The sequence below is a fragment of the Papaver somniferum genome, chromosome 1 (assembly GCF_003573695.1).
Source record: "Papaver somniferum cultivar HN1 chromosome 1, ASM357369v1, whole genome shotgun sequence".
Taxonomy (NCBI): Eukaryota; Viridiplantae; Streptophyta; class Magnoliopsida; order Ranunculales; family Papaveraceae; genus Papaver; species Papaver somniferum.
The window spans coordinates 231,846,510-231,918,598 of NC_039358.1; the positions used below are offsets into that span (position 1 = coordinate 231,846,510).

General features: G+C 38.1%; 4 protein-coding genes and 2 pseudogenes across 4 annotated transcripts; 2 read left to right on the forward strand and 4 right to left on the reverse strand.

Annotated features, from left to right (window-relative positions):
• Positions 1 to 5,298: 5,298 nt before the first annotated feature.
• LOC113318953 (putative F-box protein At1g47765) lies at positions 5,299 to 7,373 on the reverse strand. The gene is made up of 2 exons (XM_026567250.1): positions 7,221 to 7,373; positions 5,299 to 6,937 (listed from the first exon to the last, which is right to left on the reverse strand). The coding sequence occupies exons 1-2, from the start codon at positions 7,265 to 7,267 to the stop codon at positions 5,620 to 5,622; spliced, it is 1,365 nt and encodes a 454-aa protein (XP_026423035.1). The 5' UTR covers positions 7,268 to 7,373; the 3' UTR covers positions 5,299 to 5,619.
• Positions 7,374 to 22,867: 15,494 nt separating this feature from the next.
• Positions 22,868 to 23,837, reverse strand: LOC113272170 (putative F-box protein At1g47790). The gene is made up of 2 exons (XM_026522062.1): positions 23,301 to 23,837; positions 22,868 to 22,927 (listed from the first exon to the last, which is right to left on the reverse strand). The coding sequence occupies exons 1-2, from the start codon at positions 23,835 to 23,837 to the stop codon at positions 22,868 to 22,870; spliced, it is 597 nt and encodes a 198-aa protein (XP_026377847.1).
• A 596-nt stretch (positions 23,838 to 24,433) lies between these two features.
• On the reverse strand, positions 24,434 to 36,362 carry LOC113272178 (annotated as a pseudogene).
• Positions 36,363 to 43,182: 6,820 nt separating this feature from the next.
• Positions 43,183 to 45,230, reverse strand: LOC113338515. Its single transcript, XM_026583923.1, has 2 exons — positions 44,921 to 45,230; positions 43,183 to 44,525 (listed from the first exon to the last, which is right to left on the reverse strand). Exon 2 carries the CDS (start codon positions 44,489 to 44,491, stop codon positions 43,622 to 43,624), a length of 870 nt encoding a protein of 289 aa, XP_026439708.1. The 5' UTR covers positions 44,492 to 44,525; positions 44,921 to 45,230; the 3' UTR covers positions 43,183 to 43,621.
• A 9,399-nt stretch (positions 45,231 to 54,629) lies between these two features.
• On the forward strand, positions 54,630 to 58,303 carry LOC113272186 (annotated as a pseudogene).
• A 1,841-nt stretch (positions 58,304 to 60,144) lies between these two features.
• On the forward strand, positions 60,145 to 60,906 carry LOC113272193. The gene has a single exon (XM_026522077.1). The coding sequence runs from the start codon at positions 60,145 to 60,147 to the stop codon at positions 60,904 to 60,906; it is 762 nt and encodes a 253-aa protein (XP_026377862.1).
• The last annotated feature ends 11,183 nt before the right edge of the window (positions 60,907 to 72,089 follow it).

Genomic DNA, 72,089 nt, shown 5'->3' on the forward strand with positions numbered 1-72,089 from the left:
CTGTAAGGGGAAAGTAGAAAAGTTCACCAGTTCTAATTCACAATCTTCATGGCCACAATCAGCGACGAGAGGCAATGGTGTATACAACACTACAACTTCTCCATACGCAACATCATAGTAAGATCCTGCACAAAAATAAATCGAAAAAAACTAATTCCAATAAGAGTTTAAACACGTATAACAAAACAACAAGTACTCGTTAAAACCTTAAAAAAAGTGATACGATGATAGATATGGCCGAGTCTTAGATTTCCTCATTATCCACTTTTTATTAGAGATCTACAAAATAAATTCCAACTGTCAAGTCCTAGATTTACATAGCTCAGTAGAAAACTCCTAATCTCTAGCAGTAAAGCACTTTCATGATACCTCTTTTAACATACTATAAGGCTTTAGAATCTTTCTTAACTGGACATTATGCAAACCCATGAAATCTTTTTGTCTACAATCACTTTAAATATATTCATAAACAATACCACCACCAAAATTATACCAGGCCTTGGAATATGGAACATGGATTAACCACAAATTATATCGAGTGTAAAAAATGTGCTTCTTTGGTCTATCAAACCCCAAGCTTATTCTATAACAATCACGTAATAATTAGCAGATGCGACAACAGGAAAAAATTGAACCAAGTTTTCTAAAGGTGTCACATGTTAAGTAAATAAATCACCATAAAAAGGAAGTACAGGCCTTGGTTGACGTCTAGCAGGTGAAGGGGATTTTGAATGCCAAAATTCATACCATTAATTCACATAAATTGAAATCAAAAATTGAAAAATCAGAATTCAATAAAATGTTTTATATGTTAATGTGACAAGGATTATATTATTCTAACTTCCTCCTAATATTGCACATTACTAGAGCAGACCGGCCGTAAAGAAGATAACATTGCTTGTAGAGATGTTACGCTAAGGATTAAACACAGTTATAGTGTATTACAACATAAATCGAGAATTGAATAACACATAAAATCCACACCATCCTGTAGGGTATGAAGTGCAAAATACATAACTAAACCACTCCACAACTAACACGGTCCCATGAAACAAAATTGTTTCCAAATTTATTGCATTAGTAATAATCTAGAATAATGATACTCATCTCCAATGTAACAATATCAGTGCAATTGACAAATCAAGTAAATAAACATAAAACAAGTGTGCAAAGGATATTATCAAACCCTTAGAACTCCCCATGTTGTCCTCTCCTGCATCAATTTTTCCGAGTTGAATAACCACCATAAGCTCCTCTTCCATAATCATACTTACGCAGTGACTCCGAATTCAACAACTAGTCCTCATGATCATAAGTTTCTCCTGTGCATTTGCCTATACATCCAGCAAAAAAAACACAAAACTTCAAGATATTAGATACTCATCAAAACTCTATTTGTCATTTCATCAAACAAATAAATTGCATAAATAGAAATATATGGTTATTTGTTTATTAACTTCAGGGTCGAACTCAATACTAAACACAGAAAGAAATCCCCAAATATATCAAAATCCTCGAAAATAAAGAGAACTAAAACCCTATATTTAAAAAGTAAAGGGGTTGTTTTCTTCTCACCTTGTAAGAAACATCTACAATTGTTTAAACTCTTAAACAATATGCAAATAAAAACCACAAATTAATCATATCTAAAGTTAAGATCTCTAAAAATAGATAGTAGAGTGAAAAATTCAGAAGAATGTTAGTAGTGACAGGTGAGAAATGAGAAAAATTAAGGTTTATACCTGTTGATTTTCGAGGGAGAAAGTAAGGGTTTTCTGATTGTGATGATAAAAAACGAAGATACAAAATTGGTAGTTGTAGACGAAGGAAATCAAACCCTAATTAAATGCCTTCGTTTGCAGAATCAAACCCAATCCCAAGAATTTTGATACCAAATCAACATAAAAATTAATGAAAATTTCAACAAACACAATTTAGTGAAACCCTAAGAAAACTCCCAAATCAAATCCTTAATTTCATTCCAAATCTAAACATAATTTGAGATCTACTGGTTTCCTCTGCAAATAATGTAGATTTTCATATGAAATTAGAGTTTTGATTTAGGGGATATAGACATGAATTTTTGTTCATGGAATTTGGTGATTTTATTTTCTCTTTTGGTAAACAAAACTAGAAGAAGAATAAGAACAAGATCAGTGTTGGTGTTGTTCATGGGTTTGGTAGATTGATGATTGCTGTGAAGGTAGTCGGTGGTGGATGGAGGGAGAAAGACGAGCTGAAGTTGGAGAAGAGATGGATGTGAGTGAGTAGTGGGTGTGAAGAGGAGAAAGATGAGGAACATATAGAAAGAGAGAGGATATCTTTATCCTCGATAATAACTAGGTATCTTATTCCCAATCTCATCTCAATCAATGGCTCAAATCATAAACATCTCCAGCCATTCATCAGACATCTAAAACAGTAACTGCAGCGTACGCCTGAGGTCTCTGAATTGGAGTTCTAAGAGGGATACAAGGGTAAATAAATTTTTTTATTCTGGGACCGCTTATTAAGCTTTCGGATATAGTCTGTCTTTTTTATTATATCATAGACCGGTATTTATGGTCAGCGGTCCAACTACCATTAATGAGGGTCTCGTATGTGGGTAGTTAAATACCCATTACCCACTAGTGTTCCGGCATGGTCTTCATCATTTCCAATATGATATTCATTAATTTCGGCATGGTATTCATCACTTCCGTCATGGTCTTCATCATTTTCGGTATGGTCTTCATCACTTCCGGCATGGTCTTCATCACTTCCGGCATGGTCTCCATCACTTCCGAATGTAAAAAAAAAATCGATTTCAAAGAGAGGAGCCGGCAGAGAAGGAGAAGACAATTTGAAAGGGAGTGGGAAAAATTTAGATTGAAAGGGAGTGGAGAATATTTAGGTTTCAAAACCCTACCCCTAAAAGAGATTAATAATAGGTGAAGATGGAAATGGGGGATATGATTTTGTTTTTTGATTTTAAGTTTTTTGTTTTTTATTTTGAGGGAAGGTTATTTTAGTATTTTTGCCCCTAAAAACACCCCTTCGCAGACACTATTGGTTGGGGGAAGTAGTTCATATCCCCCAATTAGTTTTGACATCCCCCAATTGTGGGTTCTTTAAAAGTTAATGGTCTTTTGGGGCTTTTTAGGGTCATGAAATAGTAAACAGGGTTATCCTTTATCACATCATATTCCTAATGTCTATTATACCTTTACCTAAATTTCACTATTCATTAAAAAAAATAATCTTAAATCTATAATTTTCTCCTTCTCCTTCTCCTTCTCATTTACAATCATGATGAAGATGATGATCATGATTTCATCATGATGAAGATCATAAATAAATAAAAAACTAAACCTATTATCTTTTCCCCATCCTTTTCTTCTCATTCATAAATTGTGAAAAGATGACGAGCATAATTTCATGATTATGATGATGATCAAGAAAACCCAAAACTATTTTCTTCTCCTTCTCCTTCAAAGATTATGATCAAGATGATGATCATCATAGAAAGAAAAAACTAAGAAAATCCACTATTTATTTTTGTTTTAAATGGTTAAAAAAATCCAATTTAATGAATTTCGGGTTAAAAAAAAACAGTTTCTGAAAGTATTTACGGCAGGGAGTTCTTAGATTCCCAACCGTGAATCAAGATTACAGATGAGATAGTTTATCGACCCAACCGAGAGTCCATGTTTCGGCTTGGTTTTTCCAACCGATTTTTTTTTTGGATTTTTTTTTTGGTTTTCATAACCAGTTACGGCTAGGTTTTCCCATCCTTAATTGCACTTCGGCTTGGTTTTCGGCTGAGATAATTTGTCGACCCAACCGTAGAACGAAAAAAATGGTTGGGAAATAATGGTGTTCCAAACCGTATTTTTTATTTACGGCGGGGAAATAAAGAACTCTTAGACGAAATCATTTTTCCGATTATTTCTGTTTTCAGAACCAGTTAAGGCTGGGTTTTCCCAGCCGTAACAGCAATTTCGGCTGGGTATTCCTAGTCGTAACAACAGTTTCGGCTAGATTTTCCCAACCATAACTAGTTCTGAAAACCAAAAACATCAGAAAACTGATTTCAGTTGGGAAAACCAAGCCGAAACATGTACTTTCGGCTGAGAATCTAAGAACTCCCAGCCGTAAATACTTTCAGAAAGTTTTTTTTTTAACCCGAAATTATTAGAATTATATTATTTAACCATTTAAAAGCAAAAATAAATGGTGGGTTTTCTTAGGTTTTTCTTTTTATGATGATCACCATCTTTATTATGATCTATAAATGAAAAGGAGAAAGAGAAGATAATAATTTTGGGTTTTCTTTATGACCATCGTTCTCATCATGATGAAACTATGATCATCATCTTTATCACAATTTATCAATGAGAAGAGATGGATAGGGAGAATGTAATAGATTTAATTTTTTTTAATGATCTTCATCATGATTTGTAAAGGAGAAGGAGAAGATTATAAATTTAGTGTTTTTTTTCAATGAATAATAAAATTTAGGCAAGGGTATTTTTGACTTTTTATATACCTTGAGTCCCCCTATCCATTTTTTGACTACACATAGCATTTAACCCCCAAAAACTCTCCCCTACGGCCCAATAATAGGATTCTTGTTTAAAGGTATCTCACTGTATACTCTTATTTGTAATTGGAATAGTGTCATAGGAATGGCCTTGCTAGCTTAATTTTTCATGATTTGTCACTGCATTAGTGAGGGTCATTCTAAATTTGCCTTGTTGTCAAAAAATAAAAGAATATCCATCGATGGCTGACTCAATGAGTCGTTAAAGAGTTAGTTGACTCACCAAGTTGAGTGGAAATAAATAACTTGGTGCCTAATTGGTGGAAAGTCTCGTGGTTGGCATAATGGTTCTTACCTGAACTGAATCCAGTAAGCATTTTTTATGCCTGAATTGAGTCAAATTTCTGGATTTTTTTTTAAAAAGAAAGATTTAGTTTTTCACTTTGATTGCCTGCAGTGTTGTTTAATCTTTGAATTAAAACATTTAAAAAGCTCTCAGTTGTAAGAAAAATCAATGGGTCGAATTAGATCAATTTGACTGAAAAGCTGAAAACCAATTTCCCATTAATCTGAATGAAATTAAGAAAGAAAAAATCAAGATGTTTTAATAAAGTGAGACATATATATTGCACTCGACGCATCAAATAAAATGGTTAGTGCCGAGTAAATAACTACTGTAAAGGAACGCCTTGTTTAAAACTCAAAATGAACAAAAAAAAATGGTACTTTATTGTCTGGTAAGTGTGGTACACAACAAAAAAATGGCAGCAGAGATGTGTCAAGACCGCAAAATGGATAATGCCAGAATAAAAAACTACTACAATTTTACTTAGAGATTCGCTAGAATAAGAAAAACAAAAAAACAAAAGCATAGTATCATTTAATGACATCACTCTGTCACATTGCCAGTTGAGTATGGATTAATCAAACTTGGGTTACTGACAAGAAAACTGAGATCGAAACATGATCAATAGGCATTGTTATGGAAAAGAAATTACCAGCAAGAAATACAGATTCCTACACGGTTCCAATCAGTTCCGCAGCCGCCCTGCATCTACTGTAAAGAACCCTAACCAGACTGTCAGACTTTTAGAGAGTCACTCGGTCTCTTGTTGAATATTTGAATGAGGAGCCTCACTGCTGATTCTCCGCTTCTGAATGGGATAAAGGCTTTCTACAAAAGTTGAAGCCGATTTAATACACCGGCCATCTGGAATAGAAGAGGGGATCCCACTGACTTCAATTTCTGTGAACGTCTTCGTCTTCAGGTCATAAGAATAAAGAGTGGCAGAGTTTATTCCTCCATTTAACCGTTGAACAGATTTTATGAGTATTTGGTGCATACCCGCACCAGTGTAGAACCCCCAGTGTAGATTATAGTCCCAAGAAGAAGGTAATGTGATAGTATCTTCAGTCCAGTTCCCCTCAAGATTACCAGGAATTGCAGTTTTAGTCCTATTCCCCTTATTATCACCATACTCAGTATCTCCGCTGTATACCCAAAGCTTGACAATATAAGCACTCATTCTGCAAGATATAGCTATGTGCTCGTCCACTTCTAGCAAGCTGGCACGTGGATAACGATCAGAGGGCCGGTTATTGAGGAAGAGATTAGAGATTGGAATCATTCTGAAACTCTCAGTACCCACATCAAACGCAACTAAGATAGCATCACTGTCAACCCAATCGCCCTTCATAAACTTAGAGGTGAGGTAATAAATAGAACCATTCACATAAACAGAACCAGAAAAGAAGTTAAAATCACAAGGCGGGACCTCATCAATCCTTCTCCATACGTTATCTCCTACAGTCAAGACCTCGCAAACGATATGCTGATCACCAAGGTGGTTCTGACCTGATTGCCGATTGTTACGGCAAACACACAATACTTTGTGGTTTTTACTGACCGGATCAAATCCAATTTCATATCCATACCAATTGGTCCTGCCAAAATAAAAGCATGCCTTGGGCATAAATGTTGATCTAACACAAGTGACCTCTCTAGTGCTGATGTTGTATACGCGAACGTTAGACATTAATCTGTCAACAAAACAGACCAAACCATTTGCAGGTCCGCGAACCTCAGCGCAACTGAATGATTCGGTGTTCAGTATACTGTGTATTTCTGCTTTTCTTCCATCTCCACTTAGACTGGCTGTTAAAACAAACTCATTGCTGGCCCTCAATGGTTTACTTGGAAGCCATCTTGGGAATGGAAACACCAAAAGGAGAGCTGGACGTGCTTTTGAGCGTTCAAAATGTAAATCAGCAAAGCATGGATCTTCTTCGATTAGTGACAGCCAAGTTTTAGATACACATTTGAAACGCATAAGGGACTTAACAGGTAGTCGACTTAGTATCTCACATTTGATTATATCTTCATCATCAACAGCAACACTACTTCTACCATTACCACTGCCAATAGTATTTGAAACATATGTATTCTTATTATCACCACTAATTACACACTTATCCGCCCTAGGAATCAGACTAACAACACTACTACCGCTACTGTTCTCAGTATTACCACTAACTATAAATTTCTCCATTTTTTTTTTGAAATCAGACCAATAAATTTCTCAAATATGATAGTATTTTTAGTTTCGGAGCAATTCTAACTTACAATTAAGTGGGAACGGAAATTTGATGATATAAAGCTTCAGAAAACATAAAGTCGAGATTTGCAGTTTAAACTTACAGTGTTTGCTGCAATTGATTTACAGAATCACCCTTGTTTTGCAGCATAAAGATCGATCTCCTCCAGTTATGCCCTGATAAACAAACTTCAAAACCCTAAAAGAAAATTGGGGATTCTAATTCTTTGAACAAGAGAGAGACAGGAAGATCACATACGGAGGAAACAGGAAAGAAAGAGGTCTAAAATAAAGACATCGCTTGCATATATGCATGCCTCGGAAATGTTACACGTGTAGTGGCGTAACATTATTTTTCCCAGTTACTTTTCTTCATCCACGGTGTTACTGAAAAGAAGTTACACCTAACAAAAACGTTTCTGGTACTCTCCACCTGACGCCAACACTCTTCCGCCCTAGTTAGCAATTCGGTATACGAAAAACGTACGGAACGGCATACGTACGCGTATTATTCGTTTTGACGGAAGATAAATTCGGTTCACTATTCGGTCAATTATTTCTAATTCGGGGATAATTCGGAACGGCATATGTACGTGCAAAATTCGTTTTAGATATTTCTAATTTTAAAAGCCTAGTTGTAGTATATTATAATATTTTAAGAAGAGTAGTCGGGGAACATAGAATTCTATGATTTAAATTGTTATGTGGATAATATATAAACTCTTAATCAAAAATTAGCAAGTGGAACTATGGTTAGACCAACCGTTCACGGAGTTGGACGTCGCATCGATACCCTTTGTATTCAAACATTTTTTGAGTATTAATTAATATCACCCGAATTACACATTATTTGAGTATTAATTAATATAAAAATCACACGAATTACACGTTCCGTATAGATCGGAATTTGGAAAATTCGCGTATAATTCGGTAGATTCAGAAAAGTCGCGAAGATGGATCGGAGTTGCATTCGAACCCGATTAATACGAATAAAATTCGGATTCGAAACTATTTGCAAATAATTCTCCGAATTGCTAACTAGGCTTCGGCCTTCACAATCCAAAAATAAATCTGGACTTATTTTTTATTTTTTACATGGATGATTCTATATCCACCAAAGGGTTTAACTGAAAACTGTCCCGAGAGGGAATTGCAGGGTCTCAAATGTCTCTTCTCTGTATTGGGATAGGGGTGGAGCAGAAATGAGCCCCGCCATCCCTCTCACACAGTATAAACTCGGTGGAATTGGTTCGGTGGATATATCATTTTCGTTTTTAAGTTTTTTAGTTAATTAGGTCTTGATTTTGAATTCTTGGGTCTAAGAGATAAACATATGGCTACCGTCTAAATATGGATCTAAAACACAAACAAAATACGACTCATTTTCCGTTTCGTTTTTTACATACCTCACTCACATGTTTCCCCTGATGTGTCATTCTCTAATTGGTTCTGGAGCAAACATGGGGTTCGTTCATTAGTAATGAGATAGCCACAAAGGTGACGACATTTCACGGGAAAAACATTTGGGGGCAAAGTTTCGGGGTATAAAGCATTTTCGACAAGAAAACAACAGACAACAAGTTTTCCGTAAAATTCCAAGTTTTTTTCTGTTTTTTTTCTTTTCTTTTTGATCAGAAAGATTTGAAGTTGAGAGACGCATTCGTTAAACATTATGTACAGCCAGGGAGGAAAATTCATTAAATTTCGGTGCTCTTTTTATTAGCTGCATATATAATTTGTAGTCCAAAAAGAGGTTCCCGAGTTCCGAATTACACCACCATTCATTACTGTCAAGTCGTAAACTTTTGATTGCCAATTAGGAAACATTTACAGCATATATCCACGGTCCAAAAAGAGGTTAGAGTACCATATAGGACTGTTACCCAAAAGACTTTTAGTTCTATGCAGCAGGAATATTGGCCAATTAGCATACTGGCCAGCTTCAATTAGGGTTCACGCCGATTCCAAACATAATGAACTTCTCAACAAAATAAGGCCAGAATCATTATGCAACTCAGGCTGTCCAAAATTTCAATTGCTGATTAATGTGTTCATATATTTGACTGACACAAAAAATTGTACAGTGAAGTAAACGTAACGCAACAAGACTAAAAAGGTGAAAACAGGGAAGAAAACAAAAGTCTTGAGCTACCGAACAAGGAATCAAGATTATCAGCAAGAAAAGACGAAATGGTTATTGTACATTAGAACTAACATATTCATCAAACAAAATAAAATCACCAACAAACAAGCATGTAATATTTATAGATGATATCTACATTCAACAAGCTAGATAAGTTTGGTTGTCATTGAAACCCTGCTTTCCTATCATTCAGAAACTAGATACAGCGATTTTTGGTTCAGATTATTTTGTTGTCGTGGATATCAAAATCCTATGGCTTTCAAGACCAGGTTGTGATTTTGATACAATACTGATCCAAAGTGACTCTTTACTGTTTTTCACTTTTCTAGTTAACTAATTCCTAGGAGGCCAAATACATGACCAATTCGCAAAAGAAGCAGGGAATATCAATGTGACGAGGTCTTTGGAGTTATAAGATACGACACTGCTACCGGAGCCTCTTCCATGAACCTCAACCCAAACAACATTCATTTAGCTTGATAAGAAAAAATGTAACTAAATTCAAAAAGAAGGAACGCTTACCAGAGTGTCACACTACAGCATGAGAATCACGCTCTTGTTGAAAATTTGAGTGAGGTGCCTCAATACTGCTTCTGAATTGGAGACAGGCTTTCTGCAAAAGTTGAAGCCAATTGGGATTGAAGAAGGGATCCCACCGACTTCATTTTCGGTGATTGTCTTCTTCTTCAGGTCGTAAGAATATTTGGTGCATTCCTGAGTTTATTCCATTATGAAACCGTTGAACAGATTGTATGAGTATTTGGTGCATTCCTGAACCAGTATAAAACCCCCAACTTAGATTACTGTCCCAAGGAAAAGGTAATGTGATAGCATCTTCAGTCCAGTTTTCCCCGAGATTACCAAAATTATTAGTTTTAGTATTCTTCCCCTTGTCATCATACCCGGTATCTTCTCCGTATACCCAGAGCTTGACAATAAAATCACTCGTTCCCCAAGATATATAGCTATGTGCCCATCCACTTCTAACAAATAGGGACGTCGATAAGGTTATTGAGATGAGATTAGGGATTGTAATCGTTCTGAACTTTTCACTACCTACATCAAATGCAACTAATACAGCATCATTATTACCCCAATTGCCATTCCTAAACTTAGAGGTGCAATAATAAATAGAACCATTCAGATAAACAAATGAGTTTGCAAAATCACAAGGCGGAACCTCAGCCATCCTTCTCCATGCATCGTCATAAAATAATATATGATTAATGCCGAGAGACCAGCTATTGTAAAAGGAAAGCCCTAATTTTAAACAAACATTTTTTCTTTGTTTTTAAAAAAAATACTAAAACAAAAGATTATTATGTCAGGCAAGTGTCTGGTATAGAACAAAAAATGCGACGCTGCTACAGACCCCCGGCCTATCTCCCCCAACCTTCTTTCCCCACTAGCTGGCAGATCTCCATCATAATTTTTTCTTTTGCGGGCCGCTGGAGCTAGCAGGGGGGCCTTTACAATTGTGATGTGAGTGTGGGGAGGGCTGGGGGAGGGCCGCGGGGTACAAAGCATTTTTGCAAAAAATGCAGCAGACATATGTCAAGACTGAAATATGGATAATGCCAGAATAAAAATGTACTTTATTACATTTTACCGAGTGATTGTTATTAGTTAGAGTAAACGAAACGAAAGCAAAAAAATTCCCCAAGCATTGTATCATTATTGACATCATTCTGTCGCATTGCCAGTTGAGTATGGATTAATCAAACTTATGTTACTGATTAGAAAACTGTAGGAGTGAAATATCGCACATTCATTATGCATGTGATATAAAGGTCGTCTAATACAAGCGAAGACCATCGCACATACTAAAATAAGGATGACGTATTTAATGATGTCAGCATAGTCATGAGTAAAGTGTGATGATCTGTGCGAAGGAGTAAGTGTGCGAAGTTGAGCGAATGTACATGAGCGATTGTAACACACAGTGATTCCGAAAATAGGGGATCTATTAGCTGTCATCCACTATGTAATATCCTATATAAAGGGAAGGAAACTATGTATTGAGGATTTGAGGGGAATCTCTAAGATGAGTGTTAGACAAGAAATTAGGAGAGAGAAAGTTTATTTGGAGAACAAGTAAAGTCTTTGTAATATATTATATTCAATCTCAAGATCTTGATTAATAAACGAATGATTTTCACCATGATTACTTTGAGAATTATATAATATTGAATGGATATGGTTTAGGATTTCCTGCAACTACATTTTGGCGCGAGAAACAGCTTGGAGTGATATATCATATTGCTGAATCCGTTTAGAAATCAAATTTCCAGAATTAAAGATTTAGCACTTTTCTTAAACATTTGAGATTTTTATCATCGCATCTTTTCAATCCTTTTCAAAATAGTCTTTCTTTTGTTAATACAAGAAAGTGAAAATGATAAGAATCAGATCTACTATTGAGCAAGCGGCAGCACCCAGAAGAAGTAAAAGAATTGCCGAACGAAGAAGAGGTGAAATTCATGAACAATTAGAGGAAGGAGAAAGAGAAAATCAAAGAAATGATGTTCCGAATGGACTACATCGTACACAAGAGCAAAATAATGATATTGATTATGATAGAGTGAGTATTCACTGCACATACGAATTCTACCGAAGAAGAAACACAGAGAACTAGAGATGAAGGAAGGATTGAAGGAAATGAAGAAAATATGATACTTGAAGAACTTAGACAAAGATTGATTGCAGAAAGATAAAGAGAAAATGAAGAGCGTGCGAATTTGATACGTCAGAATGATGATTTAAGACAAGAGAATCTCAGATTGCACGAACGGAGATCAGGAGTTCATCAAGACAAAGTCAATCTAATAGAAGAGATGCCAGGCGAGAGCAAACATTAGGTAATATTGATGAGAACTTACAAGTAGATGATAATATACAAGATCAACGCGACCAGAGACGCACAGTATATGAACGATATGAACAACCACGCGAACGCCGTCGCCGAAATGAAGGACAAAGGATCAACATATTTCAAGATGCAGTCGAACGTCATCGCACTCACCATGAATCAGATAATAACGGAGAAGATGATCCGGAACAAGGGAGAATTCTATTACATGGTAGAGAAATATTAAGGGATCAATATGCACGTGAAGAAGAATAAGCGAGAAACACTTCCATTCGAGAACGTGCGAGAGCTGAAAGGGAAAGGCGTAGAAGAAGAAGAGAAGACGCTGAAGAAAGAGAAATTGAAGAGGCCATGCGTCAGAGTAATCATGAGAATAGATTAAGGAAAGCCAGATTAAAAAGACCTATGCAAAAGGATTTAGACCAAACTATGGGCGAAGAAATTCTCAGAGAAATGGCAGAATTGAGAGAAATGATGACTACGCGAAAAAATGGTGGAAGGAGACAGTTAGAGGAAGCAGTAGAAGAAGATGGAAAAACACCTTTTGCAAGGAAAATTCAAATTGCAATAATACCACCAAAATGTAATTTACCTGTATTCACTAGTATATTTGATGGTAGTACGTGTGCAGTACAACACATAAAAGCCTATAACCGATCTTTAATGCAGTGGGAAGAAAATAATGCGGTGTTGTGTAAATATTTTCCTGCGAGCTTGACAGGAGAAGCTTGCAGTGGTTTGAAGGATTACCAGTAGGAACTATTAGATCATTTCGTCATCTACAGAACGTCTTCTTAGGACAATATATCAGCAATAATATGTCAAGACCAGGAATTGAGACGGCCTTTGGACTTCGCAGAAGGGTCAATGAAAGTTTGCGTCATCTAATAACACGTTGGAGAACCATGTGTAGTGAAATGGCAAGACGAGTAGATGAACAATTTCTTATACTAGCCTTTATCAATACTCTTTTTCCTACAGATTTATGATATACACAGATTTTCAAGATAAAAGACACCATCACAATGCTGGAGTTGCGTGAATTTCATTCCTAAGCAGAGAGAAATGGAATCTTATCCAGTTACAATGCCTAATGCGATCAATGAGAATGCAAGTTTACTCCCAAGGATGACAAATGTTGTTGCGAGTACATCGCAGGGAAATCAAGGAAAGAAAATTACAGAGATGGAACAAAAAATGGTAGCCATGGCTAGTGCAGATCAGGAGGAGATCGAAAGAGAATATAAAGAAACACAATCCCAAGCTAGAGGAAGAAATAACATGATTCAAAGAATGTATAACCCCATGGAAGGTTATGGAGGTCAACAACCATATCATAATAGAAGACAAGGGACTGGAAAGGTGGTCTGGGAAAAAATAAGCTTTCCAAAGTTGAATACTACAGTAGACAAAGTCTGGGAAGCTGTTATACTAATGGAAGAAATTCCTGAACCACACAATGTAGGAGATGAACCACCACCGGGCAGAAGGAGCAAAGAATTCTGTGTGTATCATCGCTTTCATGGTCACACAACAAGTAATTGCAGAAATGTGAGGAAAATCATACTGAGAATGATTGAGAAAGGAAAATTGAACCATTTCTTAATAAAGCAGCCACATGATCTACCACCACCACCACCGGGAGGAAATACATATGGTGAGGAAAAAGGAAAGAATAAATTTGTAATTGAAGTAGGTGCGAAGGCAAAGATCCTATATTGCAATTCGATTATACACTCTTTCAAAAATATAGAAGATTTTCATGACAACATTTTAAGTCGTGTGTATGCGAGAGATAATGATGGAAGAGAAATCCTCAACCTTGCGAAGATATCACCACTAAAGGATTGGCAAAAACAGACCATTTCGTTTAGTGCGGAAGAAACACCAGGAGGAGGAGAATTACATGAATGTCCATTAGTGGTGAAGTTGGGAGTTAATCGAAATTAAAAATAGATGGTGATGATGAAGAAGAAGATGAAGCGAATACTTGGGCTATAAATAGAATACTCATAGATATGGGATTTCTATTGATATTCTCTTTTATCATACATACAAGACTACGAGTGGAAGAGATGACGAGTTAATTCCTTCAACTTACAAAATTTATGGATTCAATGGTGCTGCGAACAAGCCAAAAGGAGAAGTCAAAATGCGAATTCCTCTACGAAATCTGCCAACATAAATTGTATTTTGTGTTGTTGATGTTGAATCACCTTACAATGCTCTGATTGGGAGACCATGGTTGCATAGTATCTTGGGCGTGTCTTCAACATTTCATCAATGTATAAAATTTCCTTTACCTCAAGGTCTTGGCATAATAAGAGGAGATACAAATGAAGGAAGAAATTGTCAAGAAATTGATATCGACAAGTGCGAAGAGCGAGAATGCAAACGAAAAAAATTGGAAACAACATGCTAAGGATAGTCAAAGAGGTGAAAGATTAATGGTGTATGTAGTGTCTAAATTTGGGAAGATAGACAAGAAGGATATTGAAGCAAAATTTTCTGCGAATAATCACACCAAGCGAGTCAGAAAGATTACTTTTAAAGAAGGAGAACGAGTGCAGAGGAAGAAGTTATGTTCTCAGAAGAAAAGTAACATGTGCGATGATACTCGCATAGGGGAGACTGAAGATATCATGTGAAATAATATTCTGAGAAGCATCAGTGAACTTAAAGAAATATAAAAAATGACATGAGCAGACGAGTAATATGAATATATCTCTTCATGTATGAGAAATCAGTAAGAAGTTTATGTTCTAGAGTTATATAACTCAAAAATAAGAATGCAATGAAAATTTTCTATTTTCATAAGATGATATCATATCAAGAGAAAAGGCAAATGTAAGACCTTAAAGTAAGACCTTAATAGAAGGCAATAGAAATAAAAACTCTAATTAGGGAGGATAGGCATCCGAATGTGTCGGCAACCTAGTTCGCATAAATGCAAGAGGCAAAAAGTAAGACCTATCGCATGTCATAATCGAGGAAAACCTAGTAAGCATGATTCAAGGGAGAGCTACATAGACCCTTAAACTTGAGTCATGGAGATTTGAGGTGAGAAAAAACGAAAATGACAATCCAAGAGAGACACCTAAATCGAAAGATTGGGTAATAAGATCTCTCCTAAGGAGTGCAGAAAATCGATCAGGGCGCCTAGGTACACGGTTGAGTCAAGAGTGCCCGGAGCGTACCTTGCCACTCTTGACAAGTCCTGACTATGATGCACTCGGTCCGAAGATACCCCACTTAGGGTGTGGTCTCGTAACCATAAACCTTATCGGTGGAGGGATAAGAGGCTGCGAAATCAACTGGTTGTTGTATTACCGGATGGGAGGAGCCAACCTTAACCCGGTACAGGTAAGCTTCTTTGAAGGGTCAACCAGGGGGAATATAAGGACGACACCCTCCATTAGGGAGTTGAATTGTGTCAAAAGATGAAAATATCATGAGGCTTTTTACTCACGGGAGTATTAAGGATTGTCATATTTACGCACAAGATAAACCTTAAGAGGCAATAATACAAGAAAAAGATAAGGAGAGATCAATGGGTCGATATACTACAGCATAAAGACTTTCTGCGATTTCGTCGCACAAGAACAAAGAAAATTTTGGGCAAAATAAGATCTTTAATTAGGAAGGAAAAATAAGCCCTCACGAGAAAAATAAGATATGAGCTTGCTGCGAAGTATTTCGCATGATACAAAATTTGATTGAGATAAAAAGCGTTGTTCATTAGACTATCAATCTGTGCCAACTAACAGAGGCAAGAATGGGAATGCAAACATAAAAAGAGTGTTATTTGCCCCATTTTATAGTCTTATGCATGTGCGAACGTGCGAATGTAAGTTAAAGGGAATTTATGATTAAGGAATGAAAATTAACATTTGAAAAGTATATATTAAAGAAGACATGAAGATATACAAGAGGCGGAAAAAGAATTTACAACAAGTGAAAAATTTACATCATGCGAAAAATAATTAATTTTTGCCTAAATCATCTTCATCATTATGTTCGGCCTCAGAATCACTTGCTTATTCTTCATATTCTTCATATTCCTCTTCACTATCAATAATATCAGGACAACTTCGTTGGGAGGAACGTCTGCGAATTTATACTTTGAGAGAGGAATGTCATTATCGACACGGACTTTCTTAACTGATGCATCACGAGCACGGATGGAATCCTTACTATTATTTAAAACAGTGAGGATATAATTCTTTTTTAACTGCTGATACTTGGAGTTGCGAGCAGATAACTCCATAGATAACTTCTCGTCTTCTTCAAGACGTTTCTTCTCTTCAGCAGCAAGTTGTGTCTTTAACTCTTCAATCCTTTCCAGATAATTCTTTTCCTTCTCTGCGAAGTGTAAACAAATTGGTTAGAGTTAAGAAAGATATCATCTTCAAGAACTGACAAATATGAAAGAAAAACAAATGACCTTCGTGGTTGGAAATAATGTCTTTAACCAACGCAGAATGTTCAGATTGAAGGCTCACATTTACGGCTAAATTTTCCCTAGCATCATTCAGAACTCTAGCATCCCAACTAAATTCAGCTTCACTTTCTATGAGAAGTCGAGAACGGATTAAGTTTTGTTCCTCAATGAGTGCGTTATTTTCGCTCAAAGCTAAATCACGTTCATCTTGACCTTTAAGGATAGTTTCTTGGAATTTTTCTAGTGCATTCGCACCCTTGAGGGTGACCTCATATTTTTCACTAATGAGTTTATTCTTCTTTACTTCCAAAGTTTGAATGCTCTTCTTATTTTCATGAAGACAACATTTGAAGTTATTAAGTGTAGTTAATAAGGGTCTGTGATCCATTCTAAGAGCAGAATACTTCAATCTTAATTCCACCAGGCTAAGGTTCTCAAATCCTTTGGTTGGATAATTGTTTAAAGAAGAATTAAGATGTTCTAAAAGAGTTTCCTCGTCAGGAAAGTTAGATGCCTCATTAGAAAGGTTATAAATATATGCGAAGATAAAAAAATGAGGAATGCGAATTATCACGTAAAACAAGAAGAATGAAAAGGTTAAAGATTACATACCAATAAGTTCATCATTTCTTTATCGAGCCATGAGAAGTAATTCAGGGTTGGTAGAATTTTCAGCCTTAAGTTTGGTATTTTCTTTTCCCAAACTGAGAAGTTTCCTTTGATAATCCAAAGAAACTGCATAGGATAAGCGAGATACCTGCAAAAGTATAAGAAAGATAAAATGTATTGAAAAGGAAGACTGGAAAGAATATAAAAGAAAATATGAAGTTATAGATATTACCAAAGATCCAATTGCATATTGGAAGCTTGGATTTACTACAGAAGCAGCTCCCCGAAGAGATGGATCATCCAAAATAGAAGCATCGCAGACTTTCGAGACCATACCAAAAGTGCGTTGTAGATCACCATCATTAAGAGCCGACATAGGATCAGAGAAAAGGTTGGATAATTCTTTCATTGAAGAGGAAATTGATGGATCTTCGGAAGAAAGAATATCATCATCGCTAGATTCAGAACTTGAAGAAGGGTAGAATTCATTACGCTTCCTGGAAAGATCAGAAGAAGAAATTTTGGACCCAGATTTAGATGCGAGTTTCTTGGTTTTCCCAGTATCCTTAACACCCGAAGCTTCAAACTACGTGAATAATCAAGATAAGAAACAAAGGCAACAATATTTTTTAAGTTAAGAGAGAGAATGTTTCTTACTTTATTATTCTGCGAAGATGACTCATTGTGTGACGTCTTGGCCTTCTTAGCCTCAAAATATTGGAGTAGGAAAATAAGAAATAGAGAAAACAAGGTTATGCGAAATTAGGAAAAAATAATGCGGAGATTTCATACCATCTTCTTATTCTCATTATCAGATAAGACAAACTTATAGGGTTGATAAGCAGAACGTTTCGCAGGATGGGGAAAATCAGAACCATCAGCAGCTCTTTCAGATACATAAGGACCTTCTAAAATGAAAGGATAATTAAGACAACATGAATCATTAGACCTGCGAGCAATACTATTAGATTTGTCGTTCCAATCAACATATCGCATAATTTTCTCGTCTTCGGAAATACCATCTTTTCTTCTTAAGCGAATGGCCCATTTAGTTGATTCGTTTTTCATGATCGCAACATAGTAGTTTTGAAGAAATTATCAACAGTGTACTCCGTAGAGTTGATGGCTTTATCACGGTATAATACATTTCGCACTTCATAAGAATAAGAGGTTCCTAATCCTGCTGCGCGACGAGAGTATTCTAAAGCTATTCTAATAGCATCTCCACTCAATTGAAATATACCTCTTGAGAATCGATCATCGGATAAAATTTCATAGAATAAGGGAATTTTCGGATTATACAACGGGATGGGAAGATTATTCAAAAGTTGTCCTAATGAAATGATGATCGTTTGATTAGACCACTGTTTAGAATTTATTAACTCAAGATTGAGCTTGGATGAATAATCAGAATGGGAAGGAAGAGAAAGTGAATAACCTCTTGTGTCGAATTCTTTCTTCAATTTGGTGAATTCAGTTTCCATCTTTTTACCAGCTGGAGCCATTATAATAATGGGAACGATGGATATATAGGTGAATGAAATCACAGTAAAAAAAAAATGTATCAGATCAATGGAATCACAGTTAAAATCCAGAAGTGGAGAAAAAGAAAGAAGAAGGTAAAAATAAGAAAGAAGAAGATGAAAGAAGATATATAAGAAACATTTACCCTCGTTTTTCGAGATTTTATCTCATTAATGCGAAGAATGAATGGATAGGAACAGACGGTTATAAGGACGTGTCAGACAACTAGTGGATAAAAGGACACGCGTAAGATAGGAAGGCTCAAATTCTGGAAATATGTCGGTAGAGCAGAATATGAAAAGTTGAACATGTGTTGTATTATTGGATGGAGATTTCTCATATCACTCACCTTATAGAGGGACCGAAATGAGAAGAGGCAAAATGTAGGAGTGAAATATCGCACATTCATTACGCATGCGATGTAAAGGTCATCTAATACAAGCGAAGACCATCACACATACTAAAATAAGGATGACGTATTTAATGATGTCAGCATAGTCATGAGTAAAGTGTGATGATCTGTGTGAAGGAGTAAAACGTGTGAAGTTGAGCGAATGTACATGAGCGATTGTAACACACAGTGATTCCGAAAATAGAGGATCTATTAGCTGTCATCCACTATGTAATATCCTATATAAAGGGAAGGAAACTATGTGTTGAGGGGAATCTCTAAGATGAGTGTTAGGCAATAAATTAGGAGAGAGAAAGTTTATTTGGAGAACAAGTAAAGTCTTTGTAATATTTTGTATTCAATCTCAAGATCTTGATTAATAAACGAATGATTTTCACCATGATTACTTAGAGAATTATATAATATTGAATGGATGTGGTTGTAGGATTTGCCGCGACTACAAAAACTGAAATTAAAACATGATCAACGGGCATTGTTATGGAATACAGATCCTTACACAGTTCCAATCAGTTCCGCAGCAGCCTTGCATCTACTGTAAAGAACTTACCAGAATGTCAGACTTTTCGAGAGTCACTTGGTCTCTTGTTGAATATTTGAGTGAGGAGCCTCACTGCTGATTCTCCGCTTCTGAATGGGAAAAAGGCTTTCTACAAAAGTTGAAGCCGATTGAATACTACGACCATTTGGAATAGAAGAGGGCATTCCACTGACTTCAATTTCGGTGAACGTCTTCTTCTTTAGGGCGTAAGAATAAAGAGCGGAAAAGTTTATTCCTCTATCTAACCGTTGAACATATTGTATGAGTAATTGGTGCATTCCCGCCCCAGTATAGAAATCCCAGCGTAGATTATAGTCCCAAGAAGAAGGTAATATGATAGTATTATCAGTCCAGTTCTCCTCAAGATTACTAGAACTTCTAGTTTTAGTCTTCTTCCACTTGTTATCATACTCATTATATTCTTTGTATACCCAAAGCATGAATATAAATCACTCTCTTTACAAGATATAGCTACGTGCCAATCCACTTCTAAAAGGTTGACGCATCGATAATAACGAGTAGAAGATTGGTTATTGAGGATGACATTATGGATTGTAATCACCCTGAACTTCTCATTACTGACATCATATGCAACTAAGACAGCATCACCATTATCCCAATTGCCACTCGTAAACTTATAGGTGCAAAAATATATAAACCCATTCACATAAACATAAACAAAGAAACTAAAATCACAAAGCGGAACCTCATCAATCCTTCTCCATTCATTATCTCCTACATTCAAGACCTCATAATCTATATGTTCATCACCAAGGTGGTTCTTGTTAAAAGATATTATCATGATCTCTTGGGATACATATCTTTCTCTACATGGCATGTATATCTTTGTTTATTTCTTTCCTGTGATGTATATCTTGTTTCCTTGTTTATCTATGTTTCTTGTATATAAGAAAAAATATATTGTAACTCTTGTTATCACATTGAATACAACCCTAATATTCATAACATACATGTCATGACAGTTTCTGTCATGGCATCAGAGCCAGGCAAGATCTAAACAACCCGTTTTCCGCTGCAACGACAACAACAACAAAATCAATACCTATCAATCCCTTCTCTGGGTAGTATCTAGTTTTGTCTCATCCGTGTTTAGATCGTAAACCTCAAACCCTAGTATCTTATATCCTTTATGTTATCATTCAATATGTCGCGTGAAGATTATCAACCTATCACCGTAAAGTTTGATGGAACAAACTAAAATCGTTGGTCCTTCCTGATGAAAAGCTTTCTCAAAGGAAAAGCTATGTGGAAATACATTGATGGAAAAGCCAAGAAGCCTGCAAGTGGTGTTGTTATTGCCGAGAAAGGAAAAGAAGTTGAGGGAGAAACTGTTGAAAGCTGGAAGATCAAAAATCACAACATATTGACTTGGATAAGCAACACAGTCATAACCTCCATAAGCATGCAACTCACAGGTTTTGAAACTGCCAAAGATGCATGGGATTTTCTCTTAAAAAGACCCAAATCAACTTTGCTCAACGTTACAAACTAGAACAAGATATCTGATCCATGAAACAACAAATGGATCAGTCAATCTCAGACTTCCATTCTGAGATGTCAATTATGTGGAATCAACTAACACTTATGGAACCAATTGGACTGTCGATATTGAGCTGTGATAGAAGTACAGAGAAGAGTCATGACTGGTTCAACTCCTAATGGCATTAAGAGATGATTTTGAGACTGTAAGAGCTTCAATCCTTCATGGATCTCCTCTACCAATTGTTGAAGCCGCATTGTCTGAACTTATTACTGAAGAAACTCGAAAAAGAATCAAGCCTGAAATACCTGCTGTGTTTGCAGTTCCTTCACGTGCAAGTTTTAACAATCACTTCAACCCTCAGAAAACTCATCGTGACATGTCACAAACTCAGTTCTACAACTGTAAGAAACCGGTTCACTTGGCCAAGAACTGTACCTCGACACCAACACCGAGTGTGTCACGAACATCAACTTCTCAAGCTTCAACCCACCAAGGATCAAATTTTCAAATCCAGTGCAACTACTGCAAAGATCCTGGTCATATAGTAGGAAACTGTACGTCTCCATCCTCCAGAAACATGAGAGAACGAAGAAGGCTAAATGGAACTGGATACACACCTGCACCATCCATTCTTGCAGCACCAGCATTAGAAAGGAACCATGAATCATCAACACCCACACTAAACAGTCTTGCTAATATTCAAGAAATGCTCAAGCAAGCACTTTCAATTGGTAACAATAACTCTACAGCAGCCTCTGCATTCTCAGTTCCCACTGGTAGCTTTTCAAATGGTTGGTTTCTTGAATCAGGTGCCTCTAATCATATGACATTCAATTCTAGCATATTTGAAACACAAGCATCCTATTGTTACACCTAAAATCCAAAACTGCAGACGGATCTGAAATAGCTGCTAGTCATATTGGTCCGGTTAAAGTCTCAGACAAGATACATATATCTGATGTGTTACTTGTTCCAAAGATCAGAATGAATCTTATATCAATTGGACAACTATGTAATCAGGGGTTTAATATTTACTTCTTCTCTTTTGGTTGTGTGATACAAGATCCCAAGACAGAGAAGCTTGTTGGGATAGGCCGTAGAGTTGGGAGACTATATCTTCTCGAAACACTCATTGCTCCCAAACAGTCAAAGAATGAACTTGCTGCAACTGCAAACTCCTTACCTTCAACTGTGGCTCCTTTTATGTCTTGGCACTCTAAGTTAGGCCATGTCTCTTTCTCTCGTCTTACTTATATGATCAATAAAGGACTATTAGGAACAACTTAGGTTGATAAAGAACTTCATTGCATTTCTTGTAAGTTGGGAAATCAACCTGCTCTTTCTTTCAATAACAGTATTACTCATTCTATCGAACCCTTTGATCTTGTTCATTCAGATGTTTGGGGAAAGTCTCCCATTGCCTCTTTATATTATGTTATCTTCATTGATGATTTCTCTCGTTTCACATGGATATATCTTTTCAGCTATAGGTCAAAAATTTTGAAAATATACACAGATTTCTCTAGAATGGTCAAAACTCAATTTGGAAAATCCATCAAAACCTTTCGTGCTGATCAAGGAGGAGAATACATATCAACTCCTTTCAAAGATTTTCTTAAAACAGAAGGTACTTTTCTTCAGTTATCTTGTAATGAAACTCCAGAACAAAACGATATAGAAGAAAGAAAACATCGTCACATCATAGAGACAACTAGAACACAACTTCTCTCAGCATCTGTTCCTTCCAATCTTTTGGGTGAGTCAGTCCTACCTGCAATTTATAAAATAAACCGTATTCCATTTATAGTCACAGAAGGAATATCTCCATATGAGCGTCTCTATAACAAGAAACCAAATTACTCTGAGCTTCGTGTTTTTTGTTCAACATGTTTTGTTCTTCTCACAGAACGAGAACGAAACAAACTCAACAAAAAGAACGCTATCTGTGTGTTTCTAAGTTATGGTATTGAACAAAAAGGTTATCGCTGTTATGATCTAGAGAGTCGACGATTACGTTAGTTCTGTCAGTTCTGTCTTGGTTGCTCATTCTTACGACAAACACACAATACTTTGTGTTTTTTACTGACCGGATCAAATCCAATTTCATATCCATACCAATCTGTCATGCCAAAAGATAAGCATACCTTTGGCATAAATGTTGATTCAACACAAGTGACCTCTCTAGTGCTGATGTTGTATACGTGAACATCAGACCTTAATCTGTCAACAAAACAGACCAAACCATTTGCAGGTCCACGAATCTCAGCGCAACTAAATGATTCTGTGTTCAGTATACTGCATATTTCTGCTTTGCTTCTATCTCTACTTAGATTGGCTGTTAAAACTAACTCATTGCTGATCCTGAACGGGTCATCTGAATACGTATGTGGGAGTGGAATCACCAAAAGGAGTGCTGGGCGTGCTTTAGACCGTTCAAAATGTAAATCAGCGAAGTACGGATCTTCTTCAATTAGTGACAGCCAAGTTTTAGATACGCATTTGAAACGCATAAGTGATTTAACAGGGAGACGGCTTAGTATCTCACATTTTATTAAATCTTCATCATTAACAGCAACATTACTTCTAGTATTACCACTAATTACACACTTCTTCATCCTGGGAACCAAACTAACAACAATGCTACTGTTCTCAGTATCACCACTAACCATAGAATTCTCCATTTTTTTGAAATAGACCTATAAATTTCTGGATTATGATAGGTATTCTAATTTAGTTTAGGAGCAATTTTAACTTACAAAAGTGGGAAGGAAATTTAATTAAAACAGGAAGGTTCACAAAACATAGAGTAAAGATTTGCAGTATAGATGAGATTAAACTTACAGTTTTTGTTGCAATTGATATACAATTACACAACACCCTTGTTATCTAAACAATTGATCTGCTCCAGTTATACCCGAACCCTTGTTATCCAAATAAGAAATTTGGGGTTTTTTTGAATAAGAGAGAAACGGGAAGATCACATGATCTTTTGATAAAAACAAATAATTCTCCCAGTGACACGTCTGCCTCGGAAATGTTACACGTGGTGGATTATATTCGCCAGTAACTTTTGTTTGACTTGTGATCAAAACTTTTGTTTGACCGCAAGAGCAATAAACAGAATAAAAATTCTTTACAGGCAACGAAAAAATCGAAAAAGAGCCCCATCTTCTCTCACAAATACTGGCTTCCTTTCTGTCCTCTCGGGCCCATCGGAACCTATAAAAAAATTGAATATGAAAATTTTGTCGTATTCAGTTTTTTCGGTCAGCGAGTATCACCCTAGATAGAATGGATTTTGGAAGAACGCATCTGATAGAGCTGGTGCAATGTGCGCATGCTGCACAAGCCGTATGCTTAGAGGAGCATATCCCGAGAGGACATATGCAATATCAACAAGAAAATTGGAATGGTACACCCCCAAGACAATAATTACGCAACAACATCAACAAGAAAATCCACAACATTTTTCTCAGTCTACCAAAAGTTGAAAGATCCACCACCTCCAATGTTATAAAACAAAAAGTGAGCTCTGCCAAAGGGGTATATGGCAAATAATATGTGCATCGACATTCTCACATGTATAGATGCCAAAAGAGAACTTTAAATATTTATATGAATTTTGACCATTCTGGTCCGAAGCGGGAGAGTCTTGTGTACATATAGCAAATTAGCTTTTTAGTCTTGTGTACATAGCAAATTAGCAAAAATAAAGGGATAGATGTTGTTGGTTGGAAAGCGGGAGAGTCTTGCGACATTCTCACATGTATAGCTATATTAGACGCATTTATGTGTCTAATATAGCTCATTTGTATATATTGTTAGTACTCGATATTGTACTTATTTGGTTATTTTATGTATTTGTAGGTGTTTTTGGAAAATAATCTCTTGCGGCGAATTTGGCTAAAAATGTGGTATATGGACCTCCGTTGATAACGTACCGGAAGCGCCTCAGAAGTGTACCGGAAGTATCCCAGAAATACACCGGAGGAACCCCGAAAAAAGTGCGGAAAATGCCTCAGAGGACACTTGCTATACGGACCCTTGATTTTGGATAAGGGGTAACCTAATTACTAAGGGGTGACCTATTTCCAGGCAGCTGCTAAAGGGAGAACAGCACAGGATAAGGGCACCCACCTTCTTCACGTTTTGAATTAAAAAAAATGGCGGGAAAATGCATGCAGCGTCTGGCAGATTTGAAGATCGAATTTTGGACGTGATTTTAGGAGATTCAATTGTTGTATTTGGTACGTATGGACTCTGCATGACTAATCAGGCCTGATACAATCAATTGGACCCAACCAATTGGGCTGGAATGGCCGGGAGAAGTAATCAAAGTTCAAACAGGACACGTACTTTCTGTTCAAGTTTCAAAGATTTGTGAGAGATATTTGGGAGAGTTTGACGCTGGAAATTAATGTATTTAGTCTTGTTCACGTCTTAAGAAGAGTTTGGTACCTATTTTATAGCTAACAAACGCGTACAAACACTGAAGAGGTGATTATTCTCTCAACAACGCCGAGAAGAAAAAGAAAAGAAAAAGTCGGATTCAGTAGAGATTTTTGGGGATTAAAAGACTATATAAGAGTTGGTTCAAGTCATAGAAAAGTTTAGAAACCTTTAGGAGAGAGTTTAGAATCGATGAGAGCCTAGGAGAAGCAATTATAGAGGAGACAACGCTGCTGCTGCTGCTTCCATTAAAGCTTCTGAAGAACACGAAGAACAGACTCGCAGAGTCAGTCGTTCTTCAGCAGACTTATTTTCATACCACTGTCGTTGTTTCACAGCAGTAGATAGTTATCGTTTACAGCAGTCTTAAATTACCATACTCTTTTGTAACAGTGGCGCTGTAACACCACTACAACGTTGCAAATTACTTTTTCATCTTATATTCATCAATAAGAACACCTATTTTAGCCATGAATTTATCTTGTGAGTGTGTTTTTGGGATGAGGAGCTAAACCCATTAGCCAAGGCGACGGAGGAAGCCATTGGTCCTTATTTATGGTATAATTCTAACTTTATTATTTATTTGCAATATTATTACATGATTATTTGCATGGAATTTTAATTGAAAAATTGATTTTTATTGAATAATTGTGATTCATTTTGATGGAGCATGCTTAGTTTAAGACTCTTGATGTTTCATGCTTGGTGTTTACATTTATTACTTCAAAAATCTACAAAAGACATAATATTAGAATCACTCTAAAAGAAAAATTGCATGAATATTAATTATTAGAATTTATCAAATAATGGGTCAATGGTGGAATCCAAGTCTTGGTGTTTTTCTCTAAAGGTTTGAACTATTTTATTTATTTGTGTGTTTAATTTAAATCTAAAAAAAATTGTTTTCTTCACAAGTCTGAAAAGACCCCTTTTTACCACTACTACTACAATCACTATTTGATAAACCATCAATTTTTGGCGCCGCCGACGCGGACCTGTGTTTAGTTAGCATTTTTTTTTAGATTTTTTTTTTTTATTATTATTCTTGTTCTTCTTTACGTTTTTGGTTTTTTTTGTTTCCTTGCAGATTTTTGAAGTTGGAGCGAGAGATAAATTTGCCAAAGCTTGTGGTGATTTACTTAAAGTTTGGGAGCGAAAAGCAAAGCTAAAGGAGCGAAAGAAGAAGAATTTTATTTATTTACTTTGATAAAAAGAGAAAAAAAAAAGAGAGACATTTTTATTTTTGTAATTTTTTTTTTAATTAGACTTTCTTTTCTTTTGTTTTTTTTTATGGACTTTGGACATTAATTTTGGGACATTTTATTTTTATTTTTTAAACCCTACGGAAGGGTATCCTTAAATATAAACTGTTTGCAGGGAAGGACGACGATTACGATATCGTCTCGGCCCCTCGGGTTCGCACACGGCATAGGAGTCGTGGCCCGAGTCGACTTCAGCGGTTCTTCGCCCGTCTGGTACGGGAGGTAAAATTCTAAACACCCGCGAATCTCCTGCAAGCGGGTTACTGGACTCCTTAAGGTGAATATATGTTGAGGACTTGAATATGGACTGTTTTTAAATTCCTAGTAAAGGGCAAGGACTGGACCATATAAGATAAGGGTTCGGATTTCATCACCGCTCCCTTCTTGCCCGCCTTAGGAAAACGAAACCTAAAGCGAACCTAAGCCTAAAATTTGGACTAGAAAGAGACCTATAGGGTATCGAGCTTAATAGGACAATCATTCGAAAAATATTGGTTACTCTTTTAAGCACACCTTGAAGTTCTTGACGGTTACTGCGAGTTGAATGCGTGACTGCGCCGCATTGGATCGGTGAGGTTTTGGGTATCAAAGCTCCACTGAGATTCCCTCGCCTCGATTCAACTTGCTTTAACTCGGATTGATTCCAGAGGGGTTTGCTTAAATTGTAACGAATTCCATTTCGAAGGATTAGAAGCTGGTCTAGAAACAATCTAAGTGGAGCCATCATGCTTGTTGTTTGCTAGAAATCTTTAGGTTTGCTGTGGTAAAGTCGAGTCAGCCTGCTGTGTGTTTGCTAGAACCTTCCTGTTAGGATTTTTATTTCTTTTTGAATTCTTTTTAGTGTATGCCCGATTTTGTTAGGGCTTGGAAAAGAGATACTCTAGGTCGATTGATTAGCGAAAAACCTAGTAGTTCTTCTGATTTAAGCAGGGAGCTCGAAGATTCTTCTTTTGAGAGCCCTGTTTTTGGAAACTTCTGTTTTGAGAATCTGTCTCTTTGTGAGGATAGTACCCCTAGTACTTCTGTTGTGCCAGCGATGGCAACCTTGAAAGATTACATGTTCCCAACTAGGACCAACCGAGCTTCATGCATTAAATTGCCAGCCACTACGGCTAATTTCGAGATAAAACCTAGTATTCTTCAAATGATCCCTATATTCTTAGGAAAAGATGATGAGAACCCTTATTTTCATATTAGGGACTTTGAGGAAATCTGTGGGACAATTAGGATAAAGGACCTTACTGATGAAGTCTTGAAACTTAAAATGTTTCCCTTTTCCTTGAGAGATAAAGCCAAGACCTGGCTTAATAACCTACCGTCTGAATCCATAGAAACATGGCAGGAACTTATCGCTGCCTTCTATATGAAATTCTACCCTAAGCATAAAACTGCAGCTGTTAGGCAGAAAATTAGTGCTAGTGTGCAACAAGAGGGAGAGTCTCTGTATAGGTTTTTAGAGCGATTCAATGATATCCTATCTCAGTGTCCTCACCATGGATTTGATAATATGAAACTTGTACAGATTATTTATGATGGTTTAGACTATTCGACCAAAGCCATGGTTGAGTCTATGTGCGCTGGTGAGTTCACTAGTAAAAATGCTGATGATGCTTTTACCTTCTTAGGAGCTATCGCTGAAAAATCCCAACAGTGGGAATCTTGTGTTGAACCCCCTAAAAGACTCTTGGTCAATAGAAGTAGCACCAATATGGTAGATACGAGTTTTGCGTCAGATGCTAAGTTTGCTGCTTTATCCAGAAGGTTAGAAGCTTTAGAAATGGGTCAGTCTAAAAATAGGTCCCTTGTTGAACCTAATAGATCCTCTCAAGTCTCTAGTTGTGGAATAGAGCCCGATAATTCATTTTGGGAAGGTCAAGTTAGTGAAGAACAAGCCCATGCTGTCTATAACAACTCTAGGTTTGAGAACAGTCAGAAGTTTGACCCATACTCAGAAACCTACAACCCTGGTTGGAGAAACCATCCTAATTTCTCTTGGTCTAAGGGCCAGAGTCAAGGCCAGTCTAGCAACTCTCAGCCTCCCCCAGGTTTTGGTTTTAAGAATTCTTCAGGTCAAACCCAGTTTCAGAACACTTCTGAGAAAAAGATCTCTACCTTAGAAGAAACTCTCACTATGTTAGCAAATAACCATGAAATGCTATCAAAGAACCACCTTAGCTTTCAACAAGAAACTAGGAAAGTTGAAGAATAATTCCCAGAGTCTTGCCAAATTAGAACTTCAAGTAGGACAAATAGCTAAGTTTATAAGTGAGAGAGAAAATGGAAGGTTCCCTAGTCATACTGATCCTAACCCTAGAGGAGAGAAATCGTACAATCATGTGAATGCTGTCACAACCCTAAGAAGTGGAAAGAAAGTTGACAACAAGGTCGCCATACCTGATAGTGAACATGCTGTAGTTCACCCTGCTGAGCCAGAAAATGAGGAGACTGATAGAGTCTCCAAAGAGACCAATGAGGGTCCTGTTGAGCCTCACTTTGTTCCCAGAGCCCCGTTTCCCCAGCTCTAGTTCCGACTAAGAGGGATTCCAACTTTAATGATATATGGAGTTTTTTAAGCAGGTTAATATCAACCTTCCATTATTAGATGCAATTAGACAGATTCCCTCTTATGCCAAGTTCCTTAAGGACTTGTGTACGCGAAAGCGTAAGCTCAGTGTCCATAAGAAAGCCTTCATAGCTAGTCATGTGAGTTCTATTATTCAGAATACCACTACTCCTAAGTATAAAGACCCAGGTCCCCTACCATTTCTTGTACAATAGGTAAGTATCGTGTTGAGAAAGCGTTGCTTGACTTAGGAGCCAGTGTGAACTTACTGCCATACCATGTGTACCTCAAGCTAGGACTTGGTGAGATGAAACCTACCCAGATAACACTCCAGTTAGCTGATAGGTCCGTTAAAATCCCTCGTGGTGTGATCGAGGATGTTCTTATTGAGGTCGACAAGTTTATTTATCCAGTGGATTTCGTGGTCCTAGATACCCAACCTGTCCCCGACCCAGAGAACCAAATACCTGTGATTTTAGGTCGCCCATTCTTAGCTACGTCTAATGCGATCATAAACTGTCGAAATGGTATCATGAATCTATCTTTTGGTAATATGACTATTGAGCTGAATATTTTTAATGTAAACAAGCTACATTCTGAGCTAGATAGCACATGTATTGAAGAGGTGAACATGATAGGAACCTTAGTTCAGGAGTCATTACCAAACATCGTATCGGAAAATACATTGGAGAGTTGTTTATCCCATTTTAGCCTGGATTTCGACGATAATAGTAACATTGAACAAGTTAATGCTCTGTTGGATTCTGTTCCTATGTTAGATATTGATATATGGAAAAATAGGTTCGAACCATTACTAGCTTCCGAGTCTATCTTAATACCTTATTTAAAAGAGCCTCATGAGTTGGAGTCTAATTATACATTTTTAGGCCCACCCGAGTCTTTCCCTGTGATTATAGCTTCCGATTTGGATAGTGATCAGGAAAGTAGGCCAGAGACCGTGCTTCAAGAAAATAAGGAAGCCTTAGAGTGGACCATAGAAGATATGAAGCAAGCTGAGGATGAACCACCTGATTATGACTTAGAGAAATCAATTGACCTTTTTCAAGAACCCGATGGTCTAGAAATTAGGAACATTGTGACTAGTCATTGTAGAGGCACCCAAAATTCTAAGTTTGGGGGTAGAGAACTAGAAGAATCTCTTGAGTATTTTAAGGACTGGGAAGATCCGGAAATTCAAGCAATAATGAGAGGTTTGTGTGAGAGTAGTGAAAACCCTAAGTTTGGGGCTAGTAATGATTCTTGTGATCGTCAATTATCCCCATTAGAAGTCCCTAACTTGGGACTCGAGCCTAGTGAGGTATTCCATGAGTCTATTCAGACTCCACAACCCGATCCTCCTGATAATGTCCAGGAAAAAATCCATATATTAGAGACCCGTTTTTCGGATGAAGCTGTTTGCCGAGACACTCATATGAAGCCCAAGTGGGCATCCAGATAAATCCAGTTGTCTTGCGAGAAACTTTAGATCAGGTTGTGCTCTTTCTGCTCATTTTTCTGATCTTGACCATTTGTCTCCTATTAGTGGCAGTTCTATTTGGTCTTATGGACCCACAATTGTTTCGACTATTGGTATACGACTTTGGAAGGTGAAAATTCTTTTTGAGGTATTTGATGTCTAGCTAATGACTATAAATTTAGCATTTACTGGGAGGCTCCCGCGTTCATGTGATACGGTAATATCCTTCCTTATTTCTTTTCCCTCCAGTGGTAATAGTTTCTCCTTGTTCATGCTTTTAATTTCATCTTTAGAACATTGAGGACAATGTAAGATTTAAGTTTGGGGGTGGGGAAGAAACACTTTTTGTAACCTTTTTGCAATAAATAAACTCCAGAGCCTAGAAATTTATGCCTATTGAGGATTGCACTAACTAATCTAAGTGGATGGAAGCATTTTGATTGTAGGAGTTTGAGGAACCAATCTGATTAGATGGCAACATCTAAAGAGTCTATTCATAAAAGCACAGAGCTCAGGTGTTAGAAATAACATGATAGTTTCACCATATCTCGTTGAGTCCTTTTCACTTCTATTTTTTTTTGTTTTTAAACTATGTTTCTCTAAGTGATAGGTGGGGCCCACGATTCAAGTTGTTACCAATGTTAGGGTGAATTAGAGTGATTGAGATACCATGAAAAAAAAAAAAAAAATAGAGTTGAAAAAGAAAAAGAGATGAAAAAAAAAGGATGAAAAAAAAATGGTAGTTACCAAAAGAAAAAAAAAAAAAAAAAAAAAAAAAAAGAAAAAAAGTTGAGACCAGACCATTTGACCAAAAGGAATAAATTCAATAAAGTCGACCACTGGTACCCTTGTATATGCCAGTTGTGTTGACCTAGAGTTAGGTTATCGACCACTGGTACCCTTGTATATGCCAGTGTGTTGATATTAGTCAGACTAGTATCTCAATCCATTAGGATAGGTTCATTTTGGCGGAGGCCTTCAGACAGATATGGGAAACGCCGTTCACTTAGTAAACATCAAAACCATCTATGTTTTCTATATCCATCTTCTTGATCTATCCATGTGATTAGTTTTGACTCCGAATATGATATCCATAGTGCAACTATCTGAGTAGAGCTCTGTCACTTTATATGAATTTTAGTATGCTTGAGTGCAAACTCGTGTACAGCAATTGGAATTTCGCATCATGGTACTTCTTCCTGTAGTCAATAAGTATGTCAACCAAGGAGATTCTTTAGTGCCTTCCAAGGTTCTGCGTAGATAGCTAAGGTCTGGAGTATAGGTTTTGTGGGTACACTTCTGGTAAACCCACCCGAGACTATAACTCGGCCACTAGGGCCACCTAGGGGTTTAAAGGCTTATTGCATACGCTAAATGCAATCGACGATGCCTGCGACAGTGAGTTAGGATTTTATTTTGTAGTTTTGATTTGCTCGAGGACTAGCAAATAATAAGTTTGGGGGTATTTGATAGACGCATTTATGTGTCTAATATAGCTCATTTGTATATATTGTTAGTACTCGATATTGTACTTATTTGGTTATTTTATGTATTTGTAGGTGTTTTTGGAAAATAATCTCTTGCGGCGAATTTGGCTAAAAATATGGTATCTGGACCTCCGTTGATAACGTACCGGAAGCGCCTCAGAAGTGTACCGGAAGTATCCCAGAAATACACCGGAGGAACCCCGAAAAAAGTGCGGAAAATGCCTCAGAGGACACTTGCTATACGGACCCTTGATTTTGGATAAGGGGTAACCTAATTACTAAGGGGTGACCTATTTCCAGGCAGCTGCTAAAGGGAGAACAGCACAGGATAAGGGCACCCACCTTCTTCACGTTTTGAATTAAAAAAAATGGCGGGAAAATGCATGCAGCGTCTGGCAGATTTGAAGATCGAATTTTGGACGTGATTTTAGGAGATTCAATTGCTGTATTTGGTACGTATGGACTCTGCATGACTAATCAGGCCTGATACAATCAATTGGACCCAACCAATTGGGCTGGAATGGCCGGGAGAAGTAATCAAAGTTCAAACAGGACACGTACTTTCTGTTCAAGTTTCAAAGATTTGTGAGAGATATTTGGGAGAGTTTGACGCTGGAAATTAATGTATTTAGTCTTGTTCACGTCTTAAGAAGAGTTTGGTACCTATTTTATAGCTAACAAACGCGTACAAACACTGAAGAGGTGATTATTCTCTCAACAGCGCCGAGAAGAAAAAGAAAAGAAAAAGTCGGATTCAGTAGAGATTTTTGGGGATTAAAAGACTATATAAGAGTTGGTTCAAGTCATAGAAAAGTTTAGAAACCTTTAGGAGAGAGTTTAGAGTCGATGAGAGCCTAGGAGAAGCAATTATAGAGGAGACAACGCTGCTGCTGCTGCTGCCATTAAAGCTTCTGAAGAACACGAAGAACAGACTCGTAGAGTCAGTCGTTCTTCAGCAGACTTATTTTCATACCACTGTCGTTGTTTCACAGCAGTAGATAGTTATCATTTACAGCAGTCTTAAATTACCATACTCTTTTGTAACAGTGGCGCTGTAACACCACTACAGCGTTGCAAATTACTTTTTCATCTTATATTCATCAATAAGAACACCTATTTTAGCCATGAATTTATCTTGTGAGTGTGTTTTTGGGATGAGGAGCTAAACCCATTAGCCAAGGCGACGGAGGAAGCCATTGGTCCTTATTTATGGTATAATTCTAACTTTATTATTTATTTGCAATATTATTACATGATTATTTGCATGGAATTTTAATTGAAAAATTGATTTTTATTGAATAATTGTGATTCATTTAGATGGAGCATGCTTAGTTTAAGACTCTTGATGTTTCATGCTTGTGTTTACATTTATTACTTCAAAAATCTACAAAAGGCATAATATTAGAATCACTCTAAAAGAAAAATTGCATGAATATTAATTATTAGAATTTATCAAATAATGGGTCAATGGTGGAATCCAAGTCTTGGTGTTTTTCTCTAAAGGTTTGAACTATTTTATTTATTTGTGTGTTTAATTTAAATCTAAAAAAAATTGTTTTCTTCACAAGTCTGAAAAGACCCCTTTTTACCACTACTACTACAATCACTATTTGATAAACCATCAAGAGGTGATTTGAGAGAGTTACCAAGAAAAAGAGGTTTAGAAAGAGATTGTTTTGATTTTTTTTGGTGTTTGTTTAGTTTATGAGTGAAGGAAATATGTTATTATGAAGAAATTTTGGGTGAAAAAAATGATGTTGATGATGGAAAATTATTATGAAGAAAATATTTTATGTTCAAAATATGTAGAGTCCAGGGTTCTGAAATTTTGTTCAAAAAAATTGGTTTGATTTTCTGTCATGCAGGTGTTTGATATTATGCGTGAAAAAATATGACGATGCAAATATTTAATTTGCATAAAATGTTAGGTTAGTATGATGCGGGAGGTTGATCATCTAATGATGATAATGATGAAGATCGTGATAACGATGTTTTTATGATGATGATGATGATGACGATGATGATGATGTAATGACGAAGATAATGATCCGATGAAGACGATCATTATGATGAAGACCGTGACGATGAAAACTGTTATTTTGATGATGATGTTTCTGCTAATATTTGATGTAGTAATCAAGACAACAAAATGAAATATTGTACGTGTTTGAATTAAGGGAAGGTGTTGGATATATAATCTAAACACGACTTTAGTGAATCAAGAATATGATTGTTAGTTAACCGTATAGTTAATCCTTATATTCAGGATATGTCGAATAAGTTTTAGATCCTACCTACAAGTTAGGAGTTGTAGTTACACAAATGACCACGTTTTAATATTGCATGTAGTTAGTATCCTAGTAATTAGGGAACCAAGAAGTTGCGCCTGTTAGTGTGGTGAGGAAATGCTTAGCCATTTGTAAGACTATAAAAGGCACCATCAATGTTAATGAAAATATGCAGTAGAAAGATTTTTATCAATGTAGTTCCAATTTGTTTTGATTGTTTCAAACTCTCTCTCACTTCTCTCTGTGATATTTTGGGATTTTCCCACTATCTTCAACGATTAGGTTCAACGCACGTTTGATTGTCGGCCAGTTTCCTTTAACCACCCGTTTAAATAGCCAGTTTTCTTTAACCTCCTGTTTTTTGAACAGGCCAGCCTTTTCCAAATTACACAGAGTAGCAGTATGTTCAAATCCATAGCTGTGCAGAAACTCTCTGCTTATATAATCAAAGTGCTTTTCAGGTAAACCCGAGTTCGTAACAGAAAGCAAGGCAAGAAAACGTAGAACGTTGACAACCGGCTCTTGTTTGTGAATCATTTCTTCAATGTAGTTGAAGCATATGTCATAATTCTCTCCCTCCACAATTGTGGGCTCCATGTCGAGTTTCCTAGAGAATGATGGTTCTGATGTAAATTTAGTCAAATGCTGAGCCAGATTAATGTGCCGAGTAACTACTGGCAGTGATGAGTTGAGTTTTTTGACAAAATCCTTTATTTCTGAGACTGATTGATTAGCAGTCGCTATTTCCTTGTAATCCTGCCTCATATTTGTTGCTTTTTGATGAAGAACCTGAACGGCAACTCCGAAGTTAAGATCACGAATCTCCTTGAATAGATAATCACTTGAATTAAGTGGAATCTTCGTCATTTTTCCTTCTTGCTGTTTTTTTCCGCCCATAATAGATGCATCAAGCTCAACAGAACCATTATTGACACGCAGAAATTCATCCATTAGGCCTTCATATGTCAACTGCAAACACATATGTGTAACCATGTCTACCTCTCTATCCAAAAGGACGAGTGTATCTATATCCGGGGTTCCAACTTATGATGTGCTGACTGGCTCTTCTACTTGCATACGGGTTAGAATTTCTGAGATCTGCGCTGACGCTTTGCCTATAGCCTTCACATTTGGTATAACTCCAAATGAAGACTCCAGTTTATGTATAGATTTTGCGATATGCCAAGGAGCACTTGTATCACCATCAACTAGGTAGTCTCTATAAGCCAGGTCAAGTTCAAACGAAAGCACATCCATACATGGGTACTCCCCAATAGTGACTAAGTTCCGAACTTTTTTCTCCTCAAAAATCTTTTCATACGCAATGGTACACCGGGGAACGAAATAAACTGAATACTCTCTTTGAGTTCCTTTAGATATATCATTATGAATGTGAGCAACAATTAGTTTCTCTGAATTCAGTTGTGGGCGTATAAGGTAAACCACTTTCGTGCATTCAGTTTGTACTGGTTCTGATGACAAATCCCGCAACTCTACTACATGTTCTTTGAGAGTTGATGTTTTAATGATTAACGAAAGTGATCCACTAAGTTTTTGGTCCACAATTAAACACTTGTTTCCAGGAATGTTTCTAAGAATGGTAAGAAGATCTTTCTTTGATTCTTCTCTGAGAGAAGTGAGATTTAGAGGCGCATTATCTAAATTTGGAATTTGCGCCATTCTGGATCAAGAAGGTATCCAATAGCAACAAGGATAGAGGACAACTATCTTCTGATGGAATGATGATCCCTGAAAGCACTTTCGTTTACTAGGGAAAAGGCGTGGAAAACCTAAGGATGGAGTAACTGCTTTAGATTTTTTTTCAAGGAAACAGACAAAGGTCTGAAACCACGATGAAACTAGATTTATGAAAGAAGTAATTAAAGTTACGAACAAAGAACAAGAGTTACATATGCTTACCTCGCGAAATACCTTGAAGAAAGTTGGCAACCGACGTACACCGCAAGTAATTGAGATGCCTTTGCTTCTGGTTTACGCCCGCTTATATATAGACAGTATATAAATAAGTGTTATACAAATACAAGGAGTTCGATTTCTAGGAGGACTCAAATAACGTGGCGAAGGTTCTGGAGTCCTAAAAGGGATCAAATATACGGATTCGAGGATTTTGAGAGGGACTAAAACACTAACAAAGTAGTCCAATGGGGCGCCACCACATGCAGGAAAGTAGGCTAACATGCAGATTTTCTCTCTTTCACTGCATGGGCTGAAGATTAACAGTATGAGTTCTGGAGTCCTACCAGTTTGAGTTCAGTTTCCACACAGACTTCACCTACGTCAAAGCGGCTCAAAGTACCAGGCGCAATATTAATCACATACTTCGTATTAATACACAAATAAGGGCCGGCCATATTTATTCATATTGGACTTACACGAAAAGCGCCATATATAAGTTATAAGCAGTAGTGGTAGAACCATACAGTACAGTAGAAATGGGATACAGTAGTGGTAAAACCACAAGGGCGTGTGGACACAGCCTCAGCTCGTCGAACTAGAAGGAACCTTTTGAATCTGGCTAGAGCTGAAGCTCATAAGTCTTGCCCAACTCACTGTAATGATGAGATATCTGAGATGGAGGTCCGGAATTCGGTGGAGGACGAAGAAGTGGAAGTATCAAGGGTTGAAGATACTTTTAGTTCCCTTGAGAGAGTTCGATCGGAATCTGAGAAATCTCAAGGTACTGGTCGAATCTCGGAGGTTGGGACTTTGCGTAGACTGAAGTTGTTGGTTCGTGATTTCAGGGGTGCGGGACCAATGGTCGGAGCTTCTTTTAAGCAGTCCGAGGAAGAATTGCAGAGGTTAATGGGTATGGCAATTGAAGACAAAGAGTTCTCATTCGAAGATGTTGAAAATGCTCCTGGTCTTGATGACCTTTAGGTGTTTACTGTTTTGTGGGAATGAAATTAGTGATCAATGAAGATCAAAATAATATCATGGAATGTTAGTGGGTTATCCCACAGAGATAAAAGAGCTGATTTGAAGACTTTGGTTAGGATTTCGAAACCAACTGTGGCATGTTTTCAAGAGACCAAAATTAGTGACTGGGATAGAAAGAAAGTTAAAGAAGTTTGGGTTACTTCCGGTGGGTGGCGGTGGATGCTATTGGTAGGTCTGGGGGGATGTTAATGGTCTGAGATTCCCGAATTTTTGAGGTAGAAGACTCACTGCCAGGCGCTTTTTCTATTACGGTAAGGTGTAAACTTAAAGCTGAATCTTTTTGGTGGAACTTTACTTGATGATGGTTTATGGTCCAACTGTAAATACTTTTAGAGACCAGTTTTGGCAAGAACTTAATGATGCAAGTTTATTATGGGGAGAAGCTCTTTGCGTTTGTGGAGACATGAATGTTACCAGGTATAGCCATGAGAGAAGTGGGGACCAATCTGTTACTCCAAATATGAGGCAATTCAATCTTTTTATTGATCGACTCCAACTGATTGACCTCCCTTTAGTAGGGTCGAACTGCACTTGGTCTAGGAACGATAGCTGGAGCCGGATAGATCGTATTCTAGTTTCCAATGATTGGGAGGAGCACTTTCTTAGTTTGGAGCAACAAGCCTTGGTGAGACATTTTTCCGACCACTGGCCTTTAGCTCTCATTTCTGGAGGAGAGGGATAGGGTGGTGCACCTTTCAGGTTTGAGTTTATTTGTTTTGAAGACCCACATTTGTTATCTAAAATGAAAGAGTGGTGGGACTCTATTCATTTTCATGGTAACCCAGGTTTTGTTTTCGCGAAAAAACTAAAATTGTTAAAGACGAAGTTGAAGGAATGGAACAGAGATGTGTTTGGTAATCTGGATAGGAAAATGGAGATTAATTTGTTGGAAATTCAAAGGCTAGATCAACTGCAAAGAGCTAATGGTCTTTCTGAAGGCCTTTTCTAGAGAACAACTTATTGCAAAAAGTGAATTTCACAAGCTCTCGAATATAAAAGAAGAATTCTAGATAAACAAATCTCGTATTCAGTGGCGGGATGAGAATGAAAGAAACACAAAGTTCTTCCACAAGAGAGCGTCAGCAAGACAAAGAGGTAACTCTTTCTCTCAATTCAATGTAGATGGAGTGCTCACTGATGATAAACCCACTATTAAAAATGCAATTGTTCAGTATTATACTAGGTTGTATGAACAAGCTCCTTCTAGGCCGCAACTGGATGGGCTGGTTTTTTCTTGTTTAGAGAGTTCTAAAGCGGAGTCTTTAGAGATAGCTTGTACAGAAGATGAAGTCTACAAAGCAATCCAAGATCTGGGTGGTGACAGGTCTCCAGGTCCTGACGGGTTCCCGGTAATGGTGTTTTTAGGGGTTGGCAGTTCACGAAGAACGACATCATGGCAGTGGTGAATGATTTGTTAGTGAATTTTCATAAAGATTGGAGGTTGAAGTCGATTTTTTTATTCCTGATTCCTAAAACAGAGTGGTGATAGATATCACCGACTTCAGACCCATCAGCTTAATGGGAAGTATGAACAAAACAAGGTCCTTTATACCCGTGCAAATGCAGGGGTTATGTCCTAGGGCATGAGCTTTTTCTTTCTTTTGCTTTTGAAGATTTCTTGTAATCTTCAAAACTCTCATGCTTACTTTCACTTTTTTTTTGTGCGATGATATAACTATATATTTTTCCATGTTGTATCTGATTTATGTAGATTTCATCAGGTACTGTATAATAGTTTGATGATGTTAGTGCGGAAGTGCCCACTGTTCTAGAAAGCAATCTTTAGCCATTAGACAATTTTGATGGGAACGTTTCTCATCCACCGCATGTCAAAACCTTTTTTTTCCCTAACGTAGTATGTCATTGATTTTTCCATTCAATATCTACATAAACAGCCACTGTGAAATATGATCCATATACATGTAACTAACCGTACACAAATTTCCCTTATATCGGATGATTTCATCAGTTTTTCATCTTCCTTCCTTATTGCGCGCGGCAACCGTGACCTTAAGAAATACAAATAAAACGATACGAAAAAAATATTTGATTTTGAAGAAGACTTTTATGTAAGAGAGATAATTATATTAGTGTTCCAAATCAAAATCTGGAGTAAACATAAATAATTGAAGCAGACAAATGAAAAGTACTATTACTCCGTCTTCAAAATCTAACGGAAAAGTACAGTAGACAAATCAAGCATTAATAATTGAAGCAGTTCCAAAAGAACTATTACTCCGTCAATTCATTTCCGGAGTAAACATCTCCAACCGCTATCTTACAATGAGAAAAACACTTCCAATAGAAAAAGAAAAAAGAATCATGGTGACACTAACCGATACCATTGCAAACTGCTTATTCTTTGCTTTATACGTCAAAAAGACAACATAAAGTGGAGACCGGAATGACACTAAACGATACCAAGCACATTTTCTTCAATTGCTTCAATCAGCTTCTCTGGATTTCGTTAACTTGTGATAGAGATGAAATAAAGTTTGAACATGAACCTGTGACCATGTTCTGGCAACATAGGTTCCACACGACCAAACTGGAACATTAGTTTCATTTTTTGTGTAAAAGGAAATTCATTCAAGAAAAAAAGTGCAGAGAAAGCACTTGAGAGATACAATAAATGTTTGAAAAGTAATCTAAGGATCAAAGAAACCTTAGTTAAAATCATCGTTACCTTCTTAAACAACTAAGGCTGAACTTTTGGTATCATCTATCCCATTCTAATGGTGGTGACATTTTCTTTGATGCTGAGCTTATTCTTCTTCTTTGTACTACCTTGGTAATTTACCTTCACGATCTACTGCTTACGACATTGAAACCCATACTCCATCAGTAAAGATCGTATGTCATTTAAAAATTTATCAAATATTTTGCATGCTAATAGAGGGGATTTTGCACCGATGGGATGATACTACACAAAATTGGTTAAAAAGACCAAAATCAACAATTCCTAGGTGAAATGGACAGTTAGACTTTGATACTGTTTAGATGGACAAAAATATAAAAATAGGCAGGATGTAACCGGTGTCATCGTGCCCATTTCCAATTTTTATTTTTATTTTTAATTTACACAGGATGTATCCAGTTTCATCCTTCCTATTTTTTAAATTTAAGATAGGATGAAACCAGTTTCATCTTTACTATTTTTTTTGGCCATTTCACCCAAATTACTTTTTACTCGTCCAACTGAACCGTGATCTAAATATATTTGGACAAATAACCCATTTTCCAATGATACTAACCGAATCGACCGGTGATGTCCTGAATCCAACAAATAATCAAATGTTACTCAAATTCATCACAAATTAAACGTCTAATTAATCACAAAACAAACGTCTAATCAATCATTGAAAAGGCTTTGCAGAATACAAATATTTACATGGGACTAAAAATTGATGAAGCGCATTTGAATTCATTGCGTACTAACCGTTTGTCGAGAATGAGGATGAATTCAAAAACTTGTCACATATGAATTCATTAAACCTTTTGCACGTCATCTTCTGGTTTAAAATGTTGGGCATGTAAACTGATAGATGAGAAAACCATCGAGACTCGATTTGAAAAAATCTTCTTGTCGGCATTCGAATTCTAAAGTTTCATGCGTGACACGCCAATTTATAGAGAAAGAAAAATTTGAATAGACATGTTGCGATCAGGGAGATTTGGTGAAGTGTCTCGTTGCTTCATATAATGCCCAGTCGTATGTGTCTCTTTGGTTAGACGCGTCGTTTCAATACTTGTTGAATGGACGTTCTTTTCCAAAGCACATAGTCTCTTTGGTTAGACACATCGTTTCAATACCCGTTGAATGGACGTACTTTTCCAAAGCACATACTCGTCGGCCAACAGAAGTGTTCGTTAGAAATGTACTTAGTGTGGGCTGATGTGGCGTTTATAATTTGCTGACGTGTCAGAATATCAAAATGAGAATTCCTAAAAATGAAATGGAGAGGACACATCAGCCTAACAATTCTCCTTTATATAAAGAAGTATTGATTCTTATAAAAATTTTAGCTTCAAGGTTGAAGTTGGTAATGGAGGGTCTGATTAGCAACCACCAAAGCGCTTTTATTAGTGACAGACAGATTCTAGATAGCTCGTTGATTGCGAATGAATGCATTGATTCTTATCTTAAGAGGAAGAAGAATGGGATCTTATGCAAAATCGACTTTCAAAAAGCGTTCGACAACGTCTCTTGGGAGTTCTTGGACTATTGTTTGCGGAGAATGGGTTTCGGATAGAAGTGGAGGAAATGGATTCAAGCATGCATTAGGTTCGTCAATTTCTCGGTACTTATAAATAGGTCTTCTAATGGTAGATTTGAGAGCTCGAAGGGTTTGAGACAGGGAGATCCCTTATCTCCGTACCTTTTCTCCTTGTTGTTGAGTCTTTAAATCTGATGCTTCAAAAGGCTTGTCAAGTGGGATGGCTGCGTGGTTTCGAGGTAGCTCCAGGCGGTACTCCCGTAAGGCATATTCAATTCGCAGACGATAATTTGGTGTTTGTGCAAGCTGAATCCTCTCAAGTGAAACACCTTAGAAATATCTTACTTTGGTTTGAGATCATTTCAGGCCTTAAAGTTAATTTTAATAAGTCCACTTTGATTCCAGTTGGTCAGGTGGATAACATTGCCACTTTAGCTCAAGACTTTGGGTGTACAGTTGAGATGTTTCCCGTTACTTACTTCGGCCTTCCATTGGGGGACAAGTATTTATCAAAAAGTAAGTGGGATGTTGTTATTGAAAGAGTCGAAAGTAGCCTAGGGGCTTGGTTTGCAATTTTTCTTTCTAGGGGGGGACACTGATTCATATCCATGCGGTGCTACAAGCTCTACCAGTTTACCTAATAATGTCCTTGTTTATTGCGCCTGCTTCCGTGGTTAAGAAGTTGAAAAGAATTTTCAAAAAAATCCTTTGGAATGATAAGGATAACAACCACAAATCCCACTTAGTGCGTTGGGATGTAGACGTTTCAAAAGAAGAAGGGGGGTTAGGAGTAAAGAAATTGCATCAACTCAATGTAGCTCTCGTAATGAAGTGGATATGGAGATTCGGGTCAGAGAAAGAAGCTCTGTGGCGGAAGATTGTGTCAGAGAAGTATGGTGAAGATTCAAGGGGTTGGGTGACAAAGAAGACCAAGACTCCATACGGGTGCAGCATTTGGAGAGGAGTTTCAAATTTCATTGAAGCTTTCTAGTCGAACTACTCTATACAAGTTGGTAACAGGGAGTCTACTGTAGCAAAAGATGATCGGGATAGATTGTAACACAAAGAGAGCAAATGAATAAACTGATTTTATTCATTTGCTCCACCCCTTCCTGATTTTATTCATTTGCGTTACGAGAGACTGTAACCTTTTTTGTCTGAATATCCATACACCTCCACCCCTTCCTATGTGAATCATATCCAACGAACATATATTTTCTATTTTCTAGCTTTCGGGTCAAGCTTAGTTCGATTACACTTGGGAATATGAACATAATAAAGTGAACCAAAAACACGAAAATAATTCACATTAGGTTTAACAGCATACATATTTTCAAAAGGGGATTTATCAGTACATGGCCATGGAGGTAGTCGATTAATCACATGACAAGCACATTGAATAGCTTCTACCCATAGAGATCTAGGCAGTTGCTTTTCATGCAACCATGACAAGCACATCTCAGTAAGATGAGCTAGTTTTCTTTCAGCAACTCTGTTCTGTTGCGGGGTGTCAGGACATGTCATCTGGCGACGAATTCCATGTTCTCTGCAGTATTCTGCAGTATTTGAAGAACTCATCCGACAAAAATTCTCCTCCATTGTCAGTACGTAGACATTTAATCAGCTTTCCAAATTCCTTTTCTACTTGCAGTTTGAATTTCACAAAGATCGAAATATGCCTCATCTTTGTATTTCAAAAAATAAACCCAAGAAAACCAGGTGAAATCATCCACAATTACCATTAAATATTGATAACCAGCATAACTAGGTGTCTTTATTGGTCCCAAAAGATCCGAATGAAGTAATTGAAATAAAGAGTAGACCGATTTGTTGAACTTTGGAAAGGAAGGCGACGAGACTTACCATACTGACAACCAGAACATACAACATTTGTATCCATCTTCCGAAATAATGACACACCTTCAAGTAACTGTTTGATGGAGATTTGTTGTAATAACTGATAACCAACATGATCCGGTCGTGCATGCCAAAGTGAAATACTTGCACATCCTCGACTTCAGAAATAGTCTTGCTGGACATTTGCTTGATTAAAGCTTCTTGATTGGTCAGCAAGTTCTCTAGCTTAATGACAGAGGGCTGAGTTTGCCACCCTTGTACTGAAGTAATAAACGACATAAACTCCTTCCTCAAACCACGTATAAGATAACGACGCAATCTAGCCTCTTTAATTGGATCATCTGGTTCTAATTCTGAAATTTCATAACACAAATTCTTAACTTTTAAGAAGTATTCTGGAGTAGAGAAATTACCTTGACTTATCACAACAAATTCATTCTCCAAATATTGAAGTCTTGCAGTATTTTTCTTAGTAAACAAGTTTGCAAGAGCATCCCATATCTTCTTAGGTGTATCCATATCAGGGATCTGATCAATAAGTTCTCTACCGGTCGATGTTCGCAATGCATACATAGCTTTCCCACATTTAACCTTCCACTTACGACGTGCCTCTGAATTCTTTGGATTGTCCGCTGGAATTCGTTCTGCACCTGAAACCAACTCCCATAAATCTTGTCCTTGAAGATAAGATTCCATACATATCTTCCAATACTGGTAATTACTGTCAACAAGTTTCTCTACGGTAGGTTGAGAAAGAGAATTACTTCCACCATCCATGTTGATCAAAACAGTATAAAGTATAACAGCACCTCTGCAAATGGAAAACTATGTTAAAAAAATTGAAAGAGTAATAAAATCAAACACTCTGTGAGCAATGGAAGAAAACACACACTCTATCACTAACCTAGCTCTTGTATACCATGTAGCAAAAGATGATTGGGATAGATTGTAACACAGAGAGAGCAAATGAATAAACTGATTTTATTTCTCTAATGAAAATTAGAGGGAGACAAGAAAATAATTGGGTTCAGTGTAGTGAATTCAACTGATCTTTACATCTCAATTTATACTAACCAGTCGACTAACAAATTTTGAAGGTTCTCCTACTTTTATTCCAATAACTTGAACATGGACTGAACTAACTCCTACATAGACTGAATTGAAAGATAAACTTACGACTAAATCAAAAGACGAAATCAAACTTACTAGAATCTCGGAGCTGCACTACTTTGCGATATCTACAAGCTTTTGGAAGGATGCTTGGTTGTCAAATTTGACTGTACAGACTCAATTCCCCGCGGTGTTTGAGGTATGTGATTCGAAGGAAATAACGGTATCCTGTGCTAGAACTTTTGTAAATGATGTGGTCAGTTGGGACTTAGGTATTCATAGAAGGGTGCATGACCAAGTAGTGGAGGAGCTTACGGAGCTTATTTTCCTGCTGGAAAATTACACAAACATGGATCTTGACAGCGAAGATCACAGAGTGTGGAAGGGTAACAAGGCTAACGGGGTATTCTCTGTTAAAGATTACTAGGAATGGTTGTGTGTGAATACTCCTCGTCCCGAAAGGTACGTGTATGCCAAGAAATTGTGGTCAAAGTGGTGGCCAACCAAGGTCAGTTTCTTCCTATGGGTTGCAGGCTTCAAAAAAATTTCAACTCAAGATAATATGTGTAAGAAAGGGTGGAGATTTGAATGGGTAAATCATTGTTATATGTGTGTGCAAGATGGTGAGAGCAGTGATCACCTTCTTCTCCATTGTCCGACTGCGTGGAAGATTTGGGGCTCTCTGTTAAATGAATGGTCTATTAAACGGGAAATTCCTTGCGATGTGATTACGCTCTTGAACTCTTGGAATTTTAAGCGCATAGTGGGACGTAGAGGTGAATTTTTGAAGGTCCTACCGGATGCAGTTTTGTGGTGCTTATGGAACGAGAGAAACGACAAAGATTTCAACGATAAAAGCAAGACGGAGTTGGAAATCATTTAGACGATTAAGCTTGCTATTGCTTACTGGTTACATAACAGAGGCCAGTTTCGCAACATCTCCATGGTGCAATTCTTTATCAGCTGGAAAGAAGTTATATTCCAACCACCATAGGCTAATCTGTTGTCTGTTGTATGTTATTGTTCGAATTCTACTTGTTTTTTCTGTGCTCCCTTTGTTTGAGAGCCTTTCTTTGTTTAGGTGGCTTTCTTTAGCTTCTTTTCCTGTTTTTGTTCGACGGCGTCGGGATCATACTTCATGTACTCTGACTGTTTTCATCTATAAAATGTTTTATTTACCGATAAAAAAAAATAGAAATGGGATATATCATTTTCTTCGAAAACTAAATATCAGTTTGCTTCCGTTGTTCAAGAACGAGAATGCATCATTTGGCTTTGGCGAGTACTTTAGAATGCCTGATTTTGCAAATGCATCTGCACTTTAATTTTACTCCGGTACTGAAGCCAGGTTCCGGTAGTCTTTTGAAATAAACTTGACATATAAAGCCCACACCATATCTTGACTTGATTTGGCCGACTCTCTACGAGCTTTATACCAACAGCCTCCGGCCCACAATAAAAAAAAGATTGTGTAAGTGCCAAAAATCCATTCCATTATTAGATGACTTAGTTCAAGTTCGCACAAATTTTTAGACAAGGAACGGAAAAGAGCATTTTAAGTATTTTTTACAACTATATCTTTATGGATAATAACTAGTAAAATTTAGAAATAATTTATCTCTCGAATTATACCACAGATGTTCGCAAATTTTAAACCATTGAAAGCGTTTTAAAATACCTACTTAACGAATATAAACATGACTATAAAATTATGCATATTTCTTATACTAATAATAATCAATTAAAAGGATTATTTTAGAAGTATCTCCTTGTTTAGTAATATATGTTATATATGGTCAACTAATAGTGGGACGAAGGAAGTACTTTTTATGTGACAAAGAGAGTACAAAAGAGTCCTCGGCTCTTTTTACTTCTTGATGTTTCAACCGGATCAAATTTGGCTTTGCTAGGTGTATCTCCTTTTTGTGGACTTAATAAGATGAATTTGTTTCCTAACTCAAAAGTAACCGGGACATCCTTTTTGTTTAAACTAAGTTATAATGATTAACAACTCCTGCTTGATGTATTAGTATTTGTTGGAAGTTAAACCAACATCTGGTGTTTTGGTTCTAGAGAGTTTTAGAAAGTTTTATTTAGAGTTTGTTTTATGTTAGGAAAGTGTGTTTTATTTAGAGTTTGTTTTTATTAGGAAATTGATTTGAGTGATCATCAAGTTTGTTAGACTATAAGTAGGCTATTGAGCCATAAGAATTGTACACCAAACTGATTATCAATGTAATCGTTTATTTGCTTCCGCGTGTGCTCTCCTCTCTCTTGCTCGATCCTACATTTGGTATCAGAGCAAGGTGAAAGGGAGAGAGAGGGCAAGAAGATAGAGTTAGAGAATTGTGCCAAGTTGATGGTTTAAAGAATTCAAGTTTGTCAAGCTGCATTAGGGTTAGGAGTTTAAAAGAAGTTTAAAGAAAAAAAAGAATTGTTCGTGTGACCAGAAGAGGAGTTTGAAGCAGTGATGAACAGCTAGGTCTGCATGCGAAGATGGTGTAGTTCATAGTTTTGCTGCTGAAGCGTTTGTTGGCTATTGAATCACGTTCTGTGGGTTCAATATGTCATCACTAAGAAAACAAGGAGAAAGAAAGGTTATTGTTTCGGTTTCGTGACCTGTTAGAGTTGAGCAATGGCTGCTGATGGAGCTAGAGACTGTTACTGATGATTTGTGGGTATTTGCCAGGAGTCGAAAGTTTAATAAAACAAGAAAGCCCAGTACGTGAGGTTCGAACCCTAGGGTTTGAGAAGAAGATGCTGAAATGAGAGAAGATTGAAGTTTAATGGTTGCTATGATAGTCGTGAGCTGATGTGTTTAGACTGATCCTCAAGACGTGATATGCTGGTGCTGAGTGATTGGTTCTGGTAGTTTCTGTTCAATTTTTATATTGCTGCTATGTTCGAAGTTCAGGGAGAGGTTGGCAGAAAAGATGAGATGCTAATGATCACAACGGTGATGGTGGTGCAGAGAATACATGGGTTTCAGTAGGTGCAGCTGCTGCCATGGATTTGATGAAGCTTTATCATGATTGAACGATGATTGAAGGAGAAGAACTGAGTTCGTAGATGCTCGAGTTTAAAACAGAGAAGGAGTCTGTGGTCAAGACCATGGACGTACCGTTACTGCCCTAGATGGTCACAAGGTTCGTGTAAAAAAAAAAGTGTTACTGGTGATTTTTTGTTGAGTATTCTCGTGAAGTTTGTACGTGAAGGCCAGGGTTGGCAAGGAACTACTGGACCAAGTTCAAGTCTATTTTGGTTTGGGCTCTGATTCGTAGGGTTTGGTTCAAGTTGGAACTGATTGTGATTAGGGTTTTATCTCGAAAAAAAAAAGAAAAAGACGGCGTTGGGCAGTGATGCTGAATACGAGTATGGAATTGGATCATGTAGTTGATAACAGTAGTGTTGCTTGTCTGTTGGACAGGGTTCGGAGAAAGATGGTGGATGTCGTTCTAAGTTATGAACAAACCGGTAACTAATAAGGGTTTCTGGATTTTGGAGAAGTTAGGAAGAACACGGGATCAGTTGGAGTTTTGTGTGAGGTTTTGAGACCAGTTTGAAGCCGAGAAACCAGGTAAAGAAGAAGCCTGATTCCGTTTGATATCAAGATGGAAATCAAGTTTAGGGCATGTTATTGATGCCAAGAAAAACATGGTAAAAGAGATACCACTGCCGAGAAGGAAAAATATTGATTTGTTATAGAAGTGTTACTAAAGATTTGTCACAGTTGGACAGAAGTGTAACTGGAAGATAGTAAAATATGTCTGTTACAACGGTTAACGTCACAGTTGCTGTTGAAAAGTTACAAAAGTGTTACAGAAGAAAGTGTTTCAGTTTGTGAGTAAGTGTGACAAAAAGTATATAACAGTAATAAAGTGTGACAGTTTTCTGTCAGAGATGTTGCAGAAAGCAGATTTGATGCTGGTTGAGGTAAGAAGCTTTGGGTGAGTGGTTGTTTAAAGGGATAAGTCATGAATTCAAAATCAATGAGGATGCAGGATCAACTGATATTGCAGTCAATAAGGATTGGTACAGTTTGATGGCGGATCAAAGGTATTTCAGTAAAAAAGGACTGGTACGGTTTGATTAAATTGACTCGAATTCAGAAGCTTAGAATGACAAGGTAAGCTGAGTGGTTATGTTTAAGCTTAAGGGAGGATTGTAGTAAGTTTAAGCTCAAACATGTTAAGCTTATGTGTGGTTGAATAGTTTGTGAGAGAAACTTGGAAAACCTGCAAAGTGTGGCAGACTTTGTGTTAGTTATTGCTTGTGGCAGAAGCGTAACAAAAAGAAAGATTCTGAGAGAATCTTGACGAACAAAGAAGTGTGAAGGTTTCGTAACAATAGCGTGACTGGAACAAAGAAACAAAGCAGAAAAGAAGAAACAACAACAAGGTTGTGAAGAAAGAGAAGTTAATCACCAGGTGGTGATGAGAGAGTGTTGAGTTTGAGACGTCACAAGGTTGTGAGCGTGAAACAAGATTGTAGGAGAGTCAAGTCTACAAGTTGAGTGAAGCAATCCCAGTGTAGATTTGGCTTAGAGTCGTGTGAGGTAATCCTAGTGGGGATTTGGCTTAGAGAGTGAAGAAATTCCAGTGTGGAATTTGTTAATTTTGAACAACAATAGTGGGTTAAACTCCCATGAGTTGTAAACTGAAATGATACCTGTTAATATCAACAAATGAGGTGAGCTGGATCATTACATTAGTGCTAAAGAATAAACAAGAGATAAGTTTGAGCTACAATGCTCAATGATGATTTATCGAATTTGGTTTTTTGTTTGGTTAGAAAGTTGTATAGAGCACAACGAGGTGTTTCTAGCTTATTAAGGTTGGTGTTCCGCTGCGATAAAGAAGAACGTGAAAAGTAGTTTGATGAGTGTTGTTAAGCAAAAAGAAGAAGTTTTGTTTTGTGGTTTGTGAATTGAGTTTGTTAATGATGACGAAATTCTAGAATGAGAAAAAACAAGAACGTGTTAACGTTGATCAATGGAAGAAGAGGGTTACGAAATTCTTGTTGAATGATATCTTGGTTTAAGGGAGGATGTTGGAAGTTAAACCAAGATATGGTGTTTTGCTTCTAGAGAGTTCTAGAAGAGTTCTATTTAGAGTTTGTTTTATGTTAGGAAAGTGTGCTTTATTTAGAGTTTGTTTTTATCAGGAAATTGATTTGAGTGATCGTCAAGTTTTTGTGACTATAAGTAGGCTATTGAGCCATAAGAATTGTACACCAAACTGATTATCAATGTAATCGTTTATTTGCTTCCGCGTGTGTTCTCCTCTCTCTTGCTCGATCCTACATTTGGTATCAGAGCAAGGTGAGAGGAAGAGAGAGGAGAAGAAGATAGAGTTAGAGAATTGTGTGAAGTTGATGGTTTAAAGAATTGAAGTTTTTCAAGCTGCCTTAGGGTTAGGAGTTTAAAAGAAGTTTAAAAGAAGTTTAAAAAAAAAAGAATTGTTCGTGTGACCAGAAGAGGAGTTTGAAGCAGTGATGAACAGCTAGGTCTGCATGGGAAGATGGTGTAGTTCATAGTTTTGCTGCTGAAGCGTTTGTTGGCTATTGAATCACGTTCTGTGGGTTCAATATGTCATCACTAAGAAAACAAGGAGAAAGAAAGGTTATTGTTTCGGTTTCGTGACCTGTTAGAGTTGAGCAATGGCTGCTGATGGAGATAGAGACTGTTGCTGATGATTTGTGGGTATTTTCCAGGAGCCGAAAGTTTAATAAAACAAGAAAGCCTAGTACGTGAGGTTCGAACCCTAGGCTTTGAGAAGAAGATGCTGAAACCGAGAAGATTGAGGTTCGAACCCTATGCCGGTGCTGAGTGATTGGTTCTGATAGTTTCTGTTCAATTTTTATATTGCTGCTATGTTCGAAGTTCAGGGAGAGGTTGGCAGAAAAGATGAGATGATGATGATCACAACGGTGATGGTGGTGAAGAGAATACATGGGTTTCAGTAGGTGCAGCAACTGCCATGGATTTGATGAAGCTTTATCATGATTGAACGATGATTGAAGGAGAAGAACTGAGTTCATAGATGCTCGAGTTTAAAAAAGAGAAGGAGTCTGTGGTCAAGACCCGGGACTTACCATTACTGCCCTAGATGGTCACAAGGTTCGTGTAAAAATAAAAGTGTTACTGGTGATTTTTCGTTGAGTATTCTCGTGAAGTTTGTTCGCGAAGGCCAGGGTTGGCAAGGAACTACGGGACCAAGTTCAAGTCTATTTTGGTTTGGGCTCTGATTCGTAGGGTTTTGTTCAAGTTGGAACTGATTACGATTAGGGTTTTATCTCGAAAAAAAAAAAAAAGACGGCGATGTGCTGTCATGCTGAATACGAGTATGAAATTGGATCATGTAGTTGATAACAGTAGTGTTGCTTGTCTGTTGGACAGGGTTCGGAGAAAGATGGTGGATGTCGTTCTAAGTTTGGAACAAACCGGTGACTAATAAGGGTTTCTGGATTTTGGAGATGTTAGGAAGAACACGGGATCAATTGGAGTTTTGTGTGAGGTTTTGAGACCAGTTTGAAGCCGAGAAACCAGGTAAAGAAGAAGCCTGATGCCGTCTGATATCATGATGGAAATCAAGTTTAGGGCATGTTATTGATGCCAAGAAAAACATGGTAAAAGAGATATCACTGCCGAGAAGGAAAAATATTGATTTTTTATAGAAGTGTTACTAAAGAGTTGTCACAGTTGGACAGAAGTGTTATTGGAAGATAGTAAAAGTATGTCTGTTACAAAGGTTAACGTCACAGTTGCTGTTGAACAGTTACAGAAGTGTTACAGAAGAAAGTGTTACAGTTTGTGAGTAGGTGTAACAAAAGGTATATAACAGTAAAAAAGTGTGACAGTTTTCTGTCAGAGACGTTGCAGAAAGAAGATTTGATGCTGGTTGAGGTAAGAAGCTTTGGGTGAGTAGTTGTTTAAAGGGTTAAGTCATGAATTCAAAATCAATGAGGATGGAGGATCAACTGATATTGCAGTCAAGAAGGATTGGTACAATTTGATGGCGGATCAAAGGTATTTCAGTAAAAAAGGACTGGTACGGTTTGATTAAGTTGACTCGAATTCAGAAGCTTAAAATGACAAGGTAAGTTGAGTCGTTATGTTTGAGCTTAAGGGAGGATGGTAGCAAGTTTAAGCTCAAACATGTTAATCTTAAGTGTGGTTGAAGAGTTTGTGAGAGAAACTTGGAAAACCTGCAAAGTGTGGCAGACTTTTTGTTGATTATTGCTTGTGGCAGAAGCGTAAAAAAAAGAAAGATTGTGAGAGAATCTTGACGAAAAAAGAAATGTGAAGGTTTCGTAACAATAGCGTGACTGGAACAAAGAAACAAAGCAGAAAAGAAGAAACAACAACAAGGTTATGAAGAAAGAGAAGTTAATCACCAGGTGGTGATGAGAGAGTGTTGAGTTTGAGACGTCACAAGGTTGTGAGCGTGAAACAAGATTGTAGTCCAATAAAGTCTACAAGTTGAGTGAAGCAATCCCAGTGTGGATTTGGCTTAGAGTCGTGTGAAGTAATCCTAGTGGGGATTTGGCTTAGAGATGTGAAGAAATTCCAGTGTGGAATTTGTTAAGTTTGAACAACAGTAGTGGGTTAAACTCCCATGAGTTATAAACTGAAACGATACCTGTTAATATCGACAAATGAGGCGAGCTGGATCATTATAATAGTGATAAAGAATAAACAAGAGATGAGTTTGAGCTACAATATTCAGTGAAGAAAGTTGAAGATGAGCTATAGTGCTCAATGATGAGTTAATTAATTTGGTTTTGTGTTTGGTTAGCAAGTTGTATAGAGCACAACGAGGTGTTTCTAGCTTGTTAAGGTTGGTGTTCCGCTGCGATAAAGAAGAACGTGAAAAGAAGTTTGATGATTGATGTTAAGCAAAAAGAAGAAGTTTTGTTTTGTGGTTTGTGAATTGAGTTTGTTAATGATGACGGAATTCTGGAAGAAGAGGGTTACGGAATTCTTGTTGAATGATATCTTGGTTTAAGGGAGGATGTTGGAAGTTAAACCAAGATATGGTGTTTTGGTTCTAGAGAGTTCTAGAAGAGTTCTATTTAGAGTTTGTTTTATGTTAGGAAAGTGTTCTTTATTTAGAATTTGTTTTTATAGGAAATTAATTTGAGTGATCGTCAAGTTAGTGAGACTATAAATAGGCTGTTGAGCCATAAGAATTGTACACCAAACTGATTATCAATGTAATCGTTTATTTGCTTTCGCGTGTGCTCTCCTCTCTCTTGCTCGATCCTACAATATTAATTATTAGCACATTTGAATGTTAAAGTTCATGGGCTTAATAAACTTTGAAAACCGGCCTATAAAGTTAGAGTTTCCCTAGACATAGACATATACGGGGAATCAGTCCATGAGCCTAACCGACCTAGAAAACCGGCTTAGAAAGCTTCACAAATTCAGGTAATCAATCTATGTATCTAAAGATAAATCATCTAACCAACCTTGAAAACCAGCTTACAAAGTTACGCATTCCGAAGACATATTTACCTTCACTTCAAAAATCCAGGGTATGCCCGATGTGGGACAACACCCAATCCCCACAAATAGAGCCGAGGCCGAACGATACCCTTGCTGGGTCATACAATCCCTGAACGTGCCATACATTGTTTATAAATATAAGCTACCATTATTTCTGGCGATCTGAGAATCAACACTCCCCCGTGCACACTACCATTTACCATTTTCTCATCACCTGCTCTGGTACCAAGTTGAAGTTCATGGGCCTAAGCCCAACGAATCCTTCCCGGTCCAAAGAATACCCACATGCATTGTTGCCAATTATCCATGCACTACCCTCATTTTGCATACACTGCCCTCATTTCAGTTTTTTAATGACCTGAAAATTTTGAATTAAAATCATCAACTGGTTGAGCCAGCCCAGCATAAAATGACAACCACGGACAACTCCAACTAAATTTGATAAATATTATCCAAACGCAATTTGCAGGTGATTGAGTATTAGTATAACTTTCAGTATCCTTGACTTTAATAGATGATCATACATTATGGGATACACATGATCCGCCAAACTATTAAAAAAATAAACAAATTAAAAGAAAATATATCCGAAGGATATTACGCAAGAATAATTTCATTATTTGTCGACGTAGACATCGCCAAGACGCCAACAATAATGGAAACAACCTTCCGTGAAAGATGTCAAATGTGGAACTTACGTCTCTTTGGCAGTTGAAAACGATTCGCCAAGCTGGCGATTTGAACTCTTTAGATCACAGCAGCGAAATCGCGATCAAGTGGAGACTAAATAAATTCTCTACTGGAGCAAACAATGAGCTATTCTTGGGTTTGCTGGATGCACATTTCTTTTCTTTTCTACTTTTTCTTTTGTTTTCAACTTGTTTCTTTTTTCTTGTATCACACTAACCACTTCATTCGTACAAAAGATTGTTTACATAGTGGCTCTTAACAACAAGTACATCAAACAAAAAGAAACTCAAAAATCAATCATAAAGAAAGATACAATAAGCAAGTAAATTGAAAAGATAAAGATCCAGATAGGAAGGAAACTGATATAGTATTACATCCTGTTAAGATTTGGCGGGAAGTAAATCAATTAAATAAATAGCAAGAGTATTATTGAAGAGAGAGTGAGTGAGAAGTTAAGAACCAATAAACGGCACTTCCTATAAAAAAACTAAACATGATTAAAGAAATCGAAACCCCATTTTTGGAATTTCTATTTCTGGATCCCTTTTCTAAAGTCTAAACTCGTTCTCTCTATCTCTCAGTATCTGTGTTTATAGAAAGGTACTTTTTCCTCTTAACTAACATATCTCTTCTTCTGGAGTGGCACATCTTGATTATCATTAGTGTGGGGGCGTCTCTAAGGTGATGCGATTTCTTAAATTCTTGCATTTATTTTCAAAAACAGGGGATTAAGGGGCTAAACCTTTCTATAAAGACCCCTCTATTACAATCAAAGTTTTTTTTTTTTTTAATTCTTGAGAACTGGGAGTCATAGTGGTCTCTGAATCTGCTTAATTGTAGTTGTTCTTGTGAAATTAGGTTTTGTAGGTTTATATCTAATGGGAGAGAAGAGGAGGAATTTTATTGAAGGGTTATTCTTGGTGTTGTTGCTCTCTGGTTGTGTTTCTGGTGATGTTGGCGTAAATATATGGCCAATGCCAAAATCAGTGAAATATGGAGGAGAAACACTCCAGTTGAGTAAAGATTTTGGACTCGAAACATCAGGGACCAATTTCAGTGATCATTTGGGAAATAATGAAAGGTGGGTTTTTGAGATTACTCGATCTAGTGGAAGCGGGTCATGCAATTGATGCTAGTAAGAACAATGTTGGTCTTCTTAAGGGATTGCACATTGTTATTTCCTCACCAGATGATACGGTATGGTACTTTATGCAATGAGCAATGTTGTTTTTTTTTTTCTTTTCTGATCGCGAGTTATGTAGTTTTTGATACCTATAAAAAGTGTGTTTAGAGTTGATGACGGTTTGATGATGAATTGCTAGAATTTAGAATGTAGTGTGAAACAAAATTGCTTTGAACTGATGAATTCAATTGTTTTAAGGCGAATTTCGACCAACAAATCTTGGTTTTGGAGTGTTTTTTTCTTGTGGCATACTCACACTTTAACATATTGTAATGATTGTTGCAGTTACAATATGGAATTGACGAGTCATACGATTTGTATATACCTTCAAATGGGGATTCAGTTTATGCACATCTAAAGGTGTGTTTGAAGTTTGAACTAACTTTTACTTCACTATGATTATTTACTTAAGCCAGGGCTAATTATAACATCATTAATTCTGCAATAATGCAGGCACAAACCGTATATGGGGCTCTTCATGGGTTGCAGGTTAATTTCTAATCTTTATGACATTAATTTTTCTTGAGAACTTCATTGAATTTTAAAAAATGAAAATTTAAGCACATTACAAAATGTGTTTACAGACACGACGATGAAATGTCACCTAATTTTTTTGGTGTTAAATATCGCAGACTTTTAGCCAATTGTGTCGGTTCAATTTTATAACCAAAACAATTGAACTTCAACGTGCCCCATGGAGCATTGCTGATGAGCCAAGGTTCTCTTATCGAGGGCTTTTAATTGGTAAGATGCTTTCCGATATTCCGTGCACCTGATTACAATTGTTTTGTGTATTATAATTTGATGCTATATTTGTAGGATTTTCATGTAAGTACTGTTTGTAGATCAATCATCTCGACATTATTACACCTTATGTTCTTATGACATGTATTGCTGCAGATACATCTCGACATTATTTGCCTCTGCCTACAATAAAGAAAGTTATTGATGCTATGGCATACACAAAATTGGTACTGCTGCTACTAGTTATCTTTGTTTCTGGATTTGATAATATTTCAATGTTAGCATTCGATTATAAACAGTTTCTTGGTTATACAGAATGTTCTACACTGGCATATTGTAGATACACAATCATTCCCCTTAGAGATACCATCTTATCCGAAACTGTGGAATGGTGCTTATAGTGGTGCCGAGCGGTATACAATGGCTGATGCCGCAGGAATCGTGGAGTACGTGGTTTATTAGTTTTTTTAGTAAGTAAATTTTACCGTACTTGCAATCTTGACTCTTAACTCTCTAAGATGGGTGATGGTGATCTTTTTAGTTATGCTCGGAGACGTGGGATTAACATATTGGCTGAGATTGATATACCAGGGCATGCTCTCTCATGGTACTCTAAGTTGTCTGTTTCATTTTTGTAAAAATATATGTACTTGATGATTTTTACCTGATTAATGGAAGCACTTATTCAAGGTAAATGTTTTTTATTTTCAGGGGTATCGGCTATCCTCAGCTTTGGCCATCTCCAAGTTGTCAGCAGCCACTTGATGTGAGTAATGAGTTCACGTTCCAAGTAATAGATGGAATTCTTTCAGGTGGGCTTGTTGTTTAATTCTTGAATTTGATCCATCTGATATTTCGGCAAAATCAAACTGATTCAATTTCGGTCCTCCGTTGTCTCATTTCAGATTTCAGCAAGGTTTTCAATTTCAAATTTGTTCATTTGGGAGGTGATGAAGTTAACGGAAGTACGTTTATTTAGCCCACAATATTACATATGTTTCCTTTCATTTCACATTTAGCATATGATAACCTTAAGGTCCTTTTCCTATGAATACAAATCATGTCAATTTGTGTCATGTTATAGTTTTTGATTAAATCAAGAATCCAACATTCATATATTTGTAGTGTTGACGAAATATCTCCTGAACTCATTTTCAAATGTACGTCTTTTATATTGCAGGTTGCTGGGAGACTACGCCTCATATAAAAGATTGGTAACAATCCCAAAATCCTCACCCATCACGCTTGATTATTATCGCTTCAATTGGATGCTTGGACAGAAGAATACGTACAGCTTGCTTTACTTTCTGACCTAATTCAATGTTAATATCATGCAGGTTACATAAGCATCAGATGAATGCATCCGAAGCTTATGAATATTTTGTCCTACGAGCACAGGAGATAGCATTATCCCACGGATATGAAATTGTTAATTGGTATAGTAATGAATACGATAAAACAAGATTCTGATGTTTAATTCTTGTGTTGTTTTCCGTAGTTCACCTTGAAATTTATTTGTTGCAGGGAAGAGACGTTCAGAAACTTTGGCAGCAAATTAAGCCCTAAAACAGTGGTGCACAACTGGTAAGCCCCTGAACAAGTCATTGTAAAAAATGTCAGATAATAGATGTCATATATAGCAGGATCCAAACCTTGAAGATTTAATTGATATGGGTAAAACTACATAAAACATGAATTATCTTGGCTACCTTCATCTCTTGGCATTTTCATACTGCACATATACCTTCATTCTATTCTCTTAACATATATTTTTGACAGGCTAGACAGGGTAGGAGGTGGCCTTGTTCAGAAAGCGGTTGCCCAAGGGCTGAGGTGCATTGTTAGCAACCAGGAAAACTGGTATCTGGACCACCTGGATGCCACATGGACGCAGTTTCATATGAACGAACCATTAACAAATATCACGAACCCAGACCACCAAAAGTTAGTTCTTGGCGGCGAAGTGTGCATTTGGGGTGAGACTATTGATGCATCAGATATCGAGCAGACCATATGGCCACGGGCTGCAGCAGCTGCAGGTAGTTTTCATCCATTTATCTAAAGGTTAAACATATGCCGAAAAAGTTTTGGAATTTTGGGTGTTCAAGTAATTTAACGATGCTGACATACTGTTTCTCTGTTCTTTCTCTGTGATGAAGAGCGGATGTGGACACCCTTAGATCAACTAGCAAGACATCCAAGGGAAGTTAGAGGAAGACTCTCTCGATTTAGATGTTTGCTGAATCAAAGAGGTGTCGCTGCTGCACCATTGTCTTGGCTTGGTCGAGATGTTCCTGCAGGGCCAGGATCTTGTTATAACCAGTTGTATAACTATATAGTACAGAAGAAATAAGATCATTTTCTTGGAAGAGAGAAATATAAATTCCCTGCTATCGTTTCATCTCCAATTCTTGTGTGTTAGTTATAGTCGTTTACACCTTTGGGTGTGTTTCTTTTCTATTTCAGTTGTTGGATGTAATAATGATACTCAAAGAGTGTTTCTCGAGAGCTTGGTTCTGTTTGGGCATAACTCTATTATAAATAGAGTCTCTCCCCTTTGTAATAATCAATCATTCAATGCTAAACACCATCTTACATGGTAGATTATATCTCTCCCAAGATAAATTTTGATCCTCATCTCAAATAAAAACAAACAATTTTGCCGAATTTTATTAACAAGATGTTAAGATGGATGGACAAATTTTAAGCAGGGAGGGTCAATATGCTTTTGAAATAAACTTCATAAAGCCCACTATTTCTTGACTTCATTTGGCCAACTTTGGACGAGATCAAAATATGTAGTTTTCAATGAACACCAACACGCTTCACCCATCACAATCAAAACAAATTTTCCTGCAATTAATGGCACAATTATTCAAACCCATTTGTAGTTACCAAAGTATAAGCCGACATGTGGCCGTAGGAAGGCGCGGGAATCTCGTGAAAAGATCTTGCTTCAAGCCCCGAGATTCGTCGTCAAGGACTTGTCAAATCAAGTCAGAATTATCCTTATCCACACGGAAGCGAAGTAAAGTTTGGGACGAGGTTACTCGCCAAAGGGGACGTAGAGCGCGAAAGGAATCAGATGTCCATTACTAAATGACCACGAAATAATGTGACTTGGCTTGGAAGAAAAGCTACCCCCACGAAGTAGATGAATTATCGAGCAAGAAATGGGACAGGTGTCCCGACAAGACCACCTGAAGTCAGCGAAAGGTGGGGAAAAACTTTATGGAATATGCTCGAGGCGAAGCATATAGTAACCTCGACGAGATGATATGAGCTGTATACCACTAGGGTTGCTTAGGCCTATAAATAGAGACCTTTGGACAATGTAAAGAGAGAGATCTTTTGGAGAGGAAAAGGTCTAGCATAGGAGAGAGAGAGAGAGTTAGGGTTTCCTTGTAATCCATAGGCTGGGAGAAGGGATTAGGGTTTCCTTGTAACCCATGAGTGTAACTTGTATTTTGCTTGAGATTAATAAATAAGTTTAAGTTCTAGTGTTTATTATGTCTTAGATCTTGCATATTCTCCATTTGGGTGTGTTGCTGGATTTCCAGTAATCACATTTTGGCGCTAGAAGGAGGGGTCTATCCTCGTGTTTATTGAAGATTAGGGATCTATCCTCGTCTAAAGTGTAGGGAGAGAAGCTGAGGTTGCACCAAAGAGGCGGAAACCAGAGATCTGAGGATTAAGAGGAAAGACTAGCAAAGAGGTGGGTACAAGGACGAATTTCGGAACGAGGTAAACGATGAAGAGAAAGGTGAGGCAAACGAAATCACAAACGGTATTGAGAAGGAGTAAACGATTGGAGGCTCGGGATCAGGAGGTGAAGAACGATATATTGTAAAGGACGAAAGACGAAGGACCATGATACAAGGGAAACGCAGATCGAAAGTGAAAGTCGAGACTGTGGAGAAACCTGATCGAATTGTGAAAGCCGGGACTACCGCGGAAAAGGAAATGAACCAAGAAAAGGAGGAGGCAAACGATAACGAGGAGGATGAGGTATCGAAAGAACTGGGTGAAACCCCTAATCAGGAGGAAGATGACCAGATGATGCATGAGGAACGTGAATGATAAATGACTGATGAAGTCATGTGAGAAGGAAACAATGAAGCGGAGGAAACCACGGCGTTATCTCAAAGGCATATCCGGAACGAAATAAATCAGGAGATATATAAACTAGGGGTGATGGAGTTGCTAGAAGGGTATCATAGAGAAAGAGACTTAAGGAGGCTGTTAGAAGAGGCGAGACGGGAAAATCACGAGCTAAGGTATGAGGAGGAGAGGAAACGTGAGGTGGAAAGCAAACGCGTCAAAACAGAAGTAAACATTGATGAAATAAGAAGGAGAACCATAGATCACGAGGTCTTATGCGAGCTACGAAGCTTAAAGATGCAGGTTGGAAGTTCACAAAAAGGCGACGAGGAAAGGGGAAGATCTAGACGAAAAGATCCACGAGGAGATGGAGGAGGGAGGCATAAGCTGAAAAACAAAGGGCAGATCGGAGAAGAATCGACGGCCTGGACGGAGTTAAAACTTCCAGAACTTAACACAACTTTGGAGAAAGTATGGGAGGAGGTGATATTAACCGAAGAGATATCAGCACCACCAAATCTGGGGAGAGAACCGGTCCCGGGAAGCAAGAGTCATGAATTTTGCAGGTATCATCGTTTCCACGGACACCATACCAACAGCTGCAGGAGTGTAAGGAAGATCATACACCGGCTTATCAAACAAGGGAAACTCGCGCACTACATTGATCGGAAGGAGACACCGATGATTACTTGTCACCACAAGCAAGCAAAGGAAAGCCGAGAAAGGAGACGATTAGGCTGTAATTTCATAGCGCATTCCAGGGGAAGTTTCCATGATTTTGAAGATAATGTACTCTCAAGAGTGTACAAGGTGGATCGCAAAGGTAATGAGATAATGAACTCCCCTAAGGAATAACCATTAAAAGGCTGGCAAAAGAGAGAAATATCCTTTTCGGCGAAGGACGTGCCAGAAGGAGAAATCCAGCATATGAATTCACTAGTCGTTAGCCTAGATGTGGCCCGGATTGCATCCCAGGATAGGGGTCAGCAAAATAAGGAGATGACTTGGGCGGTGGACAAAGTCTTGATAGACATGGGAAGCTCAGTAGAAGTCCTCTTTTACCATACCTTCAAACCTCTGGGGTATGAGGATTCTGACTTGTTACCTTCTGCGTATACGCTGTACGGATTCAATGGAGTGGCGACAAGGCCAAAATGTGAGATATGCTTGAAAATATTGGCGGAAGAGTTGGAAACAAAGGTTACTCTATGTGTGGTAGATGTGGAGTCGCCATATAACGCTCTTATAGGTACACCATGGGTGCATGGAATAAAAGGAGTTGCGTCCACTTATCACCAAATGATACGATTGCCAATGCCAAATGGAATCGGCGAAATACAAGGAAGCAGCGAAGAAGCCGAGAACTGCAACAAGAAAGATGTTGATATTTACGAGAGTAAAGTAAAAAGGAAGAAGGAACGGAAGAGGAAGGTACTGGATCTGAAGAAGGATGACGAATTACGTGTATACCTGGCAAAGACTAAAGAAGGGTGGGCAATACCTAGAGAGGTATCAGAAAAGGAGGGAGAACCCGTGAAGCCCATAAAAGAACAAAACCCGTTGGAATATCCAACCTTGAATTTCGCCGCAGTCGAACCGACGAAAGATGTAAATCTAGGAACGGAAGACGAACCAAAAATCATAAAAATTGGGACGAAAATGGAGGAGGAAGAAGAAAGAAGGTTGGTGGAACTATTAACAAAATATGGAGACATATTTGCGTGGAGCATGAAGGAAATGCCAGGCATTGATCCGCGTGTTGCGTGCCATCGGTTGAAATTAGACCCAGCAATCAATCCAGTAAGACAACGGATAAGGAAGATAGCGACGACCTATCATGAGAAAATTGACAAGGAACTTTAGAAGATGATGAAGGCAAGCATCATAAAGCCGGGGAAATATCCAGATTGGATCGCGAATATGGTAATTGTACCAAAGAAGAACAATGGCATAAGAATCTGTATTGATTTCAGTGATCTAAATACCGCTTGTCCCAAGGATAGTTTCCCTTTACCAAATATCCCTCAGATGGTGGAAGCAGCGTCCGAGTACAAAAGGTTATCATCCTTGGATGGGTATTGTGGATACAATCAAATACCTTTGGCCGAGGAATACCAGGAGCACACGGCTTTCTTCTCTCCTAGGGGTTTGTACTGCTACACGGGAATGCCATTTGGATTGAAAAATGCAGGGGCTACATACCAGCGAATGGTGGAGAAGGTATTCGCAAAATAGGTAGACACAACGTTGGAAGTCTATGTAGACGAGATGTTGGTCAAAACCAAAGACTCCGGAGATCATGTGGAAGAACTGAAAGAGATCTTCGATCAGATGACGAGATACAAGATGAAAGTCAATCCGTTGAAGTGCATTTTCGGGGTAGAATCAGCAAAGTTCTTAGGCCATATAGTTTCTCGAAAGGGCATAGAGGTGGACCCTACAAAGGTACAAGAGATACTAGAAATTCCATCACCAGCTATTGTAAAAGATGTGAAAAAGTTAAATGGGCAGCTCGCGGCACTGGGAAGGTTCATCTCGCGGTCATCTGATAAATGAAAACACTTCTTTGAAATTTTAAATAAGGGAGCAAAATTCACGTGGACACAAGAATGTGAAGAAGCTCTGAAGGGCATAAAAGAACACCTAATCAAGTTATCAATCCTACAAAAGCCGGAACCAGGGGAGGAGATGTTACTCTGTCTCGCATCCACACCCAATACTATTAGTGCAGTCCTACTCAGGAACGATGGAGGAGTAGAAAAACCCATATTCTACGTAAGTAAAACCTTGAATTCCGCAGAAAGAAATTACCCTAAGATCGAAAAATTGTTATTGGCGTTATTCTATACATCACGAAAATTGCGGACTTATTTCCAAACCCACAAAATCAAAGTCCTCACAAGGATACCCACAGAGTCAGTCTTGAAGCATTCCTAAAACTTCGACGAAGTCGCATATAATAGCAGAGTTTCTCGCTGAATTTCCTTCGGAAGAAGATGGGAGTGCGGAAGACATGATGGAGACAAACGAAAGCCGACCGGACCCAAGGGATCTGTTAAAGAAAAGTCATCCCAGGAGATGGGAAATCTTCGTTTATGGGGCGTCTAATAGCTGTGGAGGGGGTGTAGGAATAGTATTCACCTCGCCTACAAGCAAGGGAATAGTTTTTTTTTTGTCTGGAATACAAAGCCACGAATAATGAAACCGAGTATGAGGAAGTAAGATAGGCTCTGAGAATCGCAATAGAAATGGAATTGGACGAAATACGAATTACTAGTGACTCACAACTAGTAGTTCGTCAGATTGAAGGAGTGTATAATACAGTCGATCCAGTGATGAAGAAATATCAGCAGCTCGTGCAAGACTATTCCGCGAAAGTACGAAGTATCATATGGAGAAACATAAATAGAGATAACAATCGACATGAAGATGCATTATCCTTCATAGCTTCCATGATTGAGAATCCAAAAATCGGGCATATTGTGATTCAGCGGTTGATGCAGCCGTCAGTAAGCAGAGAAGAAAGAGAACTTCAGGTAATGATGGTATAAGGGGAGAACTCAGTAATGAGCAAAGAGGATTGGAGAACACCCATCTACAGCTACTTGATGAAAGGAGACTTGCCACGAGATAGACAAGAGGCAAACAAAATCAAAAGCAAATCCACGAATTACGAGGTGCGAAAAGGGATCCTTTATAGGCGATCATTCTTGGGTTCACTGATGAGGTGCTTGTCGCAGGAGGAAGGGATTGAAATGATGAAATCAATTAATTATGGGGAAGCTGGAAACCACAGCGGAACCGGATCACTAGCTTACAAGACCCGAACACAGGGATACTTTTGGCCTTACATGCATAAAGATGTGAAAGACATTTCTACGAGGTGTGAGGCATGTCAAAGGTTCGGCAAAAGGATACATGCACCAGACACAAGCTTGAACTCAGTATTGAGTGTGTGGCCATTCGCCATGTGGGGAATAGATATCGTGGGGCCCTTTGTCACGGGGACGAAGCAAAGAAGGTACTTGATTGTAGCAACAGACTACTTCACAAAGTGGGTGGAGGCAAAGGCTGTGCAACATACAAAAGACAGGGATATATACGATTGTATCCTTGAACACATCATTTGTAGATTTGGTATACCAGTCCTGATTTTTTCAGACAATGGAAAGCTGTTCGAAGGGGATAATGTGAAGATGTTGTTCAATGCCTTTAAGATTCAATCTGGGAAATCTACTCCATTATATCCCTAGAGTAATTGGCAGGCAGAGGCTACAAGTAAAACGGTGGCCTCCACGTTGAAAAAGAAGCTGGAAGGGCATCATAAAGGATGGTGCGAGCAAATCCCGAACGTACTATGGTCATATAGAACCACAAGGCAAGAAGAAACATGAGTATCACCGTTCTGCTTAACGTACGGAGCAGAGGCAGTGCTACCAGCATAATCCATCTTGCCCACAACAAGGAGAGAGGCATGGGAAAAAGCGTTAAACACGGACTTAATTCTTGCGAAATTGGACGATCTCGAGGAAAATAGAGAAATTGTGTTACAACATATGACGAACTACCACCGGAGGCTGTCGAGAGAATATAATAAAAGGGTAAAACCGATAAGCTTCGTCCCGAGAGAGCTGGTGCTACGAGAAATACCACCTTATCAGCGAGGACCAGGAGGAAAGCTAAAACCAACTTGGGAGGGTCCATACATCTTAAAGAGGGTGGTTGGAAATGGGGCATATGAATTAGCATACTGCGAAGGGAAAGATACTGATGAAGAAGGGAAGATAATTTACGGTGAAGTAGAACGACAAGATAGAAGGCTAGATCATCCTTGGAACCCTGTTTACATTAATAAATATTATCCCTAAATGTAAGAAGCGAACATAACTTATCAATAAAATATTTCCACAATTTTATAAAAATGGATCCACTTACACGAGCAGATAAGACCTCACATTAGGAGGCAAATAATGGCGACGAAACTTTCTAGGGAAACTTAAAACCTTCGCCTAGGAAGGATGGGAACCCGCGACAGGCACCCTAGTTCGCATGAAAATGCAAGAGGCAAAGACCTAATGCATTTCGTGGACAACTCTCAGGCAGAAAGCTAGGGGCAATGATAAGACCTATCCGTTGAGGGTCCCTTTTATGATGGCCTTCGGTAAGGAGTGCAGAAATATGACCAAGGCGTCGATGTATTCGGTTGAGCTGCGGGTTCCTGGGACGTATGGAGTGTTACATGCCATGTCCGTCTGGAAAGTCTTGGCTACGATGCACTCGATCCCAAAGAAACCCCACTTAGGGTGTGACTTCGTAACTCCGAGCCTTATCGGCGAAGAGGATAAGAAGTCGCGAAAGAAACTAAATGTCGTAATAACCGGATGGGAGGACACCATCATGCATGTTAGGTTTAACCTCCTTGAAGGGGCACTCAGGGGGAATATAAAGGGATGTCACCCTCCAGATTAGGAGCTGTGTGACCAAAAAAGACGGCAATGTCATGGGGCTGCTATTCATGGGAATAGATAGGCCTGTCATATTGTCACGAAAAGAAAACTTAGCAAAGATTTTAAGGCGATGTTGATGGATTACTATTCGCAAAAATAGCAAGCGCCTGAAACTTCGCCGAAGAAATACCCTTCATAATAGGGTGAGGCGCAATAAAACCTTAACTATGAGGCGCATTAAGACCTCATAAATAAGAAAATAAAAGGTAAACAAAAAATAGACGTACACACCGGAATGGCGTATGTATGAAGAGCGTAAACATAATACTCTCGTCTTGATCGGACAAAGCTCAATAAGAACAAGAGGCAAGTATATATTTTTTGTCCTTTTTTAGCATTCTCCTTTAAAGAATACGAAGTGCTTAAGGCATAATTTGAAATCTAAGAGACAAGACATCAGAGAAAGGAGCACGAAGGAAAATAGCGAAGTCGAAGGCATATTTTTACAACTAGAACACAAGTATATACTTGGGGTGAAAAGACTAAAGGCGGAAACAACAGTTTTAATTGACAAAATAGCAAGATCATAATATACATATAGGATTGAAGTTTATATACATAAGCGAAGAATACGAAGGTAAAAGATCGTATTCTCTAATCATCATCTCCATCAGCCTCATCGTCTTCATCAGACTTTGTGCCTTCGTCGGAAGAAAGGATTGGTTCGTGGATGGTAGGCTCCGGTTCGGGTTCGTCTTCTGAAAATACCTCAAGCTCCAGGGGAACGCGAGGAATATTCTCTGAGTCGCAGAATTCATTAAAGAGCCTGACCTTTTCATCTTGGGAATTTCGGAAAAGCTTCTTTGAAAGTAAAACTGCGTCCTTCACCATCTTGTCAACATCCTCGTTAAAGCCACGGACATCTTCTTGAAGATAAGAGACTTGATCCTTAAGCTTTTGCTCAGAACCTGAGATGAAGAAAGATAAGTAACTAGGCTATCTGTAAATCTAAGGCAAAATCAAATGGCTAAGAAAGGCAAACTTACGACGAAGAGCAGACGAGATGTTTTTCTCCTCATAAAGTTGCGATTCTAACTGAGTGATACGACTCTGGCGAACAATAAGGTCCCGACTTTCGTGAAGTTCCACGAGATAGGACATGTTGTGATTATGTCCCTAAGGAGGCGAATAAGAAAGAAATGAGTAAGGTAATGCTGTTAAGGCAAATAAGAAAGGAATCGGCTGTCACACTTACCAAACACAACAGGGCAGCATGTTGTTGAATGAAGAGATTCAAAGAAGCATTCTGGATAAATACTTGATCGGCATCTAGAAAGGAATCAGAGGTCAAGGATTCAACAGCCGCGGATCTCAAGGAGGAGTTCGAACGAGTTTTCACGAAGATATACCGTAGGAATTTCATATCAGGAAGATATGTTGGGTCTTTAGAATCATCAACATGAGGGCGAGAGGAGATAGGAGGAGGACGGGATAGTCTCGAAGGATGAATTTGAGATAGCCTGTCTGCGTCCAATGTACAAGAACGATGTTGAGAAGGCTCCCGAGCACGAGGAGAGGTTGAAGAGTCATCCTAAAAACCACAAAGTTAGTAAATGAATCAAAGGGGAAAAGTCAAGCCGCGAAATAGGGACGAACCTGCGCGGAGGAGGAGGAAACCTTTGAGCGAGCACGCTTTCTTGTGTTTGCAGCAGGGCCCGCTGCAACTCGAGATTCCTCCCTCTGCGAAGTGAAAGATTAGGAGTTGGATTAAGAAATTGAGAAGATATGACTGGCGAGATACAAACCTGAGCTGGAGGTGGCTTCTTGGAGCGGTCCTTTATCATGCCAGGAGGTGGGAAGGAATACTAAGGCAAAAAGCAAGGGCGTTAGAGGGGTATACAGTAGATAAAGGGAAAATTGAATGAAAAGTCAAACTTACCCCAGGGGGCATCTTGGGCCAATTAAACCGACCCGGTTCGTATTCGGCGAGGTGGGCATGCTTCGGAAGAGGACCGGAACGAGGCACACCATTCTCGTCTAAGCCCCACATGAAGGGACCTTCGATCACCATAGGATACATCATCCAATTTTCGTCGTTGGATAAGCGAAGATACTTGTTCCTCGTTTCACCAGTAGGATCGATATCCAAAAGTAGTGCCTTGGATGGATCAGCCAAGATCTTACGAGTAAAATTCACACCCCACTTTGGTACGATCTTGTGGACAAGTACTGGACGAGGTAATTTTCCAGAAAAGATTCGACGTTATAATCAGCCGAAGGAAAGTCCGACCCTAATTAGGTAATCTGAGAAGGAAGGACAGTTGATCTTCGAACAAATTCGTTAGCCAAGCGAATAGCGTTCCGACTTAGCTGATAAACACCAGGGCGAAGGCGAGCTAAAATCTCAAGGAATAGAGGATTCTTGGGATCATATAGGGGAAAGGAAATCCCTGCTCTTAACTGTCCAATGGTGACAATCATCCTCGATGAAGTCCAGGTTTCAGCCTGTATCCACCGGTAGTTTAATTCCATCAAAACAGTAGCAGTGATGGGAGGAGTAACATAAGAATCGATTGCGGGAGATAGGGTGATTCCTACCGTATTAAGGTCGGTCTTAAACTTTTCATAGGTTCAGGATGTGGTTGGAGGGGAATCTTTCTGGGAGCCATTAAAAAAACAGAAGAACATAGCTTACTGGAGATAAGAGGGGAAAGTAGGAGAAGACTAAAGTCTTAGATAGATGAGAAGAAGGGGTATTTATACCAGATGACTGGTCAAAACGACCCACGACTGAAGAATATGAACCGGTAATCGACGGTTACGAGGAAAAGAGAACCACGTGGAAGACGAAGAAATGGATGAAAGGAGGTTATCAAACTTCAGACGGTTCTTATTCTCCTCTCTTTATGATCGAGCATAATAAGAAAAGGCAAAATGTAGTTACCAAAGTATAAGCCGACACATGGCCATAGGAAGGCGCGGGAATCTGGTGAAAAGATCTTACTTCAAGCCCCGATATTTTGTCAGGGACTTGTCAAATCAAGTCAGAATTATCCTTATCCACACGACAGCGAAGTAAAGTTTGGGACGAGGTAACTCGCCAAAGGGGACGTAGAGCGCGAAAGGAATCAGATGTCCATTACGAAATGACCACGAAATAATGTGACTTGGTTTGGAAGAAAACTACCCCCACGAAGTAGATGAATTATCGAGCAGGAAATGGGGCAAGTGTCCCGACAAGACCACGTGAAGTCAGCGAAAGGTGGGGAAAAACTTTATGGAATATGCTCCAGGCGAAACATAAAGTAACCTCGGCGAGATGATATGAGCTGTATACCACTAGGGTTGCTTAGGCCTATAAATAGAGACATTTGGACAATGTAAAGAGAGAGATCTTTTGGAGAGGAAAAGGTCTAGCATAGGAGAGAGAGAGTTAGGGTTTCCTTGTAATCCATAGGTTGGGAGAAGGGAATAGGATTAGGATTTCCTTGTAACCCACGAATGTAACTTGTATTTCGCTTGAGATTAATAAATAAGTTTAAGTTCTAATGTTTATTATGTCTTAGATCTTGCATATTCTCCATTTGGGTGTGTTGCTGGATTTCCAGTAATCACACCATCTGTGTGCTATCTAGATGCTAAGTCTGTCATGTGGCATAGTGAAACAAAACAACATCGCAAATACACAACAATAACAACACTGGGGAATACACAATAAATTTATCCAAGATATATTTATAGTCCAAAAAGAGACGTTACCGACTTCCGAGTTGCAAGTTTTATAACCATCCATTAGTTTTAGTCTGCTTAACAAAAATTTACATTGCCAATTAGGAAATTTATCCAGCATATACTCATGGTCCAAAAAGAAGTTGCTGAGGTCCCACTTACATTACACTAAACACTACCAACATCTATTGTCATGTTACTATCACCCAAAAAAAGAACTTTGCAAATTAAGCTTCAGCTGTTTCATATATTGCACAGCTTCCAGGCTGTTTTCATGCTCCATAGGCATTGCCTGCCACGTCCAACATAACAATTCCCAACCCGTTAGTAACGAGAGGCAAAATGAGTATCAGTTGTGTACTTTAATTTGATGATACTTAATTGACCAATGTAACCAGAATGTCAGACAACTACTGCTTCTTCATTTCTGAGTTCTGACTGGGCATACGACTTTCGACAAAAGTGGGCACCTTCGTATACCAACCATTTCGAACTGAAGAGGGGATCCCATTGACTTCAATTTCGGTGAACGTCTTCATCTTCAGGTCATAAGAATAGAGAGTGGAAGCAGAATCTCCACTATCCAACTGTTGATCATATACTATGATTATATGGTGCATTCCCACACCTGAATAAAAGATCCAATGTATGTTCCTGTCCCAAGAAAAAGGTAACGTGATAGTATCTTCAGTCCAGTTCTCCTCATCACGAGTACCATAATTTGTAGGTTTAGTATTCTTCCCCTTATTGTCATACTTCGTATCTTCTCTGTATACCCAAAGCTTGACAATATAAGCACTCATTCTACAAGCTATAGCTACGTGTCCATCCACTTCTAACGAGTCGGCATGTAAATTAAAATGAAATTCGGAAGGTGGGCTTTTAAGGATGAGATTAGGAATTGGAATCTCTCTGAACTTTTCACTACTGACATCAAATGCAACTAATACAGGATCATCATTAACCCAACGGCCACTCATAAACCTACCAGTGCAATAATAAATAGACCCATTCAGATAAACAGAAGTAAACAGGATGTCTAAATAACAAGTCGGTATTTCATCAATCCTTCTTCATGCATTGTCTCCTGCAGTCAAGACCTCGCAACCTATATATGGACTACCACGGCCACCACCGGGGTGGTTTTGACCAGCTCCATGTTGTTGAGTTACCAGACAAACACAGCTTTTTTGTTGTAGGTGTTTGTATCATGAGTAAAAATACCACATAATGGGACGGATTGCTACTTGAATCACCATTTGTCCTTCCCTCAAATCTGCCATTCAGCCAACCAACTCAGTATATATACATGCTAACCGAGTCTACCGACTGATCAACGGTCATAGTCAATGACCAGTCAACTATCAAAGTCAACGTTTTGTCAACCGTCAAAGTCAATGGTCGGTCAATCGTTGGTCAACTGTCGAAGCCTTGTTGCCAGCCGCGTTTCTAGCCAAGTTTCTGTCCACGCTGTCAGCCTGTTTCCAGCCATATTGCCAACCGCGCTGCCATTCAGATTTCAGCCATGTTTCCAACTGTGTTGTTATCCAGATTTCAGCCATGTTACCAATCGTGCTATCAACCAGCCTCCGTCCATGTTGCCAACTATCCAGTCTGATACGGCACAACGGAAACGATTTGAAAACAATCGACACGCGGAGAATCCACTCCGGTAAACAGGACCCAATAATGATAGACAACTCCGATCGAGGAGCAAAGCGACGATAAACAATCAATGATGATCAATCTCTCAAGGAGAGTTAAACAGGTTCTTAACCAAATGTATTTTCATTAAACGAGCTAATCCAAGCTAAATTACGATGATAATGGAAATGGCTATTTGTAGCCTCCAAACATAAAAACATAAAAGTCTAAAATTACTAAACTACCTAGGAAAATATATTATTTTCATAAAAACAAGATAAAATTAAGAAAGAAACCAATTATCCTAATAACTTAAATACCAAAACTAATAAATATCCAAGATTTAGTCAAATCCTGAAATATATGAGACTTGCCAAAATACGTCATGTATCAGGCTCCCCTATTACGACAAAACTCGTCTCAAGTTTATACTGAAAATGGCAAGTCGAAGAAAGAACTTTGGCGCTCCCACTTGTGTCACAAGTGGATCTTGAGTTATGCATCGGAATCACTACCCATTTAGAAATTAATCTCAGTTTTATAATCTTCATTTTATGCATGTAAAAGCTCGTCTTGAAATGTCGTTTTCTCCCACCGTTGCAATGTAGAAGCAGCTCCCATGACAACTTCCACGCACTGTCACTTCGGTATCCATAAGATATAAATTGCACTTCACAGTATTTGGCTAACAGATCTTCATGTTGATAAGAAACGGATAAAGCAAGATCTATTTCCCACAGATTCTCATATGAAACTAACATGCCGCCATGGTGGGAAACACCCAACTCTACTGATTTTGGAATCAATATACAACCTCTACAGGTATCCCTTTGTAAACCCTTCCTGACCGTTGGATCACCTTCTTTCTTTGTCTGCTCATGCAAACTGTTTTCATCAACTGTTCGGCATAAAGTCTTCGCCTCAACATCTTCCACTCCTGTCGAAGGCCTAATTCGTGGTATAAGAATTACCTTGGTCTTCCCCCATGTAAACTCGTAAGCACCGTCTCGGCTGCTGCTAACTGCACCAACACCATATAATCAAGGCCTACCCAATACGATATCACAAACGTCCATGTCAACTACTTCGCAAATGATTGAGTCGGCATATGCCTTCCTGATTGAAAATGGAAATCTGCAAACACCTATGCAAGTAATTGATCCACTATGGATACACGCAATTTGGTCTGGCCAAGGATACCAATCCATCTCTAGTCCT

Coding starts and splice junctions, on each gene's coding strand:
- LOC113338515 (XM_026583923.1), bottom strand. CDS start 44,491: ATGGATGGTGGAAGTAATTCTCTTTCTCAACCTACCGTAGAGAAACTT.
- LOC113272193 (XM_026522077.1), top strand. CDS start 60,145: ATGGAGTTGCTAGAAGGGTATCATAGAGAAAGAGACTTAAGGAGGCTG.
- LOC113272170 (XM_026522062.1), bottom strand. CDS start 23,837: ATGGAGAATTCTATGGTTAGTGGTGATACTGAGAACAGTAGCATTGTT. Junction 22,928..23,300: donor AATCAACATTTATGCCAAAG/GTATGCTTATCT, acceptor TATAAATTGCAG/GTAGGACTGACTCACCCAAA.
- LOC113318953 (XM_026567250.1), bottom strand. CDS start 7,267: ATGCTGCAAAACAAGGGTGATTCTGTAAATCAATTGCAGCAAACACT. Junction 6,938..7,220: donor AATCAATTGCAGCAAACACT/GTAAGTTTAAAC, acceptor TACTATTGGCAG/TGGTAATGGTAGAAGTAGTG.